A 60,948-nucleotide genomic window follows, 5' to 3' on the forward strand; every position below is an offset into this window, starting at 1 on the left:
AGGGAAAACCTGCATTGATGTTTACAGTCTCCTGCAGGCTGTGGAGGAGTCATGGAGATCGGGGAAGATGGCATGAATCATCCGGAAAGAGAGAGAGAGAATAGAGCAAGAAGAGCAAATGAGTGGGCAGAGAGTAAATGTCAGGGTGTCGAGTATATCATAGATACTGAAGGTTGAACTGATTGGAAGAGTGAGTCATCAGGAGCTAGACACACTGCAGGGAAAGTAAAAACCAACTAGAAGTCCTGACACTAATCATCGTACACGGGACAAATATATTAACTTGGAAGGATGAAGATGGGGAAGATAAAGGATATGGGACTGACCACTTTTTTGCACTGACAAGCAATTTTAGTAATTTTTCAGAATATATAAACTATGCGGGCGGCATGGTGGTGTAGCAGTTAGCACTGTCACCTCACAGCAAGAAGGTTCTGGGTTCGAGCCCAGTGGCCGGCGAGGGCCTTTCTGTGTGGAGTTTGCATGTTCTCCCCGTGTCTGTGTGGGTTTCCTCCGGGTGCTCCGGTTTCCCCCACAGTCCAAAGACATGCAGGTGGCTCTAAATTGACCGTAGGTGTGAATGTGAGTGTGAATGGTTTTGTCTCTATGTCTCAACCCTGCGATGATCTGGTGATTTGTCCAGGGTGTACCCCGCCTCTTGGCCATAGTCAGCTGGGATAGGCTCCAGCTTGCCCGCGACCCTGTACAGGATAAGTGGTTACGGATGATGGATGGATGTAAACTATGCTCGGGGGCTAAACCATTATTTATCAAGCAAGTTCTTGTTGTGAGAATCATTTTACAACAGAGGCCATCAGGGCCTTCTAGTCCTTCAGAGAAGCCCAAACATATCCGCATTTCAAATCTCATCTCATCTCATTATCTCTAGCCGCTTTATCCTTCTACAGGGTCGCAGGCAAGCTGGAGCCTATCCCAGCTGACTACGGGCGAAAGGCGGGGTACACCCTGGACACCGCATTTCAAATATTATATTTAATTTCTTTCCTTCTTTCATAGTTTTATTATAATTATTCTCTTCTGATTCTAATTCAGCCTTGTTTTCTATCTTCAGAAATGAAAGGGTTACTGTCCTGAAAACATTAAAATCGAGTTATCCAATGAGTGTTTTGTTTGTTGTCTCTAGGCTGAGAAGAGTTTCGAGCTGCTCACTCATTGGTTCGGACTTCATTGCCGGGACAGAAGGCCATGGCAGTGTATGTTTATGTAGAAAGTGACAGATGACTGATTAACCAATCAGATTTTGATTTATAGTAGGAGGGACCAAAAATGTATCGCCCTAAGCCTTCTCAAAGGCCAACGCAAGCTTAATAGTGAGTCGGCGCCGTCAGCATAGCAGTGAAGTCACCTTCCAGTCAGTGTAGCGTTCATCAGTAATGTTAGCGAATGCTAATAAAGCAGTCAAGCCAGTGCTATCTATCAAGAGCAAGTAGCAAAGGCTAATAACCGAGAAACTAAGATTTCTGTCTTCAGACTCTTCTTCCATGCTGCACGCACGCTACAGTATTTTTCACTCCGACTTAAGTATTCATTTCCCTTGTAATTTACTGAGTTACTTTTAAAATAAACATCAACAAATACACATATCGGCGCGACCTGGCAGCCTGATGCTAATCCCTTACAAAATCCTTTACCCTGTTGCTTTTCTGGTGTCTGGCTCAGTTTTGACTGAGCTCAAGTCCCAGCTCTAATAGTAACAGTTCGCCACTATTTTGCGATATTGTTTTACTTTTCAAATGAGTCATTTTGATCTGAACAGAACAATTTTGAAAATGTAATTTTTTTTGTGCACCATACATCTGATATGTAAAAGGACATCTTATTCAAATGAACAAATAACCTGATTACTCATTATCAGGGTGAGGAAACGTCAGTATGGAGTGACCTGCGAGTAGAAGTAGAGTCAGTGATTCCCTGAGTTTTGCGCTGAATCAATAGAGAAATGTCTAGCAGGATGTCTCAGTGAATCGATACATCAGGTCACGCACTTCAGACACAAAAATAACAGAGTTCGCTCAGTATGTCTCACTGTAATATATGAATTGAAACGTTAATTAACAAAATGCACTCGTTAATCCCTTACGCAACGAAAATATATTTCTCAATATATAAACTGACAATATATTTTATCTGTATTCATATATTGTGAAATTTACATATTAATACATATGATATATAATAATATATTATATAGATATGTTATATATTGCAATATATGGGAAAATACTGCAATTATTGCCGTTTTCATATATTGAATAAATACATATTGTTTTGAAAATATACTACATAATATATTGTGATATTGAAATATGTTCCACATTATATACGAGATTACCGGTATACCGTATACTGGAAGAGGCATTGTAAATATATGTAAATATATATGTAAAATTATATGAGATAATATACCTCAATGTACAAGATAATATAATCAGATTTATATGGGAACATACATGTACAAGGTCTTAAATATGTTTAAAAATTTATATATGTTATTTACCAGCTGGGAGGTCCGTATCGTGAAATACCGTGACCGAGGCCTTGAAAGTACTGACCGAGGCCCTCTGGGCCAAGGTCAGTATTCAAGGCCGAGGTCACGGTATTTCACCATACGGACCGACCTTAAGCTGGTAAATAATATATTAATTTTTTTCTTTACCAAATTCTAACAGAAAACGAAAGCGCCTGAAAGGGAAAACCGAGCCGAACCGAGCCACCATTTTGAATCCTCATTCACGGCTGTCATGCAAATTGCTTCCTCCTCGGTATACAAGTGCACTTCCATGGCAGGGAAAAAAAAAACTACATTTTACCACCTATGTAGTCCCCTATTTATACAAAACTGAGTCATTTAGGATTCAGCCATGTTTTTGCTCGGCGTTGGCAACAGTTAGAGGTTTTTAGCTTTCTCCTGAAATGTTTTCTTTTATTTCTTCTTCCTCAGGGTAGTAAAACTCGCTTTCGCTGTGAAGACTGTCGTTATCGCTATCCATGATGTAAAATTAATGCTATTCTCCTGAGAAATGCTGGCAAAAATTTAAGATTTTTGATAATCTTATAAATAAATCTTATAAAAAAAGATAAATGTTGACCAAAAAAAATGCTACTATGTTTGTTGTTGTTGTGAACGAGCGAGTTGCCAGAGGTCCATAACCAGGGTCCGTAACTGGGGTCCGTATCGTAGGATACAGACCCGCTCACCAGTCAGTCAGAGCGCAGGATTTGATGGAAACCGGACAGCGAAAAAAATAAATTGATTTATATGAAATAATATATTGAATTATATATAGTTATCATATTGTATACATGGTAAATATGAAATAATCTAATGTACAATATCTGTCATATATTTTAAAATATAAATAATATATTGAATAATACATCAATATAGTTTACATTAACTGAATGAGGTTTATTTCAAAAGCAGCAGCTGAAGGGACAGTGACCTGAGAACAAAAAGAATGAAAGGCACGTCACCATGGTTCCATCTGAAGCTGAGCATCATAATAATCATCATCATGATAACATAATGTACATAATGTGCTCGGCAAATGGAAAACTGTTCACTGGTAGGGATGTGCCATATAATAATTAGTTTCAGGCTATACAATCGTTTTTTTTTTTTAAAACATTATATTTTTATGTAATCCAATAGATGGCAACAACTATAAATGAACAAAAATACTTTAAAAAATACATAAAACATTTCCAATAGGACAACTGTCCTTCATTGTAATGAAATAAAACAGTCTTCAGTGCAACAAAAACAGAACAATCCCTAAGTGGAAAAAAACAGGACAACAATCTTTTAGTGCAGTGGTATGGATTTTTCATGAATTAATTGGTAAATTCCTCGGTAAAATAAGTATTTGGTCACCTACAAACAAGCAAGATTTCTGGCTCTCACAGACCTGTAATAACTTCTTTAAGAGGCTCCTCTGTCCTCCACTTGTTACCTGTATTAATGGCACCTGTTTGAACTCGTTATCAGTATAAAAGACACCTGTCCACAACCTCAAACAGACACACTCCAAACTCCACTATGGCCAAGACCAAAGAGCTGTCAAAGGACACCAGAAACAAAATTGTAGACCTGCACCAGGCTGGGAAGACTGAATCTGCAATAGGTAAGCAGCTTGGTGTGAAGAAATCAACTGTGGGAGCAATTATTAAAAAATGGAAGACATACAAGACCACTGATAATCTCCCTCGATCTGGGGCTCCACGCAAGCTCTCACCCCGTGGGGTCAAAATGATCACAAGAACGGTGAGCAAAAATCCCAGAACCACACGGGGGGACCTAGTGAATGACCTATAGAGAGCTGGGACCAAAGTAACAAAGGCTACCATCAGTAACACACTACGCCGCCAGGGACTCAAATCCTGCAGTGCCAGACGTGTCCCCCTGCTTAAGCCAGTACATGTCCAGGCCCGTCTGAAGTTTGCTAGAGAGCATTTGGATGATCCAGAAGAGGATTGGGAGAATGTCATATGGTCAGATGAAACCAAAATAGAACTTTTTGGTAAAAACTCAACTTGTCGTGTTTGGAGGAGAAAGAATGCTGAGTTGCATCCAAAGAACACCATACCTACTGTGAAGCATGGGGGTGGAAACATCATGCTTTGGGGCTGTTTTTCTGCAAAGGGACCAGGATGACTGATCCGTGTAAAGGAAAGAATGAATGGGGCCATGTATCGTGAGATTTTGAGTGAAAACCTCCTTCCATCAGCAAGGGCATTGAAGATGAAACGTGACTGGGTCTTTCAGCATGACAATGATCCCAAACACACCGCCTGGGCAACGAAGGAGTGGCTTTGTAAGAAGCATTTCCAGGCCCTGGAGTGGCCTAGCCAGTCTCCAGATCTCAACCCCATAGAAAATCTTTGGAGGGAGTTGAAAGTCCGTGTTGCCCAGCGACAGCCCCAAAACATCACTGCTCTAGAGGAGATCTGCATGGAGGAATGGGCCAAAATACCAGTAACAATGTGTGAAAACCTTGCGAAGACTTACAGAAAACGTTTGACCTCTGTCATTGCCAACAAAGGGTATATAACAAAGTATTGAGATTAACTTTTGTTATTGACCAAATACTTATTTTCCACCATAATTTGCAAATAAATTCTTTAAAAATCAGACAGACAATGTGATTTCCTGGATTCTTTCCCCCCATTCTGTCTCTCATAGTTGAGGTATACCTATGATGAAAATTACAGGCCTCTCTCATCTTTTTAAGTGGGAGAACTTGCACAATTGGTGACGGACTAAATATTTTTTTGCCCCACTGTACATGCAATAATGTAATGCAATTTTTGTTTGCACAGCAATGTATTTTACAATATATGAATCAATATATAGCAATAAGTTGTTCATCCATATATTGCTATATATTTTCAAATATATGAGCAAGTTTCTCATATATTGAAATATATTTTTTAATGTATTGCAATATAAATTCTAGTATATTGCAATATACTTTCATTTCGTATGAATGAGTAGCAGATCAAGCCATGCCCCCATCCTTGCTTGCAAAGACTGAGCCTTTGGTGCCACTCCTTTTATACCCAATTATGATACCAATTAGGCGGCACGGTGGTGTAGTGGTTAGTGCTGTCGCCTCACAGCAAGAAGGTCCGGGTTCGAGCCCCGTGGCCGGCGAGGGCCTTTCTGTGCAAAGTTTGCATGTTCTCCCCGTGTCCGTGTGGGTTTCCTCCGGGTGCTCCGGTTTCCCCCACAGTCCAAAGACATGCAGGTTAGGTTAACTGGTGACTCTAAATTGACCGTAGGTGTGAATGTGAATGGTTGTCTGTATCTATGTGTCAGCCTTGTGATGACCTGGCGACTTGTCCAGGGTGTACCCCGCCTTTCGCCCATAGTCAGCTGGGATAGGCTCCAGCTTGCCTGCGACCCTGTAGAACAGGATAAAGCGGCTAGAGATAATGAGATGAGATGAAATGAGATGATACCAATTAACCTGCTTATTGTGGAATCTTCCAAAATGGTGTTACTTGAATATCCTGTAAACTTTTCCGTCTTATTTTGACCCAACATGACCCAACAATCTGCGTAAATCTTGATGATTAATACAGTTAGAGAACAATATCCGTTGACTCAGTAGTGCGGTGTCACAAGAGCTGCATTTGAAGCCAAGTCAATCATGTTGCACCAAAATACAAACCCCATTTCCAGAAAAGTTGGGATATTTTCCAAAATGCAATAAAATAAAAAATCTGCGATTTGTTAATTCATGTGAAACTTTATTTAACTGACAAAAGTATGAAGATTTTCAGTAGTTTTACTGATCAACTTAATTGCATTTTGTAAATATAAATGAAGTTAGAATTTGATGCCTGAAACACACTCAAAAAAAGGTGGGACAGAAGCAAAATAAGACTGAAAAGTTTACAGGATATTCAAGTAACACCATTTTGGAAGATTCCACAATAAGCAGGTTAATTGGTATCATAATTGGGTATAAAAGGAGCAGCACCAAAGGCTCAGTCTTTGCAAGCAAGGATGGGGCGTGGCTCACTCCTGTGTGCCAAAATTCATGAGAGAATTGTTCATCAATTCAAAAATTACATTTCTCAGCACAAGATTTTTGGTCTTTTAAAATCTACAGTACATAATATTGTGAAAAGATTCAGGGAATTCGGAGACGTCTCCGTGCGTAAAGGGTGAGGTCGGAAACCACTGTTGAATGTGCGTGACCTTTAAGCCCTCAGGCAGCACTGCCTGAGAAACTGTCATGCTAATGAGACAAATATAGCCGCTTGGGAGTACTTTGGAAAACTGTTGTCACTTATCACAGTCCACCACTGCATCCAGAAATGCAACCTGAAACTGTATTATGAAAGGAGGAAGCCATTCATCAATTCTATGCATATGCCACCAATTTCTCTGGGCCTGAACTCATCTCAGATGGACCAAAAGACAGTGGAAACATGTGCTGTGAAAAACCAGACGTTGAGTTCTTAGTGCCAAAAGGTGAGCACAACCATCCAGTTTATCAGAGAAAGGTTCAAAAGGCAGCATCTGTGATGGTATTGGGGAGCAGGGGGGGGCATCAGTGCCCACAGCATGGGTGAGTTGCCTGTGTGTGAAGGTACCATTGATGCAGAGGCAAATATTGGGGTTTTAGAGAGACTCATGTTGCCATCAAAGCGACATCCCTTCCCGGAAAGTCCATGCTTATTTGAGCAAAACAACACCAGGCCTCTTTCTGCTTGGGCTACAACAGTGTGGCTTCGTAGACAGAGTGCATGTGCTTGACTGGCCTGCTGCCAGTCCAGATCTGTTTCCTATTGAGAATGTATGCCGCATCATGAAGAGGAGAATCAGACGACAGCGACCACGAACTGTTGAACAGCTGAAGACTGACAAAAATTCCAATTGCAACACTACAACAATTAGTATTCTCAGATCCTATACGATTAATAAGCATTATTAAAGGAAAGGTGATGTAATACAATGGGAGTAATGCCTCTCTCCCAACTTTTTTTTTTTGAGTGTGTTGCAGGCATCAAATACTAACTTCGTTTATATAAAATACAATTTTGTCAGTAAAACTATTGAAAAACTATTATTTGTCTTTTTGTCAGTTAAATTAAAGGTTCACATGAATTAACAAATCACAGATTTTTGTTTTTATTGCATTTTGGAAAATATCCCAACTTTTCTGGAAATGGGGTTTGTAGCATGTTTCCATCGTGTGGTTTAAGATTCGTGCTGTCAGAATAATTATTTGGTATTAAACCTATCAATCTGATTTGTGTCTTTTTATTATTATTATTATTATTATTATTATTATTATTATTATTAAATACTTAACAGTTATTCCATGAAATCGAGTCATACATGAGCTGATAGCAGATGAGGCACATAGCACAGAGTTGGCTATTGCTGGGTTTCAGTCACGTGACTTCTTAGCGGTTTTACCGGAAGTGAAATAGCTGGTGGTCTAAACAGCTGCCGTAGCGCAAACAACTAGCAATAACTTATCAGAGTACGCTCGTAATCTAGAAGCCACTGCTGGCTTTAGATCTATTCAGAAGATTGCCATGTGCAATGGAATCGACCCCTACAGTCTGGGAAAGAAGGATTTGTCATACGACCTCGAAAACTACCCTTCAGTCGAGTTCCCCGACATCTCGAACTATCTGGTGTTGCAGACATCCTTCTACACCGCAAAACAGATGAAAGTGTGGAAGAGTATGGAGGCTTACAACTTTTTTGTATGTGGCTGGGTAAAGGACCTCGCTATCAAGTCACTGCCAAATGAATCCTGTATTGTTTTTACCCGTGTAAGTATTTAAGCTTTTCGTTTGCATCTTTACAACGAAGCATTGCAAGTTGAAGTGTAAACAAACAACAATTCGCTTGATTCTCACTTGTATTCACTCTTATCTCTCAGGTAAATCATTCACAAAGATCATCAGAAACCCCTTTAAAGACCTGGATCTTAGTTAAACAAGACGGAGAAGTGATCACGGTGCATTGTAACTGTACGGCTGGGGAAGAATTTTGTCACAACCTTCATGCATATGGACTTTGTGAGGAGGAAAGGTTCAAAAGCTACCTTTCTTACCTTTTTTTGTGAAATCCTGTTTGTTCACCTTTTTTTGTTAGTTAATGGGGAACCCTGAAGAAACTTATCAGTTTCACAGTTTAATCGATCTGAACAACCTAAAACAACGCAAGCATAAGGCATTTTTCATGCGAGCAATGCACCTTCTCTGATTGGGGGGGGGGGGGGGGGGGGGGAACTATTCTTTTAGCTATTTCTGTTTCTTTTAAATGCTTGATAAGAATTTTTGGGGTTTTGTTTTTGAGTAGAGTTTTTATTTCATCCTTATTTGGTTCAGCAACACGTGCCACCATTTTGTTTTTCTCTACTCACAGTACATGAGCTGATAGCCTAGTAGTAGTCAATCAGAGCATGTGATTGCTCATATCCAGTGAATATGGATAGAATAAATGTATGTAATATTGGCTTGCTTGATATTTCTTTAAAAAACATTCAACATTTTACTTTATAAACATAATACTAGCTGTCTTTTATGATGTTATTAGAATCTAGTTCTTTTCATGGTTTCATATTTGGTTTCCATTTCAAAACTCATGGAACTCATGTACCAATGTATAGCATATTGGCTTTTAAAGAAGGCAAATGTACCTCTATTTTGCAAGTTTTACAATTTCATGTTTGATCCCTTTTAGATGTTTTAATGATATTTTCACCACCAAACCAAATATGTCCCCAGTTTTCTTCTCAGAAATCTGGTTACCTTAATTTACAAAAATTTACTAGCTAGTTAATTGAACAGGTTGATTTGCAAAAAAAACTTAACTAGTTAGCTAATTTTACTAGCTAATTCACAAAGCTTAGCTAGCTAGCTAATTTATCAACATAAATTACAGAACATAACTCAAAACTAGTTGAACAAACATTTTAAAAACTTAACTAGAGACTATTTTACCAAGCTAATGTACAAAACATAACTAGCTAGCTAATTTAACAAGCTAATTTAACAAGCTAATGTACAAAATATAACTAGCTAGCTAATTTACCAAGCTAATTGAACAAGCTAATGTACAACATATAACTAGCTAGCTAATTTAACAAGCTAATTTACCAAGCTAATGTATAAAACATAACTAGCAAGATAACTTAGCAAGCTAATTTAACAAACTAATGTATAAAACATAACTAGCTAGCTAATTTAACAAGTTCATTTAACAAACTATTGTACAAACTATAACTAGCTAGCTAATTTAGCAAGCTAATTTAACAAGCTACTGTACAAAATATAACTAGCTAGCTAATTTAACAAGTTCATTTAACAAGCTATTGTACAAACTATAACTAGCTAGCTAATTTAACAAGCTAATGTACAAAACATAACTAGCTAGCTAATTTAACAAACTAACAAGATAATGTACAAAATATAACTAGCTAGCTAATTCAACAAGCTAATGTACAAAACATAACTAGCTAGCTAATCAAAAAAAGAAATGAGCAAAGGTTGTACAGAGGATGTGCAAGAAGTTGGAGACTTTTTTATGAAAGTTGTATGTACAACTTACTGATGTATATGGGTCCATCTGAGAGACTGGTCTCTCATTTGGGACATTATGGTTAAAAAAATTAATTTTCTAATTTTACTTTATTTTTTTGCATTTACCAAACACTCAATGTTTCTTTTGTCATGTTTAATAAGAATAAAGATAGTATCTTGCTTATCTGGCCTCCACTGTGGAAAAACGTTTTGATTACAATTCAAATTTTGTAAAATTGATTTACATATAAAATAACTCCATCATGAAGAATTAAAGCCCGTCCTTCACAGATGAGTGAAAATATTGAATAAACTGTAAAATTTATTTACAAATAAAATAACTCCATCATGAAGAATTAAAGCCCCTCCTTCACAGATGAGTGAAAATACTGAATAAATTGTAAAAATGTATTTACATATAAAATAACTACATCATGAAGAATTAAAGCCCCTCCTTCACAGATGAGTGAAAATATTGAATAAATTTCCTCTTTTTGATTGCTTGGGTTAAAAATGCCAAGTTATGATGACTGAATTGATTATTCACTTAAATATGAATAATATGATACATTTTGGGTATTTGATATGGTGAAATAGGACACAATGGAAAAATCAAGAACACACCAGAAAGATGTGAAAGAACAGTGACTGTACCGGCTGAAGGTCGTGCGGGTCTCTGCTGTGGCGCGTGAGCAACGGGACATCACTACCGCACCGGACGGAGCGCGAGGCGGGGGTGAGGCAAAATGACTGGCCGTAGAGTCTATCAAAAGTTCGATCTAAATTGACCATGGTTGCAAAATATTGGCCAAAAATACGCAAACACTATGAAATATGAAAGTAAGATGAAAAAGAAACATTCTATTGCCTTATACTGCAAGACTAAAACATAAGACTTTTTTTTTCTCTCCGTGCTCTCACGGAAGGCGGTCACATTCCTCTGCTCTCCTCTCCTCTCCCTTTTTTCCCTGCTTGTGCTCCTTTGTCTCGTCTCGTCTGTCTATACTTTTGAGAGACTCTCTCTGCACTGCTCTCTAAACTAAAAAATCATGGAATTGATAAACTGGTCTCCTAACAAAATTGACACAGTTTCTCGATGAGAAGCCTGGGTTCGGGGGAACCCGCCTGTCCTGCCGGAACGTTTTTCTGTGGAGGACATTGAAGACATCTACCTATTCGGAACTATGAGTACAGGACTTTTGCTGATTGGATTAGGCATTGTCCTGGTTTATCGAGGAAATCAGACAATGGTGACATCTGTTCAAAGCCCCATAAAGCTGCCCGACATGATTGAAGTGGTGGGCAGAGCTGTCGGCACTCAGACTGTGGCTATTCAGAACTTGAACCGCAACATGGATGACATCATGGAGAAGCTCTTGGCTTTGCAAAGGAAATGGATTCATTCGGAGACCAGAATGGACAGAATGGACAGACAGAGTGGTCGTGTAAAAGAATGTGTCTGCTCGCCCCAAGACCAAACAATCCCAATCTTATCTGCTTTCAGCTCCCTTAGACAGCACTGGCCTCGGCCAAGGCCATTGCTGGGACAACATCTCCACCTGAAGGTCACTGCTGTGAAACGCTCTCGTATTCCTTCCCCCACTTTCCGCGGTCACCGCTTTTACCCCCAGTGTGACAAGCGGGTGCATGACCAGCGCCATCATGGCTGCAGGAGCGGCCGGCTACTTGCTTGCGCTGGGTTACCATACAAGACCAGCTACCATCGTAACATATTCTGTAACATGGACGTCACTAGGATTGAGAGATGGGGGGGCTTAGCCCCAGGAGTGTGTTCAGTAATGCGCGTGCGCTGAAATTTTTTTAAATTGCTCCGACATAGGCTTCGTCAATTATTCATTATTTGAAGAACATTTATCAGAATCTGTTATCTGGATCACTTTCTTTTTCTACCCTGCTATTTCTCTCCTAAGTCTTCAGGATATCTTCTTTATATTAACAAAATAAGTCTAAATCAGTTCATTAGAGGCTGGGGCTATGTTTATGAAGAAAGATGTTTGCAAATATCTCCATCAATGCATTTGGTAAAAATTAATTAGGTTATACTGTATTCCAAATAAAGCTATTTATTTCAGTCTGATGCACTGAACAGGAGACAACATAATGGTGTGGTGCTTTATTTAATTAGTTTAGTTACAACTAGCTTAGTTCAAAATCCTAGTGAAATCTGACAATACAGACAAATAGGAATGTTTCTCAAACATTTATTCTGCCAAATGAGAATACAGTATACCTTAACCCTTTGGGGGACAATTAGTTTTCAGAGCAGATATCAAACAAATAAATAAGCTTAAACTGATAGTGAAGTTTAGAAAGAAAATTTGCTCACCATTTCTGTCCTATTTCAAAAACAGCTTTCATTATTTAAGCGCTAGCTAGAGCTACTTTACGAAATGGGCTAAAACACAAAGAAAAAAACTAAGATCTTACTTGGTCTTACTTAGTTTAGCCCAAAATATAAGCTGTCATAAGTTGTCAAGTTGTACAACAACATCACAGGAAAGATGAACATCCTTGAGACTATTTCACAGTATGCAGCTACATTCTTATAAACCACGGGCGATTGCTCTAAGACAACAAGGGAGGCTCAGCCTCCTCTAAAAATGACGAACATCGTGTAGGATGAATTGCGCTAGGCTTATGTTATAGCCGACCTTATAACATTGCTATTTCAGATCCAGAATCATAGAAATATATGTGCTCAACCCAACTACAGTGCGAAATCATTCCGTTATAACTTTCCCCAGTTCGTCTAATGTGTGCGTGAGTTTTTCCCCCTCGTGACAGCGCGATGCAGCCCAGCCTCAGTGGACTTCAGTGGCATTTGGGAGCTATGCGCTTTTCAATATCAAAATGCAAGACGATTATTGGACAAATACTGCGAAAACGCCCACCCACCGGACTCCCAGCCTCAGTGGACTTCAATGGCATTTGGGAGCTATGCGCTTTTCAATATCAAAATGCAAGACGGTTATTGGACAAATACTGCGAAAACGCCCGCCCACGGACTCCGAGCCTCACAGTGGGAGGGACATGGCAAAGCTTTCCACGAGGAGACTGGTGATTGGTGAAAGCGGCCGGATATTTTCTTTGATTGACAGCTCGTTTCAAATATAGACAGGCAGCGGTGAATCTCAGTTCAGTCCCATGCGGATTCGCAAGTGCTGTGGTGTATTGTAAGAGATCAGCTTACATTTCGATTTCATTCATTACATACGGTTTCTACCAGCTTTTTTAGTTTGTATATATTTTCATTGTAAATAAAGTGTAAATATAGTGTTGTCAAGTTTGGCTAGTCAGCTAGCAAGAAAGCTGCGCACGGATGCCAAGCATTGCTGATTTAATTTTGGCGAAGCCATTTGCCAGTCTTCCTTTCGAGGAAAAAATTAAAATTAAAGAGCAGGGTAGACCAACGCCTCAAATTGACTTGGTGAAAAAGGTAGGGAATAATACTCATTCCTTTCAGCTCTCCTGGTACAAGAAAGTGAATTGGCTAACAGCAAGTGACCCACATCAGCAACAGTAAATAGGCTACTTTAGTAATATGTCATGGATGGACCAAAAATATAGAATCTATTTAAAATGTTTATGCTGAGTATATTATATTGGAATATATATTTCTCTGGATATGAATTAAAACACAGCTACAATTTGGAGAACATTTCACACTACAGACCTGGATTAAAAGTGAAGGGTTATCAAAATTGTCAATAAAACATTTCTCAGTCAAAATAAGTAAAATATAGGGAAAGTGTCATTGAATGAAATGTGTGGCACCCAGCTCTATGTTTGGCTCCCCAAGGTCAGTGCTTGTGCCTATTCCAGAACACTCTGCTGTTACTGCTGAGGTTCCTGACAAAGAGCTGCTTTCAATAATGATCAATTTTTAAACAACATGCCACAATTTTAAAATATAAAATGTTAAAATATACCCCCCCAACATCATGTATATTGGACAGTAGGCTAATGGGCCAAAAGAACGTGTTATTTCACAGTTTGTGACCCTGCCAACAATCAGCCAGATCAGAGGCAAGAGTATGGGAAAAATTGATGTTTTTTCTTTTAAAATCTGGAAATATCGTAACCGACCAGCCTCCCGTTTGAAAGACTACCAGCCGCCACTGTTATAAACTCAATGTGTATTTCTGACTGAGTCTTACATAGAGTTTTAATGTAAGTAACAGTGATGTTAGAGAACAGAGGAGGAAATGTCTGTAAATCAAACATTAAAGACAAAATTACAGTATATAACTAAGTAGAAGAACTTATAATACAGAAAGTCAACTATCCATTCTTATCACTGTTGTGAACTGAATATGAAATAAGGGCCTAGTTTATGCCATGCAAGACGGTTAATTCAACAGAAACAGAGGTGCACTAAAGGCGTTGATCAGACAGGAGCAGCTGAGTGGGCCATCGCTTGCCATTTGCTTTTATCCAAGCTTGATTAAGGCATATAAATATGGGGATTACTTTATTTTCACTCTTGTATCATTCAACTGGAGGTGGATAGCCTACTGTGCATGTTGTCTTTTTTCTTTTTACTTCAGTGGGTTTTTGATAGCCTGCACATCAGTGCTGATATGGTGACTTCTGACACACCCACCAAACGAAAGAAAACAAACTCAGAAGCCTATTGCAAAGGCCAATGCGGTCACAATGTTTTGAAATGTTTTCCGACAGTTTCCATTCTTATGCATCGCATTGTCATCTTTAACTCGAGGAAAGCGTTGTGGGCTACTACGTTGTGGCCAAATAGGCTACCTCGTTCAATTAGTGGCCTAGATCAAACCGGAGCTAAACCGTCTCAAAATGGTGCATTGGTTGAACTCGGCCCTGTTTTCTCTGTTGACATTTACTGACCTTGATCACGCAGACCTCTTCAGCATCAGCTCCCTTTGTTGAGTGGGTGTGGCTCAGGTACTGAAAGATGGACTGTATTAGGAATGAGATATGGGTGTCTCCTTGGGTGTGTCGGTCAGAACACAGGACAACTGGATATGCAAACCAAGATTTACTTGTCTTCAAATGCACAATACAGCACAGCACGGGGTACAAGGTGTTCAATTTCCAAATAAATCTTCCTCTATTCTGTATTTATATTTATCTAGGTGGATATTATCTTAACATATCTGTTGCAATAGTATGTGTATGGTCTGAGAAAAGAAACAAACAAATAATGTGCATTAACACACTCGATACTACAGAAATACAAAATGATGTGTGGTCTAACAGTGCCAACTAGTGACCACTAGTGGCACTGCAGGTTGGACTCAGCAGCATGGAAACTTTCGGAAATTAGCCAGTTAAATATGCATAAAACTAGCGAACTTTTAACTTCAAATATCTAGTCAAAATGGACTAAATAAGGCTGACTAAGATAAGATATAATAACTTACTAACTCTAGGCATGAAAAACGGAATATTTGGATCAAATAACAGGTTGAACTAAATATACCATGGCGTCACCGGTTCTCGTTAATCTAAGCTGCTTTTGACAGTTCTTGCATCAAATATGCATTTGAATGAAGTCTTTGTTGGTTAATTTTAGCGCTAATACATTTTTCTGAAATAAATGACATAAAAAAAACTCACCAGAAAAAACGTTTTCTAGCAAAAAAAACAAACTTCTAAAGCCTTGCTCAAAATACATGTGGGAAATTCTGCGTCACGTGTTCTCGCGCTATATGACGTGGTGTCCCATGCAGAACATGCCAAAAAAAAACAACGGTATTGTCAACGGTGGCGGCACGGTGGTGTAGTGGTTAGCGCTGTCGCCTCACAGCAAGAAGGTCCTGGGTTCGGGGCCGGCGAGGGCCTTTCTGTGTGGAGTTTGCATGTTGTCCGCGTGGGTTTCCTCCGGGTGCTCCGGTTTCCCCCACAGTCCAAAGACATGCAGGTTAGGTTAACTGGTGACTCTAAATTGACCGTGAGTGTGAATGGTTGTCTGTGTCTATGTGTCAGCCCTGTGATGAGCTGGCGACTTGTCCAGGGTGTACCCTGCCTTTCACCTGTAGTCAGCTGGGATAGGCTCCAGCTTGCCTGTGACCCTGTAGAAGGATAAAGCGGCTAGAGATAATGAGATGAGATGAGATTGTCAACGGTATTCTGGCAGCTTTATAAACGCTGATGCCATCTTCTTTTACTCTTTGGTAAGCTCGGACCATGTCATCATGGTGCCAAGATCTTAACTGGGCAGGACGACTCGAGTTCAAGAGCTATGGAGATAGAAAAACCTCTAGTAAGGAAACATGTCACACCTTTATACACTGCAATTTTTCATGAAAATATCAATAAACATTTAACATGCATGTCCCAAAGAGGCACCGTAGCAGAATATATCAAGTGCACTTCCGGGTTACTTTCAGTTCTATTTTAGCAGGTGATCACAAATGACATTTTAGCCAGCGTCCGTGACAACAGGCCTCACTTGAAGGCTTTAATTTCAATTTATTTGTACCATGTAAAAAGAATTAAGCTAGAATCGGATTCAGAAGGCTTTTACTTATTTAGGTTAGTATATATTTACCTTTATACGTAGCATTTTCGCGATTTTCGGCAGGAAAATAGCTCATCCACTGACGAAAACAAAAGGGCTTCCCTAATGTCAAAACGCATCATAATCTCGCGGAAATTCCGAAAATAACGCAATAGCTCGAGAACACGTGATGCACGAGAACTGGTGACGTCACGACAGTTAAACTAAACAGCAGACAAGTTAGCATTCATACACAGGCAAAAACGATTTCTGAAGACATTACTACTAAACCTACACAAAGCTTACACTAGACTTTCACAGCAAGAGGCTATACATTCAACACCAAAACTTACTTTTCTAGTCAATTACGCACACACAAGGATCTTAAACAGGGAACTGCTTCCTCACGCGGCACTCGAAACTACACTGAAAACGGCACGAGAGGTGCCCGGGAACACGAATAATCGATATCAGCACTAGGGCACGTGAACATGCGTAACTTGACTGACAGTCTTTCCAACACCCTTGTCACTCTCCTGTTCCTCACTCACTCTCTTAAAAAATCGTCTTATATCCATCTAGCCAATGATTTGAAAGGACACATTAAATCTTCTCTTGCCATAACTATTGCTACTAATGGCATTTAGTTTTCACTCACAATAGTTGAAGAACATACCAATACCCAGATGGGACAGAATATAGAAAGCTGTCAAGTTTAACTGTTCACGCTAATATTGGCTAACATTTTCCATAAAGTTCAATTTAGCTGCCATAATGTTAAAAGGGACAAGTAGCCTACAACATCACATTTTCTTCCCCTTAGATAAACGTAGGTAACGTTAAGCAATTAACAATGACTGACATCAACTTACAATCTCTTGTTCATTGTATCATTCACTGCGAATTAATTCCTCTTCTAACAGCTCTGCCGGCCTCAGGAATGTAACGCTACAGCAAGTAGGCCTAATAACATACAGCTCCCGCCTGAACCGCGCATGCCCGCCTACTTGGCTATGCTGGGAAACATAACGATAATTTTATTCATGTCGTAGCTAGAACTAAGCCCCCCTAAAATGGACCTAACAATGTCCATGTTCTGTAAGAAACATATTCTATACCTAACTTTCAGCTTTCGTTTTAAAAAACAAAATCGCAAATTTATAACTAAGTTTTTATATGGCTTAGTAATTTTAAGTGACTACTTTTGGTGAGGTAGTGACCTTGACCCCGAGGCTTTCCGTTTAGATCAAAACACACAATCGTATTGGTTTTGGGTCTGCGGAAAATGGAGTTACAACGGTGGTCAAATATTTTGCATGATGTTTTATTACGGTTATGATTATTCTGTGAGCGCACCAATCCTTAGGTGGATAAAGTTACAACTTAAAATACTATTAGTGATAACTGTAGACTTTTCAGTGGACTACAACCTTTTTAAGGGAATGCAATGTAGTCAACCATTTATCATGTCCCAGATCAAGCTGCCATTTTTCCACAAATTTGCAGAATTTTTGCCAAATTCTGAATATTCACATCAAAGATTTAGTTTTATCTGTATTATTTCTTTCATCATTTTATTTCAAATTAAAACCAACATCACCATTCAAAACCGTATAGTTTATTGACTATGAGTATATTTAGTGGGGCACCCCCACAGTACCCAGTTTCTGAGACAGACCCATATTCACTTTGCACTTACATCATTTTGGTGTTTTTATCTTTGCTATACACATTATTTGACCTATTTTTGTTACTTCTGATAGTAAAAACCTGTGAAAGTGACCATTTTAAAGATTTTGTCCTTAGGATATACAAACTTCTGCTCTTGTCTGCAAAATTTCAGTAAACACAGTCTAATACACCAAACCAGCCCACGATGAGTCACCAACATGCCCAATCTGCCATTCTTAATCTTAATAAGTTCATTACACTGTGAGATGAACTGAATTGAATTACTCCCTCATTACACATGACTTCCTTTTCCAGCTGACCTCGTCCTTCAAGCTTATAAATAGCCTCAGTCACTAAAGTTGAGTCAGTTTGAGGCTAAAAAATCCATCCCATGGGTTAAAAATGAGATTGCACCACATGACAGCTGGTTATAAACAAAATGTACAAGGAATGAACAGACTTTATTAATTCAGTGTTATCACAGCAGCGTCTCATGTCATCTTCATGATATCATGTTGTTGTGATATGGACAGAAATTATGTGAGGAACAAATGCTGAGATGGTGGATATTACTTTCATCCTAATAAAGCTCACTAATACGATTGTTGTTCCTCCCATATAAATTTGCCTCTGCTGGAAGAGTAAATGACCACGGAAGACGGCTATATTATGAACTAAGGAAAATAACCGAAGCATGTGATGTGATCTTTGTTACACTGGTTCAGTGGTTAAAGCTAACTGATGTTAGCGATCTTGCTAATTCTCCTTTCAGTTCCATCTTGTCTGCAGGTTACAATGGATTGTAATTATTATTTCTGGAAAAATAGACTCTGCACAGCTCCTATCTCTCTATACCATCAAAAAGAAATCTGTTTTTGATGCTGTTTTGCCATTTCCTGTATTTCACCTCAACCTGCCTGCATTACATTAGGAATAAAAATCAGTCCTGGGGTAGTGCGGTGAACTGGAGTTACTGTTACAACTTACAGGTTAGTGTTATTCACAACCCCAATTCCAAAAAAGTTGGGACAAAGTACAAATTGTAAATAAAAACGGAATGCAATAATTTACAAATCTCAAAAATTGATATTGTATTCACAATAGAACATAGACAACATATCAAATGTCGAAAGTGAGACATTTTGAAATTTCATGCCAAATATTGGCTCATTTGAAATTTCATGACAGCAACACGTCTCAAAAAAGTTGGGACAGGGGCAATAAGAGGCTGGAAAAGTTAAAGGTACAAAAAAGGAACAGCTGGAGGACCAAATTGCAACTCATTAGGTCAATTGGCAATAGGTCATTAACATGACTGGGTATAAAAAGAGCATCTTGGAGTGGCAGCGGCTCTCAGAAGTAAAGATGGGAAGAGGATCACCAATTCCCCTAATTCTGCGCCGACAAATAGTGGAGCAATATCAGAAAGGAGTTCGACAGTGTAAAATTGCCCATGCAACAGTAAAAGAAAGTCACACTTCATTGTGAGATCACAATTTTTCCCGTTCTGGTGTTTGAACGTTGTGAACATTAACTGAAGCTCTTGATTTGTATCTGCATGATTTGATGCATCGTGCTGCTGTCAAGGGATCGGCTGATTAGAGAACTGCATAACATAAAACAGCAAGTGGATGGGTATGGGAGTTCCTAATAAAGTAGCCAGGGAGTATATAATGATCTCACTTGCGTTCTAGCAGCTATAAACGGTTGTTCCATCGCTAGCCTGTATTTTTCTTTTTCTCATCAAGTTAATAATCTAAACAACAAAACAAAATGAGACCTTCGATGACGGGCCCCGTCTAGTCCAGAAAGAACGATCTAAAGTGGGCCACCTTGCACAATAAATGTTGCAAGCTATATACAGTGGTGCTTGAAGGTTTGTGAACCCTTTAGAATTTTCTATATTTCTGCATAAATATGACCTAAAACATCATCAGATTTTCACACAAGTCCTAAAAGTAGATAAAGAGAACCCAGTTAAACAAATAAGACAACAATATTATGCTTGGTCATTTATTTATTGAGGAAAATGATCCAATATTAAATATCTGTGAGTGGCAAAAGTAAGTGAGCCTTTGCTTTTAGTATCTGGTGTGACCCCCTTGTGCAGCAATAACTGCAACTAAACGTTTCCGGTAACTGTTGAGCCTACCCACAAGTGTTCAAACGCTCACCAACAAACAAACGTTCAAGAAACAAGTCAAAAGGTTTTTATTAGAATCATTATAATTTGGACTTTCCCATGTACTTTTAATATGTTTGTAAATTGTCATCCAATTTCTGTGTAATAATAAGTCTGTGATAACAATTGTGATATTTTGTGATATATAAAACCTGTGATAGTTATATTTTCTTAAATTTATTTACTATTAATATTATTAATGTTATTCTTATACATTTTGTTTATTTACACATTTTTTGTACTTTTGTCCTCTATCATATTGTTCACCATTTTGTAATTTTTTATGAGGACCACAATGGAAATAAGTCATTTTATTAGACTTTTTTGTGTCATCCTCGGTTTTTTACGTCTTTATAATAATTAAAAGTGTATTTTATTGTAGATGTACATGTGGAAAACCCAAATCAAATCAAATCAAATCATCAATCCTGCACACCGGCTTGGAGGAATTTTAGCCCATTCCTCCATACAGAACAGCTTCAACTCTGGGATGTTGGTGGGTTTCCTCACATGAACTGCTCGCTTCAGGTCCTTCCACAACATTTCGATTGGATTAAGGTCAGGACTTTGACTTGGCCATTCCAAAACATTAACTTTATCCTTCTTTAACCATTCTTTGGTAGAATGACTTGTGTGCTTAGGGTCATTGTCTTGCTGCATGACCCACCTTCTCTTGAGATTTGGTTCATGGACAGATGTCCTGACATTTTCCTTTAGAATTCGCTGGTATAATTCAGAATTCATTGTTCCATCAATGATGGCAAGCCGTCCTGGCCCAGATGCAGCAAAACAGGCCCAAACCATGATACGACCACCACCATGTTTCACAGATGGGATAAGGTTCTTATGCTGGAATGCAGTGTTTTCCTTTCTCCAAACATAACGCTTCTCATTTAAACCAAAAAGTTCTATTTTAGTCTCATCCATCCACAAAACATTTTTTCCAATAGCCTTCTGGCTTGTCCACGTGATCTTTAGCAAACTGCAGACGAGCAGCAATGTTCTTTTTGGAGAGCAGTGGCTTTCTCCTTGCAACCCTACCATGCGCACCATTGCTGTTCAGTGTTCTCCTGATGGTGGACTCATGAACATTAACATTAGCCAATGTGAGAGAGGCCTTCAGTTGCTTAGAAGTTACCCTGGGGTCTTTTGTGACCTCGCCGACTATTACACACCTTGCTCTTGGAGTGATCTTTGTTGGTCGACCACTCCTGGGGAGGGTAACAATGGTCTTGAATTTCCTCCATTTGTACACAAACTATCTGACTGTGGATTTGTGGAGTCCAAACTCTTTAGAGATGGTTTTGTAACCTTTTCCAGCCTGATGAGCATCAACTACACTTTTTCTGAGGTCCTCAGAAATCCCCTTTGTTCATGCCATGATACACTTCCACAAACATGTTGTGAAGATCAGACTTTGATAGATCCCTGTTCTTTAAATAAAACAGGGTGCCCACTCACACCTGATTGTCATTCCTCAATAAATAAATGACCAAGTATAATATTTTTGTCTCATTTGTTTAACTGGGTTCTCTTTATCTACTTTTAGGACTTGTGTGAAAATCTGATGATGTTTTAGGTCATATTCATGCAGAAATATAGAAAATTCTAAAGGGTTCACAAACTTTCAAGCACCACTGTACAAGCTATATATAGAAGCTATGTACACCCTAGGAATACCGACATATTTGCCAGAAAGAATCCAAAATGGCAAGGAATTGACCAATAAGTGATTTTTTTTTTTTGTTGTTGTTGTTGTTGAACTGCTCTTTAAGGCTTGATTAGTCCATAACTTCATTAATAATTGTAAATAAGTAAATTGGATAGAAGTTATATGCACCCTAGGTACCCCTACCTTCATGTCAGAAAGAATCAAAATTGGTGAAGTGTTGAGAGAGAAGCGATTTTCATGAAATATGGATGATGCCAGACAGACGATGGACAACACATGATGGCAAAAAACCCGAACATGCATCTTATGTTATAGAGAAACCCCAAAGTTCAGAGTTTGTTCTGAAGTTTCCCATGGTGGAGAAATGACTGTTACAAAGTGCCAACACTAAAGAACAATAAACATCTCATATCACCATATCAACCATTAGATATGCCTTCTTTGGCTAAAGAACAACACAATTTATTTATTTTTATTATTATTAGACTTAATCATGATATTATATTGAATGACTGGCAAACAAGTCCATGTGTACGTTGCTGTGATAGATTTTCTGACCAATCAGATCACAGAATTCAAATCATTGTGATTTAAGCACATGTAAAACCCCAGACCTCACCTGTTGTTGTTTTTTTCCTCACTCACATGCACATGTGAAGCAACGGCCTTACAGAAATCCATTGAAATCACAGAGACTTTTTCCATACTTTCTCAACTTTATTTTAAATCATAATCAACAGAGATATCACAATTGTGTGAGGAGCTGTAGTGGAATAGTAGAGTGTGTATACACTACTGATACTCATGGATAACCAGAAAAAGATGCATTCGCTGTTTGTTCACTGCCCAAATGTCACATTATCATTCTCATAGTTTCTCATAAATGTTTTTTCAAGAATAAAAATAAACTCACTTTACTTCAACTCACTCACAGACATGAGATAAAAATAGAGTATGAATCTGAATCTGACATAACAGGAGTGCACGGAGTTACACCGTCAGTTGTTATGACCTTATAAATACTGCAATTCCACCTGGAAAGTGGTATAATACAAGATTACAAGATTATGTCACTTGAATCAAGGGTTATGTCAGTTAGCATTAAAATGAATTACTTAATGGCAACAGAAGGATTACACTGGTGTCACATAACAATATAAATACAAGTCAAGTTACCATAAAGGCTCCATAAGAACGGTTTAGTCCCGTCAAAGTCCTTCTCACGCCAGAATCTGATCTTCCCAGGCAGTCTCCTGTCCCAGTACTAGCCAGCTCTTTGAGGTGTATGGGTGCGGCGCCGATCTCAGTTTCCACAGCCCTCAACCTCTCGTCTATACAGCTAGGGTAACAGTGGCGGGGGGTCCAAAGGTTGTCATAGCCAGGAGTGGTAGGGAGGATAAATTCCCACTACCTATAGAATACTCTCATATGACGTGTGTCTCCAATAGTCTCTAGCAACCAAGTCTAACTCCTGGCCTGTGCATGTGGCTTATCCTCTAAGCCTGGCAGAACTGCTATTACTGACAGGAGCAGGGGCGAAGGCGGACCTCTGGTGCCTTAAAACCAGATTTTTTGGGCAGATGGGCTCGTCAGCCTGGGAAGGCAGTTCATCTAGGGGAAGGAAAACCCTGATTTCAAACCTCCGCTGCCTTGTGGCATACCCACCCACGGGAAAGGCTTCGGGAGTCAACCCTAAGGAAAAAGCGGGAGTGGAGCCCCTGAGGCGGTTGGATCGTCGCCTTTGACTACCTTCCAGCTGCTTCTGCAGCCAATTCAGCTCCAAACGTAATGCTCTGCGTTCCTTTGGATCTCACTGAAGCGGCTGAGAGGGAAACCCTGATGTCTGGGCAGCACAAGGTCTCCAGACACTTTGCCCAGGCTTGCGCCCTGGAGAGGACACTTCAGTCTCGCCATCTGGTGAGAGCACAACACGGAAGACAGCAGTCACTCAGCCCACCAGTCAGCCATCCGACTTCATATGCAACACTTGTGGCAGAAACTGCCATGCAAGGATCGAACTACTGAGCCACATCAGATGCTGCTCTCAGCAAGTTTGAATCAACCAAGGTGCAACAATTGTCTCCTGAGACAGAAGGATGCCAAAGAAAAGACAGTGGGGGGCTAGTCCTCTGGTAACTGCAAGAGTTTGACTTCCCTACACACATCTATATTGCAGCATGCCTTGCCAGAAGGTACCATTTTTATGATGGTCTTTGGTATAACCTGGCCACAAATAGAACTCACAATCTCTCAGTCGAGAGGCAGACACACTAACCACTAGGCCATCTCATGGTCAGTTTAGTCCTGTGCTATTCCCTAAATCAGAACTCAACCTTTTCTAATAGGTCCCAGTTTAATGGCTGTGACACGTTGTTGATGTTTGTCAGTATGGAGGAACCTGATACAGCAAGTGATTTTAGCACTAAGTGTCTTTATAGTGCAAGTTTAGTCTCTTTTCTGTGTCAGTTCTGAGAGAAACCTTAATATTTCTAATTATTTGGTCTCGTTTTCAATGTCACTGTGCTTTTATGTTGTCCATATCAAAGACTTAATGAGTACAGGTGAGTACACCTAGTTAGCTGTTCAACCAGGATGCTTAGAAACAGTGTTATCCACTTTAACAGCAAGTGTTTATCATGTGTTCGGGTAAGTGGTGAACTGTTACTATTAGAGCTGGGACTTGAGCTCAGCCAAAACTTAGCCAGACATCAAAAAAGCAACAGGGTAAAGGATTTTGTAAGGGATTAGCGTCAGGCTGCCAGGTCGCTCTGTTGTGTGTAGCTGTCGATGTTGATTTTAAAAGTAACTAAGTAAATTACACAGGGAAATGAATACTTAAGTCTGAGTGAAAAATACTGTCGTGAGTGTGCGTGGAAGAAGAGTCTGGAAACAGAAATCTTAGTTTCTCGGTCGTTAGCCTGTGCTACTTGCTCTCAATAGCACTGGCTTAACTGCTTTATTCGCATTCACGAACACTACTGATGAACGCTACACCGGCTGGAAGGTGACTTCACTGACGGCACCGACTTGCGGTTAAGCTCACGTTGGCCTTCGAGAAGGCCGAGGGTGATACACTTTTGGTCCCTCCCACTATAAATCAAAATCTGATTGGTTAATCAGTCATCTGTCACTTCCTACATCATGAACATACACTGCCATGGCCTTCTGTCCCGGCAATGAAGTCCTAACCAATGAGTGATCAGCTCTAAACTCTTCTCAGCCTAGAGACAACAAACAAAATCTCTCATTAGATAACTCAATTTTAATGTTTTCAAGACAGTAACCCTTTCATTTCTGAAGCAAGTTTGATAGAAAATGAGGCCGAATTAGAAGAGAATAATTATAATGAAATTATGAAAGAATGAAAAATTAAATATAACACTTGAAATGTTGACATGTTTGGGCTTCTCTGAAGGACTAGAAGGCCCTGACGGTTCCCCTTTGATTTGGGGGGGGGGAATAAAAAACAACGGAAATCAATTAATTCCAATTACCTCAGTCTGAGAAATACAGAATATATGTGTAGTTGAGAGGAAGAACCAAACAGCACAATGTCCCACATCAACATGTCATATTTAACTCCACCAAGGCGGTGTAGTTTGTTTCTTTCTTTACGTCATTTAGCAGACGCTCTTATCCAGAACTGTGTATAACATACCTAGAGCAGCCTGGGGAGCAGTTGTGGGTTAGGTGCCTTGCTCAAGGGCACTTCAGCCATTCCTGTTGGTGCAGGGAATCAAACTGGTGAACTTTTGATACCAAAGTTGCTTCTCTAACCATTAGGCCATGGCATTGTTTGTTTGTATGTGTTACAGGTGATTTTTGAAATCAGATGAATTTGGCTTCACCAAGGTGATTCTAGATTTACCAAGGTGATTTAGGTCGACATTCTTAAAAGGGATTTTTTTTTTTTTTTTTTGGGGGGGGGGGGTTCATAAAAGAATGAGAACACTTCAACAAGCACTCTCTAGTCACCTTTCCCCCTTGTTTCTCACTCACCCCACCCTCTTTATATCTTCTATCCTCTTATATCTCTACTCAGAATTATACTTATACCTGTCTAATTTAGTTTGCTTTTTTTCCCACTTTTTACTGTTCTTGCTGGAAATCAAACTCAAAACCTTCTGCTTTGAAGTCCACAACTTTACCGCCACACTACAAAGGATTCAGTTACAATAAAGAAATTAAACATCCCACCAGATCACCCAACCCTAACCCCTAATTCACCTTGGTAAATCTAGAATCACCTAGATGAATCCAGATTCACCTGATTTCAAAAATCACCTGCAACATACGGTACAGTATGTCTGCCTGGAAGCAGAATTGCCCAAAACTTACCAACCCGATTTCCATGAATCTTGGTGGAAGGGTGTAGCATTGGTCAAGGAAGAAGCCGTTAAATTTTGGAGCGGATCCGAGTCTCAGGGTGGATCCACATTATATTGTCACTTTCACCAAGATAGCGCATTTGGCCTTGACAGAAGTCTGCGCTCAGCAATACCATACATCTTAAAATCCAGTAGATGGCAGTAAAGTTCAATAGTGACAAAACCTAGCCAGTGTAGAAATATGACGACTCCATTTCACAATCCACATTCACGGTACCAGTAATCCTCTGGGATACACACACAGGCACATAATTCTAATAACGTGGAAACATATTCAGACATATAAAGTGGTTGCAGTTGCAGATTTGCACATCATAGAAGAGTCAACTATTGTCCTCGATGGAGGTCTGCGCTCTTTGAGTGCACTTCTAGTTCATATTCATGTAGTTATGTGCAATAAAACGGAACATTATTTACCTAAACAACCACGAGTGCTCTCTCGAAGCTGTTTTTCCTTTCTCATTGCCTGTCAAGACCTTTCATTTTTCTAAAGCTGCTTTGTGACAACGCTGTTAAACCCAGCACAAACCAAATGATATCATATCAAACAGTGTTTACTCTGGCACTCCATAGCAAAAATAAAATAATTTGCAACACTTTGCATTAATAAATACTGTAATCACAATAATAAATAAATACTTTATCGCTGTCTCAGTCCCAGTAAAATGCTGCTGCTGGAGATCAGTGGGAAACCCAACTGTTTAGGAGACATGTCCTTTCCTTTCTTTACAGTGTGTCTGACAGGAGTGTGTGCCAGCGCGCTGTTTCCACCTGCCCTCGGCTGCACATCTCCTTCCAGTGTTGTTGCCCCGTCTCCGGACCCTCAGAGCCAATCAGAACGCGGCCGAGCACACTGCTTTTCGTGTACAATCGTCCCTGCAGAAATGCAACAATGCGAAGAGTGAACTTTTATTTAGTTTTACACCAGTTCATAGAAAGAGAGAATGAGACAAACACAATCTTTTTGTTTCTATATTCACATTTTGACTCAAATAATTATCATCACTGGGGGGCGTCGTGGCTCAGGTGGTTAAGGCGCCATACCATGAATGCGGGCGACCCGGGTTCGATTCCGGCCCGAGGTCATTTCCCGATCCCTTCCCGTCTCTCTCTCTCCCGCTCATTTCCTGTCTCTACACTGTCCTATCCAATAAAGGTGCAAAAAGCCCAAAAAAATATCTTTAAAAAAAAAAATAATAATTATCATCACTGGAACAAGAAATAATTGAGGATGAAAAATATCATTTGATTCTAAATAACTAGACCGTCAGTGGCGGCGTAACTCACTCCGGCCCCGTCTAGTCCAGAAGGAATGATCTAAAGTGGGCCACCTTGCGCAATAAATGTTGTGAGCTATATACACTATACACAAGCTACTAGTGCATCTCAAAAAATTAGAATACCATGAAAAAGTTCCTTTTTTCATAATTTAATTCAAAAAGGTAAACTTTCATATCTTCTATATTCATTACATGTAAAGTGAAATATTTAAAGCCTTTTTTGTTTTAATTTTGATGATTATGGCTTATAGCTCATGAAAATCAGAAATCCAGTATCTCAAATTATTAGAATATTCCCGAAGATCAATCAAAAAAAGGATTTACAATACAGAAATGTCCAACTTCTGAAAAGTATATTCATTTATACACTCAATACTTGGTTGGGGCTCCTTTACCATGAATTACTGTATCAATGCGGTGTGGCATGGAGGTGATCAATCTGTGGCACTGCTGAGGTGTTATTGAAGCCCAGGTTGCTTTGATAGTGGCCTTCAGCATATCTGTATTTTTGGGGCGGGTGTTTCTCATCTTCCTCTCGACAATACCCCATAGATTCTCTATGGGGTTCAGGTCAGGCAAGTTGGCTGGCCAATCAAACACAGTAATATCATGGTCAACAAACCATTTGGTAGTAGTTTTGGCACTGTGGGTAGGTGCTAAGTTCTGCTGGAAAAGGAAATCAGCATCTCCAAAAAGCTCGTCAGCAGATGGAAGCATGAAGTGCTCTAAAATCTCCTGGTAGATGGCTGTGTTGACTTTGGACTTGATAAAATACAGTGGACCAACACCAGCAGGTGACATGGCACCCCAAATCATCACAGACTGTGGAAACTTCACACTGGGCTTCAAACACCTTGGATTCTGTGCCTCTCCACTCTTCCTCCAGACTCTAGAACCGTGATTTCCAAATTAAATGCAAAATGTACTTTCATCTGAAAAGAAAACTTTGGACCACTGAGCAACAGTCCATTTCTTTCTCTCCTTAGCCCAGATAAGACACTTCTGACATTGTCTCTGGGTCAGGAGTAGCTTGATAATAGGAATGCGAAAGTTGTATCCCCTTTCTTGAAGATGTCTGTTTGTGATGGGTCTTGATACACTGACACCAGCCTCAGTCCACTCCTTGTGAAGCTCTCCCAAGTTCTTGAATCAACTTTTCTTGACAATCCTCTCAAGACTGCGGCCATCCCTGTTGCTTGTGCACCTTTTCCAGCCACCCTTTTCAGCAATGACCTTTTGTGGCTTACCCTCCTTGTGGAGGGCATCAGTGATCATCTTCTGGACAACAGTCAAGTCAGCAGTCTTCCCCATGATTGTGGTTGTGTGTACTGAACTAGACCGAGAGATACACTGTGTTCATACTGTTTTACTCAAACTCGAAATGAAATATTCTAATATTTTGAGATGGGTTTTTTTTATGTTTTTGTACTGTATGCCATACTGATTAAAATTAAAAAAGGAAAAATGCTTGTTTAGTTTATGTGTAATGAGTCTATAATATATAACATTTTCACTTTCTTAAATAACTGATGGAAAATATAGAACTTTTTCACAATATTCTAATTTTTTGAGATACACTAGTATATATAGAAGCGATATCCACCCTAGGAATACCAACCTATTTACCAGAAAGAATCCAAAACGGCAAGGAATTGACCAAGAAGAAGCGATTTTTGTTAAACTGCTTAAGACATTAAGGCTTAATTAGTCCATAACTTCATTAATAAGTGTAATTAAGCAAATCTGGGTAGAAGTTCTATGCACCCTAGGTACCCCTACCTTCATACCAGAAAGAATCAAAATTGGTGAAGAACTGAAGGAGAAGAAGTGATTTGTGTGGAAACTGCTCATTAGGGCTTAATTACTCCATATCTTCATGATTAATTGCAACGATGCAAATTTGGGTAGAAGCTATACGCACTCCAGGCAGACCTACCTTCCTGCCAAAAAGAATAAAAATCGGTGAAGAATTGAGAGAGAAGTGATTTTCATGAAATGTGAATGACGCTGGATGGACGACGGACAACACGATGGCGTAAACTCATCACCTGTCGGCCGGATGAGCTAATAATTGTCATATGCTAAAATATATAGCTAAATAATTATTTAAAGTGTATAAAATTTTCACCCCCAGCTCTGAGAGTAACTCAAGTGGGTAAGGGGTGGAGAGGAAGGCAGGGAGGGGCTGAGGAAGGGGGTGGGGTAGTTTGACGTATGAGGTATATTTGAAAATGAGCATGGTTTCACAGATTCACACTCAAGGGCGGGGTTGGGGGAGGTGGTCCGCCCACTTTTGGTTACAGCGCGTTAACATTCTCTTTTATATAAATAAATTCATAGCGTAGTGAAGTACCAAACAGTTGACTCTCTGTCAGCATTGGCCTTCGTGATGAATTTAACCAGTAGATGGCGTTTTGAACCATTTTCAACCATAAAATGCCTCTTTTTTACATATAAAAATGGCAATTTGTCAATATTAACATCACCATTGATGTGTTTCACCATATCATTTCGCTTACAGCAGGCTTGTAGTACTCGAATCTGACTCGTGTCCTAATTTTAAGGACTCGTGACTTGGCTTGGACTTGAGCACTGATGACTTGGGCTTGGGCAGCACGTGGTGTAGTGGCTAGCACTGTTGCCTCACAGCAAGAACATTCTGGGTTTGAGCCCAGCAGCCGATGGGGGCCTTTCTGTGTGGAGTTTGCATGTTGTCTGCGTGGGTTTCCTCTGGGTGCTCCGGTTTCCCCCACAGTCCAAAGACATGCAGGCTAGGCTAATTGGTGGCTCTAAATTGACTGTAGGTGTGAATGTGAGTGTGAATGGTTGTTTGTCTCTGTGTTAGCCCTGCGATGACCTGGCGACTTGTCCAGGGTATACCCCGTCTTTCACCCGTAGTCAGCTGGGATAGGCTCCAGCTTGCCTGCGACCCTGCACAGGATAAGCGGCTACAGATAATGGATGGATGGATGGATGCCATAATTTGACATAAGATATTTATAGCTACATTAATTTTTGTATGAATTTCGTGAAAGAGTATCACACCTGCGCACCTTGGTGCGTGCATCAGATAGACAGCACGCGCGCCAAGCGGACTCTCATGTGCGCGCCGTAAACGGTTTCACATAAAGGTAGCAACAGCCACTGTCAAATGGTGCAGTTGGAGTCTTGTTCTTGGACTTGACTTGGATCAATAGTGGACTCGACTCGAAGTTTTCTTTAATGCCTTGGACTTGACTCGGTTTTGAACACCGGGGACTCGAGACTGGACTCGGACTCAAGGTTTAGTGACTCAACTACAACACTGGCTTACAGCTCAAAAAGAAACACAATTAAGTGTGCAGAAGCTCTTTAAACTACCAATCTGGGGTTATAAAGATCTGATGTCTCTTGTTTACCTGCATAACAATGAACTCCAGGACTAGTGGAAGTCTGATGATGTCACCGGGTGGTAAATCGAACAGGAAAGGTGCGTTCCACACCGCGTTAGGTCCACTCGCTCCCTTCGTCTCTTTAGTACTGATCACTTTCCCACCCTGACGCATGTTAATGACAACATAATGATCTGTAACAGATAAACACAAACAAAAGTGTCAGTGCTTTATCGTATTTCTTGCCACTGATTTGAGAATTTTCGATCAAAAACAGATCAATTACTAAACATAATTTAATTTCTTGAAGCCCTGGATTTAGTAAGGGAATGGAATCAATTTTTTATGAGATGGATACTGGAACTAAAGTCACAGTAATTTGCGCCAGCTCTTACAAACTGGAACGTCTGGTCACCGTACCCTATAGATCTGGAATGGTAAGAAATGGAGAATGACCGTGAGGAAAAAAGCCTGTTTTTCATGGATCATTCCAGTTCGGTGATCCAGATCAGCACCAAAAGTCATAGCAACTTAATTCAGCCTAGAGGTATTCTTCATGTGAAATTTGGTGAAAACTGAGGGAGAAATAGCGTCCTAAAAACGTTAGCTCAAATTAATTAAGAAGTCCTGTTATTATCATACTGACTCTGAGAAATTACTGCTAATAGCAGCACTTGCTAAAAACAATGAATAACATGCTGTATACTGATGTACAACACGAGCATACCTGCAGCTCCAGGCATTCGAGTGAGCTTGGCCAGGTTCTCGGCTTTGCGCACCATCACTTTGATCCGATGGGCCTGAGTCTGGTACTGAAGCAGGACAAAAAGTTGACCCAAAGGCTTTGAAATACTAACCGATGTCCTCAATATGCCCAAAGATTCCTGAGTACTGTAGCTCTGAAAGCACACGTGAAGAAAAGCGTAATACTGTAAATTCATTCATATAGTATTTATTCCACAACACTGCTGAATTCTCACATCTGATTGGTTAGAAGGTGTTGATTAGTTTTCTATAACGGCAGCTCGGATAGTAGCTCCAGCTGCAAAGTCAATCTGAGGTTTATCAAGTCAAGTCAAGTCAACTTTATTGTCAAATATGCTATACATGCTCGACATACAGCACAGATGAAATTTCAGTCCTCTCTGACCCACGGTGCAAACAGGCAATGCAATAAATAAAAATAGAATAATTGAAAAAAACAAACAATATAAACAGTATAAACACTCTAGATAGGAACTAGACATAGACTAAACACTCAAACAATATAAACAGTATAAATAAACAGTATAAACACTAGATAAGAACAAGACATAGACTAAACACTCAGACAATATAAACAGTGTAAACACTAGATAAGAACTACACACACTAAACACTCAAACAGACAATATAAACAGTATAAACACTCTACATATGAACTAGACATAGACTACACACTCATATATATACATACATAACGTAGCACATAATCTAATGCTAATAATAAAGCTATTTTGAAATAGCTGCTTTTGTTTAATAAAGAAAAAAATGTATATTATAAGTAGTTGATGTGTAAACTTTTCTGCAAGGAGACGTTTATTTAACATTTATGGAAGGAGTCTCCAGTGTCAGCGCTTTTATATTTTCATTTTTTTAACATGGAAAATTTTTCAGAACAGAAATGTTTGTGCTTTTTGGTTTCTGAAAAGATGTTTGTTTTTGTTTTTTTGTCTGATTGATTTCAAAAGAAAGAACGAACGAACAACCGTTTTTGCTCTAACAAACAAATGCAACTTGTTTTGTAATGCCTTCGCTTGAATACATTATCGTTTCTATAGCGGAAGCTACGTAGCACATAATATAATGCTAATAATAAAGCTATTTTGAAATAGCTGCTTTTGTTTAATAAAGAAAAAATGTATAAGTAGTTGATGTGTAAACTTTTCTGCAAGGAGACGTTTATTTAACATTTATGGAAGGAGTCTCCAGTGTCATCGCTTTTATATTTTCATTTTTTTTAACATGGAAAATTTTTCAGAACAGAAATGTTTGTGCTTTTTGGTTTCTGAAAAGATGTTTGTTTTTGTTTATTTATTTTATTTAACTTTTTATTTGTTATAGAGGGACATTGTACATTAATTGACATTTTACAAAGAAAATGTAAATGCACCCAATTATAGCCAAAAGGCTAATTTCCATTGGTAGTCCCCCTGCCAGAAGGAGCATGGCAGTTACCTATCACACACATCACATCACATTATCTCTAGCCGCTTTATCCTTCTACAGGGTCGCAGGCAAGCTGGAGCCTATCCCAGCTGACTACGGGCGAAAGGCGGGGTACACCCTGGACAAGTTGCCAGGTCATCACAGGGCTGACACATAGACACAGACAACCATTCACACTCACATTCACACCTACGGTCAATTTAGAGTCACCAGTTAACCTAACCTGCATGTCTTTGGACTGTGGGGGAAACCGGAGCACCCGGAGGAAACCCACGCGGACACGGGGAGAACATGCAAACTCCGCACAGAAAGGCCCTCGCCGGCCCCGGGGCTCGAACCCGGACCTTCTTGCTGTGAGGCGACAGCGCTAACCACTACACCACCGTGCCGCCTCAGTTACCTATCAATTAAAAGAATAAATTACAAAAGGAGCAAGCAAAAAAATAAAACAATTACAACAAACAGCACCCCCCCCACACACACACACATTCACACACCAGAGATACACAACACACACACCCACACAATAGAGGAGCCTGAGGTACTCACACACACACACACACGCACACACACACACACACACACACATCTCCACAACACAGCTATATGCACCAGAGGCTCACACACACACACACACACACACACACCAGAAGTACACACCCTCCCCCCTTCCTCCCCATCCCCCTACACACACCCACACAGCACCCACACACACACACACACACTCACTCATACTGATACAACATCTCATAAACTAATGCTGACAGACTTGGTTGTCTATCAGCCATTTCTTTAATCTAAATTTAAATGAACTATAAGAACTGGACTCTCTTATACTTTGTGGGATTATATTCCATTCGCTAGCTGCTTTATAAGTGAAAACTGCCTGACCAAAAGTTGATTTCTTGAAAGGCACTACACAATCACCTCTAGCAGCCCCTCTAGTAACACTGGTTACAGATGATCTAAATTGCAAGAGGCTGCAAAGTGGTGGTGGGGCTAAGCTTTTTTTTTTTTTTTTTTGTCTGATTGATTTCAAAAGAACGAACGAACGAACAACCGTTTTTGCTCTAACAAACAAATGCAACTTGTTTTGTAGATGTAACAATATTAAATGCAACCGTAAACAGATAAAAATGTGACGTGCCCTTTAATTGAATAAATTAAACATTGTAATCATTAGGAAACTGCTGTGGTAGAGGTAGTAAGAGGAATAAAACACTCCAGGACATGCTGTTATAGGAAAATATTCAACTTTAGGGTGATAACGCCAAGTGATTCACTGATTATTTTCTCGTTACAGGACACCCCGAGTGTTTTATTCCTTAAAATTACACACCACCAGTCACATACAGTACTGTGCAAAAGTCTTAGGAACCCTGTTGTTTTTTTTTTATATATATATATATATATACAAACTTGGTTATAGATTTCTATTTTATGATTTCTACATTATCAAGTCAAAACATTACAAAAACATTTTAGCGTTCCAAACGTTCGTTCATTTTCCAGCACAAAATGAAATGTTACAGAAAAAAAAAGTTTGTATCTGAGCAGCATATTACATAAGAGACCACTTTTCAGATTAAAAAAGAAAACATAATGAAGGCTACTGGAAATTTTTGGTGCAAAATGAAGAAGCGAGTATGACAGTGTCCAGAAGAACTGTGGCTGGTTCTGTAAGATGCTCAGTAAAACCGACAGCTCATTTCCACATAAAACTGCACTCACTGGAACTGAGACTACTATTTTTTTTTTTATAGCAAAGGGTCGTCTCACACCAAATATTGACTTTGATTTATTTATTATGGCTTACTGATTACTGTTTATAGTATTTTTTTTAATGTTGAAACGTTTCATTGCATAATTTTTGAAGCCGTTTTTGGTCGACAGCATTTCTTTACATGTGGCTACACTACCGTTCAAAAGTTTGGGGTCACTTTGAAATGTCCTTATTTTTGAAAGAAAAGCACTGTTCTTTTCAATGAAGGTCACTTTAAACTAATCAGAAATACACTCTACGCATTGCTAATGTGGTAAATGACTATTCTAGCTGCAAATGTCTGGTTTTTGGTGCAATATCTCCATAGGTGTATAGAGGCCCATTTCCAGCAACTCTCACTCCAGTGTTCTAATGGTACAATGTGTTTGCTCATTGCCTCAGAAGGCTAATGGATGATTAGAAAACCCTTGTACAATCATGTTAGCACAGCTGAAAACAGTTGAGCTCTTTAGAGAAGCTATAAAACTGACCTTCCTTTGAGCAGATTGAGTTTCTGGAGCATCACATTTGTGGGGTCGATTAAATGCTCAAAATGGCCAGAAAAATGTCTTGACTATATTTTCTATTCATTTTACAACTTATGGTGGTAAATAAAAGTGTGACTTTTCATGGAAAACACAAAATTGTCTGGGTGACCCCAAACTTTTGAACAGTAGTGTAAATCTTTTTTGTATAGTACTGCATATACACATCGACACCTGGAGTTTTATTACAGTGCAAACTCTATTCGTCCTACAGTCACAATGAACAACTGAACAGATAAGAGCTCATTTTTGGTATGTAAAGGCTTCTGAACTGATTGTACCCTTTATACGAACTGTATAAATACTAGAGAGGAACCTTCAGGACCGTCTAGTCTTTCAGAGAAGCCCAAACATTTCCGTATTTCAAATGTTATCCTTGACTTGCAAGTGATGTCAAAGCAAAATAGAAACCCGGATGTCGGCCATGTTGGTGGAGATACAAATGCGGGGTCAAGCGACATTCCATACAAAACATAGTCATGCGTTTTTTAGCAACTCTCTTTGTTTTTCCATTGCTTTAAAGGGGAAACGAAGGCAAATTTTTTATTATCAAAATTCTATTTCTCTCATTTTATTAAATATCAGAATGCATTTTTGATCACTATTTTGTCGCTGCTATAGCAAGTTATGAGTGTTTGAAATATGCTCTGTAATACATCAGTCCATATGTCAAAGTGATGGCCGTAAACGAGATTCGTTGAGACCTGTGCGAGACATCGTAGGATGGAAGTAAAACGTACAGCGGAAATCAAAGTGACCAACATCTGCCGACGTTGTCAAAATACGCGTGCCCTTTTTCGAATGCTTACATAATCAAGCCGGACGTTTTGTTTGTTTTGATAGCAATCAGGAAAGTTTGAAAAAAGTAGGCAGTAATCATTATTTAAACTTGTTTTTGTGCAATATTTTGTTTGGAAATATTACAAAATGGCGGCACTGACACCTGACTGACACTTCACGTTTCGAAGTCTCGCACAAGTCTCGTGAAGATCGCGCGGATAAGCGACACCTGCCGTGGACCAAACGAACTAAATTCAACATGGCTAAAAACCGAATAGGCTGATAAGTATAATATTTAATTGCAATTAGTTGCCAATACGAGTCACGATATAAGGTTACTAAAACCGAAAACGTAATTGAATAACACGTTAATTAAGAAATAAAGCAAGTTTAAAAATGACTTCCGTTCTCCTTTAAGCATTCTTTTAGTGATGCCATATCTTTGTGCTGTATATACTCGTGGTCACAACAGTACTCGTGACCGTGGCACGTTCCAATTTTTTAGAATTCCGTCCGTGATTCGGAAAGAGGGCGACGAAACTCTGAGGCTTAGTACAGAGAGGAGACGAGCACGGCTGAACAACATCGGCAGGGCTGATCTAACAGACTAAAACCAAAACAGCTCGTGTTTGCAGTAAACGTTTTATCTCCGGTGAGATTCAAAAGCTTTCTCGATAATATCATGGAAGAATTTTATTTCGTGTTGCTAGAATTTTGCTATAAAATGAGCGCTCTCTCTTGTCGTGGTTCACTCGGTCGTTGTTATAATTTCAACACGTGTATTACCGTTTCGCTTCTAGAAGCGCCAGCAAAATTATACAACCCCGATTCCAAAAAAGTTGGGACAAAGTACAAATTGTAAATAAAAACGGAATGCAATGATGTGGAAGTTTCAAAATTCCATATTTCATTCAGAATAGAACATATATGACATATCAAGTGTTTAAACTGAGAAAATGTATCATTTAAAGAGAAAAATTAGGTGATTTTAAATTTCATGACAACACCACATCTCAAAAAAGTTGGGACAAGGCCATGTTTACCACTGTGAGACATCCCCTTTTCTCTTTACAACAGTCTGTAAACGTCTGGGGACTGAGGAGACAAGTTGCTCAAGTTTAGGGATAGGAATGTTAACCCATTCTTGTCTAATGTAGGATTCTAGTTGCTCAACTGTCTTAGGTCTTTTTTGTCGTATCTTCCGTTTTATGATGCGCCAAATGTTTTCTATGGGTGAAAGATCTGGACTGCAGGCTGGCCAGTTCAGTACCTGGATCCTTCTTGTAGGGACCCTTCTGGACCCTATCTGGACTAATGCAACCCCATACCATCAGAGATGCAGGCTTCTGAACTGAGCGCTGATAACAACTTGGGTCGTCCTTCTTCTCTTTAGTCCGAATGACACGGCGTCCCTGATTTCCATAAAGAACTTCAAATTTTGATTCGTCTGACCACAGAACAGTTTTCCACTTTGCCACAGTCCATTTTAAATGAGTCTTGGCCCAGAGAAGACGACTGGGCTTCTGGATCATGTTTAGATACGGCTTCTTCTTTGAACTATAGAGTTTTAGCTGGCAACGGCGGATGGCACGGTGAATTGTGTTCACAGATAATGTTCTCTGGAAATATTCCTGAGCCCATTTTGTGATTTCCAATACAGAAGCATGCCTGTATGTGATGCAGTGCCGTCTAAGGGCCCGAAGATCACGGGCACCCAGTATGGTTTTCCAGCCTTGACCCTTACGCACAGAGATTCTCCCAGATTCTCTGAATCTTTTGATGATATTATGCACTGTAGATGATGATATGTTCAAACTCTTTGCAATTTTACACTGTCGAACTCCTTTCTGATACTGCTCCACTATTTGTCGGCGCAGAATTAGGGGGATTGGTGATCCTCTTCCCATCTTTACTTCTGAGAGCCGCTGCCACTCCAAGATGCTCTTTTTATATCCAGTCATGTTAATGACCTATTGCCAATTGACCTAATGAGTTGCAATTTGGTCCTCCAGCTGTTCCTTTTTTGTACCTTTAACTTTTCCAGCCTCTTATTGCCCCTGTCCCAGCTTTTTTGAGATGTGTTGCTGTCATGAAATTTCAAATGAGCCAATATTTGGCATGGATTTTCAAAATGTCTCACTTTCGACATTTGATATGTTGTCTATGTTCTATTGTGAATACACTATCAGTTTTTGAGATTTGTAAATTATTGCATTCTGTTTTTATTTACAATTTGTACTTTGTCCCAACTTTTTTGGAATCGGGGTTGTACAAAAGAAACAATCCAGCCTGGGCACCCACTCAGAACATGGGCTATGTTTCGTCCAAGGTCGGACTTGATTCTTCGGCAGCCAAACCAGATAGAACGTGATATCTGGGTACTCAATGGTCAGTAGAAGCATCTTATCTACAGAAGAGTCTGACTTTTTTCAATAATATGGATCAAACCCACACATATCTATCTTCTCTTTGTATCGAATCTTTGCTCGAGTGTTCAAATCGTCGTAATAGTGAGAAAATTCAGCATTGTTTATAGACACGCTTTCAGTGGCTGCCATCTGAGTTGCTTTGTATATCCACCATCACAGCGGACACTCATGACGTAGCACATTTTGATCACGTGATTGCAAGTCATCCGTATTTAATTTCTTTCATAATTTCATTATAATTATTCTAATTTGGCCTCATTTTCTATCTTCAGAAATGAAAGGGTTACTGTCCTGAAAACATTTAAATCAAGTTATCCAATGAGATTGTTCCATTTGTTGTCTCTAGGCTGAGAAGAGTTTCGAGCTGCTCACTCACTGGTTAGGACTTCTTTGCCGGGACAGAAGGCCATGGCAGTGTATGTTTATGTAGGAAGTGACAGGTGATTGATTAACCAATCAGATTTTGATTTATAGTAGGAGGGACCAAAAGTGTATCACCCTCGGCCTTCTCGAAGGCCAACATGAGCTTAACCGCAAGTCAGCGCCGTCAGTGAAGTCACCTTCCAGCTGGTGTGGCGTTCATCAGTAGTGTTAGTGAATGCTAATAAAGCGGTCAAGCCAGCGCTATCTATCGAGAGCAAGTAGTACAGGTTAACGACCGAGAAAGTAAGATTTCCGTCTCCAGACTCTTCTTCCACGTTGCACGCTCGCTACAGTATTTTTCACTCAGACTTAAGTATTAATGTCCCTTGTAATTTACTGAGTTACTTTTAAAATCAACATCAACAGCTACACACAAAGGAGCGACCTGGCAGCCTGACACTAAAGCATCTCATCTCATTATCTCTAGCCGCTTTATCCTGTTCTACAGGGTCGCAGGCAAGCTGGAGCCTATCCCAGCTGACTACGGGCGAAAGGCGGGGTACACCCTGGACAAGTCGCCAGGTCATCACAGGGCTGACACATAGACACAGACAACCATTCACACTCACATTCACACCTATGGTCAATTTAGAGTCGCCAGTTAACCTAACCTGCATGTCTTTGGACTGTGGGGGAAACCGGAGCACCCGGAGGAAACCCACGTGGACACGGGGAGAACATGCAAACTCCACACAGAAAGGCCCTCGCCGGCCACAGGGCTCGAACCCGGACCTTCTTGCTGTGAGGCGACAGCGCTAACCACTACACCACCGTGCCGCCCCACACTAAAGCATCATTAATAAAATGATAAAATGGAGTCATCTTTTATCAGCGAATCAACTTTTTAGCCTATAATATTTCATTTCCTGCCACATTGTTATTGTCATTTTCAGATTTATACATAACGGTTTGATTCGATTTCATTCGTGTGAGTTGTGTATTGAGAGGTTGGTGTTGTGGGATGGTCAGTAGGCAAATTGTTGGAGTTTGGCTTTTATTATTCAATAGGCAATCTTGGCTCCAGTATTAAAATATAATATCATCATAAGTCAGTCATACTCAACCCACACACACACCACACACACACACACACACACGCCTAATAAATAATGAAGGAGGATAATGTCACCCCATACAGTTGTTGCTGTATCAGCTCTGTGTGTGTGTGTGTGTGTGTGTGTGTGTGTGTATGTGTGTGTTTCAAACTCCATGTAACAAACATCAGTTCTTATAACGATCACGTCTCTTGTGAACATCACTGACTCTGATTTTGCTGCAGCATAAAAAAAATGGTAAGAAATAAATTTCCTCCTACAGTGTTCATTCAGAACAGAATTTATCAAGAGTAGGTGGAAAATTAGCCAGAATAAATAAATGCCGTAGGAGTTGATTTAATACTGCTGATTTTTTCAGCGTGGAAGAATCAATTAAATATATAATCTTTTATTTATTTATTTTTTAGCTGATAAGCTTGGGTGTAAATAAATAAAGCCAGCTTTAAACCTACTTCATCTCTAAAGTGCATTACCGCACTAAAAAAAAAACCCTTCTGAATCACTCACTGTGAGAAATGAGTAAGAGTTGGACTGCAAAGAGTTTGTCCCTAAAACCTTCTGAATTTATTAAAACTACTGTGTTAAGAATACTACAGATGCAATATTTGCTTTGAGAATGTTGATGGAAAAGTATAGAGAAGGCTAGAAGGAGCTGCATTGTGTGTTTGTGGATTTAGAGAAGGATATGACAGGGTGCCGAGAGAGGAGCTGTGGTACTGCATGAGGAAATTGGGAGTGGCGGAGAAGTATGTGAGATTGCTGCAGGATATATATGGTGGTGGTAGTGGTGGTGGATTGAGCCGTCGTGTTCTATGGACCTCTTTCTCTCTGCTACAGGACTATGGGGCTTTGTGCTTAGATCTTTGGTGACTTAGCAGTCCAATTCGTGACCGACAGTGGTGTTGGCAGTCTGGGCAAGCAAAGGTGTCTCCTGGTGGTTGGGCTAGTAGCCGCACCTTGCGAACTGTACGTCATTCCTGAAGCTTGGTAATCCGTCAGTCCTCAAAGTGTTTCGCGCCAGCATAGCATGTTGCTCGCCATTCGGCTCGATTAAGCGCTTGTTGCTCCCAGGTGTCGATTGAAATGTCACGTGCTTTAAGATTCGACTTCAGAACATCCTTGTACCGCTTGTTCTGCCCCCTTGAAAGTGTCACCCGTTTGTTAGCTCCCCATAAAAGAGGGCTTTTGGTATCCGGTTGTCCTCCATTCGGACAAGATGCCCTGACCAGCAAAGTTGACACTTGACAAGGAGTGTTTTGATTCTTTCAATGCCACAGCGTTCCAGCACAGCAGTATTTGGCACTTTGTCTCTCCATGAGATCCCACAGATTTTACAGAGGCATCATACATACAGTATACATACATACACACACACACACACATATATATGGCGGCACGGTGGTGTAGTGGTTAGCGCTGTCGCCTCACAGCAAGAAGGTCTGGGTTCGAGCCCCGGGGCCGGCAAGGGCCTTTCTGTGCGGAGTTTGCATGTTCTCCCCGTGTCCGCGTGGGTTTCCTCCGGGTGCTCCGGTTTCCCCCACAGTCCAAAGACATGCAGGTTAGGTTAACTGGTGACTCTAAATTGACCGTAGGTGTGAATGTGAGTGTGATGACCTGGCGACTTGTCCAGGGTGTACCCCGCCTTTCGCCCGTAGTCAGCTGGGATAGGCTCCAGCTTGCCTGCGACCCTGTAGAACAGGATAAAGCGGCTAGAGATAATGAGATGAGATGATATATATATATATATATATATATAATATGGATAGGATATATATGAGAACATTGTGACAGCAGTGAGATGTGCAGTGGGAATGACGGAGGCATTTAAGGTGGATGTTGGATTACACCAGGGCTTGGCCCTAAGCCCTTTCCTGTTTGCACTGGTAATGGACAGACTGACTGAGACAAAAGGCAAGAAGCCCTATGGACAGTGATGTTTGCAGATGATATTGTGATCCGTCGTGAGAACAGGGAGCAAGTGGAAGAAAATTTATAGACATGGAGGTATGCAATCGAGAGAAAAGGAATGAAAGTCAGTAGGAGTGAGACGGAGTACATGTGTGTGAATGAGAGTGAGGACAGTGGAATGGTACAGCTGCAAGGAATAGAGGTGGTCAAAGCAGATGAGTTCAAATATCTGGGGTCAACTGTACGAAGTAATGGTGAGTGTGGAAGAGAAGTGCGAAAAAGAGAGCAAGCAGGTTAGAATGGATGGAGGAGAGGAGGATGTCAGAAGTGATTTGGGACAGAAGGGTACCAGCAAGAGAAAGGGAAAGTGTACAAGACAGTAGTAAGAGCAGCGATGTTGGATGGTTTGAAGACAAAAAGACAGGAGGCTGAACTGAACTGGAGGTTGCGGAGTTGAAGATGTTGAGATCTTCATTGGGAGTGACAAAGTTGGACAGGATTAGAAACGAGTATATTAGAGAGACAGGACCTGTAGGACGTCTTGGAGACAAAGTGAGAGAGGTGAGATTGAGATGGTTTGGACACTTCCAGAGGAGAGCTCCAGGGTGTATTGCAAAAAGATTGCTGGAGATGGACTTGCCAGGTAGAAGGAACAGATGAAGAGCAAAGATGAGATTTATGGATGCAGTGAAAGAGGACATGAGAACAGTTGGTGTGACAGGAAGAGATGGAGGGACGTTATCTGCTGTGGTGACCCCTAGCAGGAACAACCGGAAGAAGAAGAAGAAGAAGAAGAAGAAGAAGAAGAAGAAGAAGAAAGAGGATTCTGTGTTCTAGATACTCCAGAAAACTTTTGTGGAAGCATTACTTGGATGGGATTAAATCTGTAAGAAAATAAATGTCTTCTTACCGACTGAAACTTTCCTAACAACTTTTTTGATGGCTGTATTCTTGGAAATAATAGTCAAGATATTATGATCTACAGTTGTGGTCAGAAGTTTACAGACACAGAAATGAATGTCATGGCAATATTGGGCTTTCGGTCATTTCTCTGAACTGAACTGTTTGAATAATTGTACAGCACACATCTTTAGCAGAAAAATAAACCCACGAATTTGGTGTGCAAGTTTTAATTTATTTTGGGTTTTCCAAAATCAACACAGGATCTAAATTATACATATGTGCACATAGGTTATTAATTCAGTGGTACTGAAAGTTCCAAATTTGCCAAGGCCTTTTAACTTCCTGTTAGTGATCATGATTGACTACAGCTGGTAGCTTCTCTACGCCAACATAAAAAGGGTTTGTTTGACATTCATTGGATTGACTAACACATAGTACAATGGGAAAGTCTCAGGAACTCAGTGCAGATCTAAGAAAGAGGATCATAGATTTATACACTCAAGAACATCTCTTGGAGCCATTTCTAAACAACTGCAGATTCCAAGATCATCAGTTCAAATAATTGCATGTAAGTACAAGTTATTGTGGGTGGAGCCACTTTGCTGGAAGATGATCCAAACTCTCACCTTCAGCTGGTAGGAAATTGGTTGCATGGTCAGGAACAACTCAGGAATGCACCAAGGCACAGACCTGCGATGAACTGGAAGCTGCTGGAACACCAGCGTTGCTGTCTACAGTCAAGTGAGTTTTACATCACCACGGACTGAGAGGCTGCTGTCCAAGAAAGAAGCTCCTGCTCCAAAATCAACACCTTCAAGCTCAAGTAAAGTTTCTAGTGGACCACATGGACAAAGAAAAAGCCTTTTGGAGGAAAGTTTTAAGTTCAGATAAGAAAAAGATTGAGTTGATTGGCCACAATGACAGAAATACAGAGGAACACTGTACCAACTGTTAAAAATGGTGGTGGTAGCATCATGCTCTGGGGATGTGTTGTGTCCAGTGGAATTGGTGCATTACACAAAGAAGGAAGACTACAGCATAACCTTGGACACAGTTGAGTGTTCAAACAAGATAATGACCTCAAGCACATCAGAGCTAGTTGTTGAGGATGACACAGGCTAACATTTAAGCTTAAAACAAGTCCTGACCTCAATCTACTGAAAATATGTGGACTGTGTTTGAAAGTCAGATCCGTGCCAGGAAACCAAAAATTTAATTGAATTCTACCAAGAAGAGTGGTCAAATATCCAACCAGAACTCTGCCAGAAGCTTGTTCGGTCTTACTTATTAATTAACCTTTAAGCCCTAGGGTACTGGGAGGTATGGCTTGCCTAGACAGACACACGCAAAATTAATCAAAAATATTGCCACAATTATCAGGTCAATATACATTATTTTGGTCTGTATGGATATGTAAGAGTTCAGAGACTATAGTTCCACTGTCAGTAACATTGGGACTGTTAGTGTACCTGAGTAAACTGTGATAAAGCAAAGGATAACACCATGATAGCATTGGGCCCATGGACAGAGATGCCACTTTTTTCATTCAGCAACACTGTGACTACAGCTGGACCAAAAAAAAAAAAACCATAGAAATACCATAAAGTATGTATAAACATACTACAAAATTTTAGTAAGTATTGAACTTACCAAAACAACATTTTATAAACTTTTTACCAGAAGTCAATTATAGTAGTGTTCTATTGGACCCGGTACTGGGTCTGGTGAGTTTAAGAAACTAATATGTTGTGCTTTTTAACCATTTATAGTTACATTTAATGTTGTAGAATGTACACAAAACAATAATAATAATAATAATAATCTCATCTCATTATCTCTAGCCGCTTTATCCTTCTGCAGGGTCGCAGGCAAGCTGGAGCCTATCCCAGCTGACTACGGGCGAAAGGCGGGGTACACCCTGGACAAGTCACCAGGTCATCACAGGGCTGACACATAGACACAGACAACCATTCACACTCACATTCACACCTACGGTCAATTTAGAGTCACCAGTTAGCCTAACCTGCATGTCTTTGGACTGTGGGGGAAACCGGAGCACCCGGAGGAAACCCACGCGGACACGGGGAGAACATGCAAACTCTGCACAGAAAGGCCTTCGCCGGCCACGGGGCTCAAACCCGGACCTTCTTGCTGTGAGGCAACAGCACTAACCACTACACCACCGTGCCGCCCGCTTTACAATTATAGGGAAAAAAAAAAGTCCACCAAATAAAGGTCAGGATGTCATTCCAATGGTGTAGCAGCCACAGTCCCACCAAAAGGTGCATGAAAACAAGTCCCACACCGTCAGCACAGCTGCTGCTGCGCTGCCAGGCAACACCGCCCGGAACACCAAGCCATGGATCCACAAAGCGAGCACAGATGCAGTGCCACGCCGAGCGCTGGTATGTCCCAAACTGCCTGCACAGCTGCCATGATGCCACCGAGCAACATTGCTCGGAACATCACGCCAAGCACTAAAGCACCGCTGCACAGAGCTCTGGACAACCACGATGTTAAAATGAGCAACGAGCTCACTGCAGTCCATAGCTAGAAGCACAGGGATCACCCACGGTGAACTAAGGCCTGGAGGGAACCGACGCCCAAAACTGGGTCCGGATCTACACCACAACCGGCAGACAAAAACACTCAAAAAAACAAACCCCCAGCAAACTACACAAACACAAAAAAGAAAAACAAAAGAGAAAATAACATAAAAATACAAAGCTCCGGTGAGAAGCGGCAGCCAGAGTGCACACGGCGTACTCTCAACCGGAAATGGAAAAATGACAAGTTAGTTCATGCTTACATTATAGCAGCGAAACAGTCATTCCCTCACCATAACCCACAACACAGCTTGTTGTTCATGAGAAAGTACAACTTCTTCTGTCCTGAGGGTTTTCACGTGTTGGGAACTTAGGCCATTATTAAAAAATGTTTCCGGTCCACCGGCCGGGTGAGTGCCATTTGTGCAGTTGAAATTTTTTTTTAACGCCGGTTTTTCGACATTTTTTTTAAAAGATTTTTTTGGGCTTTTTTCACCTTTGTTGGATAGGACAGTGTAGAGACAGGAAATGAGCAGGAGAGAGAGATGGGGAGGGATCGGGAAATGACCTCGGGTCAGAATCGAACCCAGGTCCCCGGATTTATGGTGTGGCGCCTTATCCACCTGAGCCTCCGCCGAGTGCGCGCGCACACACCGCATGTCGGGGCCGCGGATGAGTTACTCTCCCTTGATCAACAAAGTCGGCGGGGAATTTGTGGTTATTACTGGTACAAACAGCGCGAATCACAACTTAAATGAGTGCGGTTCAGTTTGACATCATTGTCAGTCCGTTAGATAAACATTTAATTTTATTAAAATTGTAAATTAATATTTAGAGCCTGTAGGCTACAAAAATAATAGTCATTAAAGTAGCCGGCTGGACTTAATTGTGTAGTCGGCTGTATGGCCGGCAGCCAGCACTTGTGGAAAGCCCTGTCGAATCAGCTCTGCGCATGCGCCGTGCAGCACAAAAAAATGGCAGCCACCATGAAGGAAGGAGATCCGGAGTTTTCAAACATTTGCTTAAGTGTGAAATCGCAAAATGGTATTCTAGCGAACAACAAAATAGTAAAGATTCAGAAAAACAAATCATTCAGTGATCATTTTAATAGTGTAATTTCATCCGAACTAGGCCTAACGGCCGATTTAGAACTACAAAAAGTCCGTGTGTCGGACATTTTAAGTACCTTTGTAAAAGTTTTGCAAATGTTGCAGTCAGCATTTAAAATGCTAACTTAAAGTTTTTGTACAAGTTTCAGTTGATTAAACTGTCATGTTTTATTAAATGTGTCTGCTTTTGCAATAAAAAAGTACTGAAAGAAAAAGCAAACACAGCATTGCGATTTCTTATCCATCCATATAAAAAAAAAATCCCTCCCTCCCGACTGAAAATTTTTTTGCTCACCCAGTGGACAGGAAACGGATTTTTTTTTAAGGATGGCCTTACTGGTTACAAATCTCAGACACTGGAGATTCTTTACAGGAATGTTAAACAGACATCTCCATCCAGAATCTTCACCATATCAACAACTATAAGTTTTTCTTTGTTAAATAACAAGGGGTTTTTTTCAAGCCTGTGATTTGAACTAGAGCCGAAACTACTGTCAGACCTGCTGTTATAGAAAAATAATCGACACCTTCTGACGAAATGGATCAAGAGCTAAACAAAGCTGTAGTGTAATAGCTTTAAACTACGTTAGCCTCATCAACCTGGAAGCAAACACTGGACAACAAACAACGTTTGCGGTAAATGGAAGGTTGTGTAAACTTAATTTAATCTCAGTCTGCTTTGTCTTTCACACTCACACACTTTTTTCTCTCTCTCACTCTCTCAGTAATGCCCTCTGGCATGGTTTTCCTTCTTCACGGAGGACAAAGCGTGGGTGTTGTGCCACTCCAGTCACTCAGCAGTAATCCGTATCACCATCTCACAACAGAGTGGAAAATGCAGCACGTGCACACACACACACACATACACGGGGAAAGGGGGAGCTACGCTCTGATTACAAAGCCACATTCTCACGGCGATAGAGCAACTGAATGTGATATGGATTATTACAGGAACAGAGTAGTGCATTTTCCATCCACCTGCGTCACCTGGCTGAAGCAGGAACACCAGGCACACACGGGTACAGTGCTGGCCTCAGAAACAGGAAGCGTGTTGGAGCTGATGACACATCACCAAACAGGCCAGAGGCATATCTGATGCACTGCATTTCTCAATCACAGCTTTCCCGCATCTAAATCTAATCCGAGTCATCTCATTTTCAAGATGTACTGATCATTTTATAGCTCTCAGGCTCATGTTTCGTCAGATCGTAATGTTATTAAGAAATGGCAGTTAACAGAAACAGTGGAGATCAAGGTGAGGTCTGGAAGATGAAGAAAACTTTCTGAAAGAACTGCTCGTTGGATTGCTAGAAAGGCAAATAAAAACCCCTGTTTGACTGCAAAAGACCTTCAGAAAGATTTAGCAGACCCTGGAGTGGTGGTGCACTGTTCTGCTATGCAGCGACACCTGAACAAATATGACCTTCATGGGAGAGTCATCAGAAGAAAACCGTTCCTGCGTCCTAGCCACAAAATTCAGCGTCTGAAGTTTGCAAATGAACATATAAATAAGCCTGATGCATTTTGGAAACAAGTCCTGTGGACTGATGAAATTAAAATAGAACTTTTGGGCCACAATGTGCAAAGGTATGTTTGGAGAAAAAAGGGTGCCAGATTCCAGGAAAAGAACACCTCTCCAACTCTGAAGCATGGGTGTGGATCGATCATGCTTTGGGGTTGTGTTGCAGCCAGTGGCACAGGGCACATCTCATTGGTCGAGGGAAGCATGGATTCGAATAAATACCAGCAAATTCTGGAAGCAAACATCACACCATCTGTAAAAAAGTTGAAGTTAAAAAGAGGACGGGTCCTACAATAAGACGATGATCCAAAACACACCTCAAAATCTACAATGGAATCCCTCAAGAGGCGCAAGCTGAAGGTTTTGCCCTGGCCCTCACAGTCCCCTGACCTAAACATCATTGAAAATCTGTGGATAGATCGCAAAAGAGCAGTGCATGCAAGACAGCCCAAGAAACTTGTCGAACTGGAAGCCTTTTGCAAGGAAGAATGTGTGAAAATCCCCCAGGTAATAACTGAAAGATTATTAGCTGGCTACAAAAAGTGTTTACAAGCTGTGATACTTGCCAAAGGGGGTGTTACTAAGTATTGACCATGTCAGGTGCCCAAACTTTTGCTTCAGGTCCTTTTCATTTTTTGGTATTTTACACCTGTAAATGATGGAAATAAAAATGTAATCTTGCGGAAGATATTAAAGAAATGTCGCATCTTTACCTTTATGCCTTTTGGTGATCAGTTCAGCTTCTGCTCACTTAACTATTCACAGTAACAGACATTTTCGGTCAGGGTGCCCAAACTTTTGCATGCCACTGTATAGTATTTCTAGAACTATTGTACTTACTAACTAACTAAATGAATGAATTCTTTATTTCAGTCTGAATAGATCATACAGCTTTATATTATACAGGCACGAGTGTTTTACTGGGAAATACACCACTCGTATTTTTCATACGAGCTCTATCTGGGACATGGAGAACCAAAACCGTGACAAATCTCTTTGTGTCACTTGTGAGGAAATCGATGAATTGTTTTGATAAATTTGGGGACTTTTTGTTTGTGAATGTGTCAATATAATAAAAATAAAATCACATGCTGGCTTGAAGATATGAAATTTATCTTCACGTGTTGAAAAACTCGCAATTTTGAGTGACATATTTAAATAATATTGGCTGGCGTTTTTTTTTTTTTCTGGTCTATCAGACACAGTGGGGCAAAAAAGTATTTAGTCAGCCACCAATTGTGCAAGTTCTCCCACTTAAAAAGATGAGAGAGGCCTGTAATTTTCATCATAGGTACACTTCAACTATGAGAGACAGAATGGGGGGAAAGAATCCAGGAAATCACATTGTAGGATTTTTAATGAATTAATTGGTAAATTCCTCGGTAAAATAAGTATTTGGTCACCTACAAACAAGCAAGATTTCTGGCTCTCACAGACCTGTAACAACTTCTTTAAGAGGGTCCTCTGTCCTCCACTCGTTACCTGTATTAATGGCACTTGTTTGAACTCGTTATCAGTATAAAAGACACCTGTCCACAACCTCAAACAGTCACACTCCAAACTCCACTATGGCCAAGACCAAAGAGCTGTCAAAGGACGCCAGAAACAAAATTGTAGACCTGCACCAGGCTGGGAAGACTGAATCTGCAATAGGTAAGCAGCTTGGTGTGAAGAAATCAACTGTGGGAGCAATTATTAGAAAATGGAAGACATACAAGACCACTGATAATCTCCCTCGATCTGGGGCTCCATGCAAGATCTCACCCTGTGGGGTCAAAATGATCACAAGAACGGTGAGCAAAAATCCCAGAACCACACAGGGGGACCTAGTGAATGACCTGCAGAGAGCTGGGACCAAAGTAACAAAGGCTACCATCAGTAACACACTACGCCGCCAGGGACTCAAATCCTGCAGTGCCAGACGTGTCCCCCTGCTTAAGCCAGTACATGTCCAGGCCCGTCTGAAGTTTGCTAGAGAGCATTTGGATGATCCAGAAGAGGATTGGGAGAATGTCATATGGTCATATGAAACCAAAATAGAACTTTTTGGTAAAAACTCAACTTGTCGTGTTTGGAGGAGAAAGAATGCTGAGTTGCATCCAAAGAACACCATACCTACTGTGAAGCATGGGGGTGGAAACATCATGCTTTGGGGCTGTTTTTCTGCAAAGGGACCAGGACGACTGATCCGTGTAAAGGAAAGAATGAATGGGGCCATGTATCGTGAGATTTTGAGTGAAAACCTCCTTCCATCAGCAAGGGCATTGAAGATGAAACGTGGCTGGGTCTTTCAGCACGACAATGATCCCAAACACACCGCCCGGGCAACGAAGGAGTGGCTTCGTAAGAAGCATTTCAAAGTCCTGGAGTGGCCTGGCCAGTCTCCAGATCTCAACCCCATAGAAAATCTTTGGAGGGAGTTGAAAGTCCGTGTTGCCCAGTGACAGCCCCAAAACATCACTGCTCTAGAGGAGATCTGCATGGAGGAATGGGCCAAAACACCAGCAACAATGTGTGAAAACCTTGTGAAGACTTACAGAAAACGTTTGACCTCTGTCATTGCCAACAAAGGATATATAACAAAGTATTGAGATGAACTTTTGTTATTGACCAAATACTTATTTTCCACCATAATTTGCAAATAAATTCTTTAAAAATCAGACAATGTGATTTTCTGGATTTTTTTTCTCATTTTGTCTCTCATAGTTGAAGTGTACCTATGATGAAAATTACAGGCCTCTCTCATCTTTTTAAGTGGGAGAACTTGCAGAATTGGTGACTGACTAAATACTTTTTTTCCCCACTGTATATTCCATTCAGCTAGCATGAAACTGAACAAGTCGAAGATGAGTAGCTGAATGGAATATATCTGATATACCATGAAAAAAAGCCAGCCAATATTATTATTATTATACATTCCTTTTGGGTGTTCGAAGCATCTTTCTCTTTCAAAATCCTCTCAAAATCTTACATATTTAACGAAGCAAACCTGGCGGCCATGTTTGTTTACAAATTGTCACAGTCTCTTGCTAGCGTGGAAGTTTTACATCTCCGACATGTAACATCATGTTGTCTTGACAACCATCCATGCAATATCGTAAACCATATTCAACGCTCATTCTCCATTGGGTAGAGTGATGTAATACACATATGGTAAGCGGTATGCTAACAATATTGCATGCTATCAAACCAAATGAATGGAACCCACTGGAAGGGAATAGAACACGTTTTTATTCCATCAAAAATGTGTCCTGTATGGATAATAATTCCTGATATTTCACTCCAATGATGTCACTCCCAGTGTTTTCCCGCTGACTTGTCAAAATGGCAAACTGGTTCAAAATGAAAATTCTTTTGATTAACTTGTGTATTTTTTTTTTGTGTGGACGTATCCATATAATATAAAGAACATTACACAGTGGCGCGAAAGTATGAAGTTTATCTTCTCATGTTGAAAATATTTTCACTCGTTCTCTTCGTTCACTCATGAATATGTTCACCACTCGAAGATAAACTTCATATCTTCACGTAACCGTGTAATCTCCTATATATTACATCATACCACCTACTTCATTTAAAAGAGCAATTATATTTACACAAATTTACTGCAAAAACAAGCATAATGCTTGGTGTCTGTCTGTAATTTGCCTCAGCTAACAAATAACACAAGCATATACAGTCGTTATCATCGGGGCGCAGATACGTTTTTTGAACTGGGGGGGGACAAAGCTGCCAGCAAACCAACCCCACCCCACCCCCTACGACATTACTCACTACGACATTACTTTGAACAGACTATCAAAAAATTGCAAGGTGATATGATAAAGTAAGGCACAGTTTACTTACAGTCATTGTTTTTTGAAAAAACGATGCAATCGTTTTCTGCCTTTTCGGTTTCGCACCCTTCATCATGCCGTGTTGGGGTCCTGAACTAGGAGCTGTCCCCGATATGCCTGTCAAACTTGTTGTGGTTAACCATAGCAACCAAGCTCGAGCTCGCAACCTGTGCAGTCTGCGCAGCTCAACCAACCGAATATCAGTCTTTGTTTTGTTTTATGTGAGTTGTTGCAACTATGTATGTACTGCTGTGCACCTCAATAAACTGAATGGTAATTAGTCTTTTGATTTTTCCATGAGGTTTGCCTTATGCAAAGAAAGACAGCATAGACGTTTTTTCCTCCCTATAAGTGGGGGGGACCGAACGAGGTGAATTTAAATCTGGGTGGGACGAATCCCACCCGTCCCACCCTCTATCTGCGCCCGTGGTTATCATTTGTTACCACATTTTGACCTCAGACAGCATTGAGTTGTGAAGTGTATAGGATTTTCTTTTTTTTTTAATGGTTATTGAGGTGGTCAGGTCAGGAGTCAGGTCAGAACTGGTGGGAAATTTGGGAATGCATATGTCATACACTGCCTCTGAGCCATCAGCCAATCAGAGGAAAGAGTGGCATGGTGGTGTAGTGGTTAGCACTGTCGCCTCACAGCAAGAAGGTCCGGGTTCAAGCCCAGTGGCCGGCGAGGGCCTTTCTGTGCGGAGTTTGCATGTTCTCCCCGTGTCCGCGTGGGTTTCCTCCAGGTGCTCCGGTTTCCCCCACAGTCCAAAGACATGCAGGTTAGGTTAACTGGTGACTCTAAATTGACCGTAGGTGTGAATGTGAGTGTGAATGGTTGTCTGTGTCTATGTGTCAGCCCTGTGATGACCTGGCAACTTGTCCAGGGTGTACCCCGCCTTTCGCCCGTAGTCAGCTGGGATAGGCTCCAGCTTGCCTGCGACCCTGTAGAACAGGATAAAGCGGCTACAGATGATGGATGGATACCACCAAGGGCTCATTATTGGTCCTCATGGTAACTCTGTGTACCTTTTTAGGGACAAAAAAAAGGTGCATATATGTTCCCAAGCAGTATCTAAAGGGTACAAATAAGTACCTTAGAAGGTACTGATCCAGTGACAAGCCGCTGTACCAATAAAGGTACCATAATGTACTTTATTTTCTGAGAGTGTGGTGAATGAGAGACAAATGATATTCTTTGTTGTGGAATTTGTAGTGAATTTATTTATTTAGAGAGCTCGTGATAACCAGAATGACTAATGACTGATGACTAATGGGAGATGTTGGTGAGCTTCTCCACCCTCTGTTTGCGCAATCTGTGTCCAAATATCCACTACAGGAATTCCACTTTACATTCCAATACTTCCACTTGGATTTCTATACTTATACTTATTATTATTATTATTATTATTATTATTATTATTTAAATAAAGGCTTATTTTGCTTTTTTTATGCAACTTTTTGTGAAATGGTGCTGCTGGACCAAAAAGTTTATTACAGTTATTCCATGAAATCAAGTCGTATATGAGTTGATAGCGGCTATAAGCCATGTACAGCAAGATTGAGTGGAATAACGGTTTTATTCTATCCACATTCACTGGATTTTGAGAAACGGAGCATTTTTATTTTTTGCAAATTCGATAAGTAAAAACTTTATACAAAACGTCCGACAAAACCATTTCCGCTTAAAATGTAAACAAACCGGCGAAATCTCATCTCATCTCATTATCTCTAGCCGCTTTATCCTGTTCTACAGGGTCGCAGGCAAGCTGGAGCCTATCCCAGCTGACTACAGGCGAAAGGCGGGGTACGTCCTGGACAAGTCGCCAGGTCATCACAGGGCTGGCACATAGACACAGACAACCATTCACACTCACATTCACACCTACGGTCAATTTAGAGTCACCAGTTAACCTAACACAGTCTTTGGACTGTGGGGGAACAGGAGCACCCGGAGGAAACCCATGCGGACACGGGGAGAACATGCAAACTCCACACAGAAAGGCCCGCGTCGGCCACAGGGCTCGAACCCGGACCTTCTTGCTGTGAGGCGACAGCGCTAACCACTACACCACCATGCCGCCCCAACCGGCGAAATGACAGGAGCAATTTGTGAAAAAAATGTGATAAAAATAATTCTTGAAAAATTAAAAAAAGATGTGTTCTTACCATCAAATATTTTTATTCCATATTTTGTTGCTTTTTTTTTGTATTTTTTGGGGTTCGCTTCTGCTGCTGCTTCTTCTTCTTTAGGGATTTTTGGCAGTTGGCAAACCAACTTAAAGTTGCGTTTGGGGGGGAAGCCATGGCCAAATGGTTAGAGAAACAGCTTTGGGACCAAAACATCACTGGTTTGATTCCCTGAACCAGCAGGATTGGCTCAAGTGCTCTTGAGCAAGGTGCCTCACCCCCAGCTGCTCCGACAAGAGCAGTGGCATACCTTGTGTCTTATTAGCCAGAGAAAAACTGGCTGTGATTATCAGTTCAGGCAAGAATCTGGCCATAACTAACTAACCGCCACCGACTGGGTTGGAGCGTGAAACAGGAGATATTGGGGGGGAACTATATTCTTTTAGCTATTTCTGTTTCTTTTAAATACTTGATGACAATTTTCGGGGTTTTGTTTTCAAGTAGAGTTTTTATTTCATCCTCGGTTGGTTCAACAACACACTCCACCATTTTGTTTTTCTCTACTCAGGGTATATGAGCTGATAGGCTAGTAGTAGAGTAGCCAATCAGAGCGTGCGATTGCTCATATCCAGTGAATGTGGGTAGAATAAATCCTGATGTACAAGACTCGATCAAAAAGCTCCAGGACTGACAAATGGATCGTGGCATGGTCATGCTCGTGCATGAAGTAGGAGTGAACAGGAACATTGGTGAGTCAGTATCCCACATGACATTGCTCTGCCAACATCAGGACCTGTGTTACACATGTTTTTGTGACAACGTGCATGTGCGGATTTGCGATTTTACTACGAATTTAAACTCCAAACTTGAGCGGAGAGCAAACATTAAATTCTGTGCCAAACTCTGGAAATCAGCAACGGAGAGCCATGAAATGGACTGCTGAAAATGTCCAAGAAATTGAGCAGATTTTGTGTCAGGACCTGACTTCTGCCGCTCGAAATACCTCATCTGGCTCGTTGCTTCATCACTGTAGGCTTGTTGAAGCATTTTAAGGGTCTCCGTTGCCAGTTTCCCGAGTTTGAGACAGAATTTGATGTTTGCTCGAAAGTTACTGCTCACTCCTTCTGTATGCACATGACCATACCATGCTCTGTTCATTCGCAACAGGAACAGTCCTGGAACTTTTTGATCGCATCTCATACAGGTGTGACAATTGCCAAACTGCTAAACTTGTAATTTGTTCGCAACATTAGCCTCATAGTTACGGTAAAAATCAGCAATATTTCATTCAAGGTACAATAAAATGTTTTGCTTCTGTATCAGTATGTATACTAGATCTATACCTTTTTGACTCGCCTCCTAGCAGGATTGAGTTGACGGTTGTATGTGATGACGGTATCGGGCTCCCAGTCCATCTCGCTACAGTTGAGCTCTAGATCACCCAGCGGTGTCTCACGGAGACCTGAGAAATCTTTACAGAACACTGCCAGTTTGAGCGTGCAGGCCCGAAGCTCTTCTACAGATCCGACCTTCAGAATGAACACCTGAGCTTGAGGTTCTAGGCTCAGGCTGTTTCTGCGTGACGGCACTGCCTGCAAGGCAGAGGGGCACTGTGGGGGCAGGCTGGCACGCACCATAGCACCACTGAGCCTCCTGGAGCCCCTGAACAGACTGAGGATTGTGATGGTGAGAGTGCCATCTGCTGGACAGAACAGCAAGGTGAACTGAACTGCAGGAGGCTGCTTGTTCGTGAAGGAGCTGCGTCTGGAGCTCAAACTGGAGCTGTATTGAGATGGAGAGAGTTCCCCCTGTTGGCTCGATGGCGAATGCTCAGGGTCAGTACCCGCCAGGAAGCTGTCTCCAGTCACTGTTGAGCGACGATCCAGAGTGCGGCGTGTTTTAGACCCCAGGGTAAGTTTAGGGATACTTGGGAGCGAGGCTCGGCCATGGACAGCCGGTTTAAAGGGAGAACAGGGGGCAGATGGGGTGCTCAGGCGGCGTAAGGCGAATCGTGACTTCTGAGGGACTTTCAAACTTGTTGAGACCTGTGGAAAAGTGCTCTGGTTGTCATCAGACGGCGTAAAGCTGCTAGCCTCAGATGGATAGTCCAATACATCACCGTCCAGCTCTTCATACTGCTGCTTGACTGGAAGAATTTTGATCGATGGAGACGACCTGAGAGTCACAGTCACATGATCCGTAGAGGTGGAGTGCAGATAAAACCCCTCCTCTTTACTATCAGACGAGTGGGATTTCCTGCGGCGCCAACAAATGATGCAGCCCAGCATGAGGCTGAAGCAGAAGATAGCCAGACCAACAGCTAGGAGGATCTGCAAATGAACTGAGACAAACTCATTCATATTAATGAAAAGTCCACAAAATTTTAGTTTTTTTTTTCTTGACTACATGCACAGTTTGAAAGTTCCATATATATTGGAATCTAGCTACTAGATGAACCACATCTTTCGCTTTTGTTATCACAGTCTCAGTTATTCAGCTCGAACGGAAAACAAGAGCCGGCTTTATCTCTGCACTTCTTGCTTGCTTGCATCGTATTGCTCTCTTTTTTTTTAGTGGTGCAGTTTTTCCTCCTTCTCTAAACAGCACACATTGCTCCTTATCTGATTAGAGGACACAGGAAATGTCCATCTGTCCTCATCACAGTTAGATGAAGATAAAGCAAACACAGGCGAAGCTTTGATCGAAAACAGAGCCACCATGTGACCTCGGCTGGATCAGGATCGTTCCTCTGCTGCTCAGGTCGTGTCTGATTGGGAGACTTTCTTTCACGCATATCTGTAATATCAGAGCATGCAGCCTTGTGTGTTGCGATGATAAGATTACACAATCGTATTAACTCAAGTTAAATAACAGTTTATTTGTAAGGTTTAGCAAACATGCATGGCTTAAGGAAAGCGATTTGCCAAGAAAAAACAATGAAGTGTCTTTGAACGTCACGATACGTAAATTAATCTGGGTTCAGAGTTCTGCAGTTAGTGTAGTAAAGCAGGAGTTATTGAATGTTTTGCAGTCAGGGATGTGTTTAAGCGTGAAATAAATTCAATGGACAGGTTTATTGTGTTTATTTATTAGAGCCAGAGAACTTTTTTTATACCCACGCTCCAAAGGAGGGGGGTATACTGTTTTTTTACCTCTGTCCGTCCATCCGTATCTCCGTATTTCCATCCGTCCGAAACACCCTTTTTCTCAGCAACCACAAATCATAGTCACTTGGTACCAAACTTCAGCTTGGGGTTCTATACCGTGTGTACCGTTTTCAGGGCTGTCGCACATCGACTTCCTGTTTACCAACTGAATGTATTTACGAAACATATAGCGTGGATTGGGGGCGGCACGGTGGTGTAGTGGGTAGCGCTGTCGCCTCACAGCAAGAAGGTCCTGGGTTCGAGCCCTGGGGCCGGCGAGGGCCTTTCTGTGTGGAGTTTGCATGTTCTCGCCATGTCCGTGTGGGTTTCCTCCGGGTGCTCCGGTTTCCTCCACAGTCCAAAGACATGCAGGTTAGGTTAACTGGTGACTCTAAATTGACCGTAGGTGTGAGTGTGAATGGTTGTCTGTGTCTATGTGTCAGCCCTGTGATGACCTGGCGACTTGTCCAGGGTGTACCCCGCCTTTCACCCGTAGTCAGCTGGGATAGGCTCCAGCTTGCCTGCGACCCTGTAGAAGGATAAAGCGGCTAGAGATAATGAGATGAGATGAGATAGTGTGGATTGACAACGTTTTCGTAACACTTTTCTCAGCAACTACAAATCACAACTGCTTGATATTTGGTACCGAGTTTCAGCTTGGGGTTCTATACCCTGTATACCATTTTCAGGTCTGTCGCACATCGACTTCCTGTTTACCGACTGATGTATTCAAGAAACGTATGGCGTGGATTTGTAACACTTTTCTCAGCAACTACAAATCACAACTGCTTGATATTTGGTACTGAACTTTAGCTTGCGGTTCTATACCATGTATACCGTTTTCAGGTCTGTCGCACATCGACTTCCTGTTTACCGACTGATGTATTCAAGAAACGTATGGCGTGGATTTGTAACACTTTTCTCAGCAACTACAAATCACAACTGCTTGATATTTGGTACTGAACTTTAGCTTGCGGTTCTATACCATGTATACCGTTTTCAGGTCTGTCGCACATCGACTTCCTGTTTACGGGCTGAACGTATTTACGAAACATATAGGGTGGATTTTGATGCTATTTCAAGAAGCAAAATGCTATTTCAAAATGACAGTTTACCAGGATGCTATTTGAAATCCCTGGGGAGAACACTGCTCTTTACTTAGTCGTTTCAAGGTTAATTATTTATTGAAGTCAACATTCATAATAAGTGTCCTATTCCCTCTATGGCTTGCATTCTGAAAAAACCCAAAGGCTCATATGTTTAATTAGGGTTAACAATATCAGTAAGTGGTGGCACGGTGGTGCCTCACAGCAAGAAGGTTCTGGATTCAAATCTCATAGCTGACAGGGGCCTTTCTGTGAGGAGTTTGCATGTTCTCCCCGTGTCTTTGTGTGGTTCCTCTGGGTGCTCCAGTCTCTCCCACAGTCCTGGGGTGTTTGTCAGGTGAAGCTGTAACAGGCCTAGCAAGCCAGCAGTAGGTCAAAATGTGCTCAAGATAGACACAGACAGCTCTCATAAGAGGCTAGTAACTGACAGGGCGTCAGGGTGAGGTGAGAGGGAACATCAGTAAGGTCATTTCATATGAAAAATATCTAAGCTGTGAGCCCTTTTTGCAGTGTTGCGCTACACCCAGTGAATTAAAACCTATTTGCAGATACAATTCCCCACAATAAAGTGCTGTTTACACTTATTAAAAGGTGGAAAATGTTTTATATGCCTTTTGCAATCCCTCTAAGTGCCTGAGATAAGCTGAGAGCCAGTTCAAGATAAAAAGGAGTCACATGGTTGAGTTAATGTTGTGGTTAAGCAGCTGGAGAGCAAAACACAACTTCACACACACACACACACACACACACACACACACACACACACACACACACAGAGTGCATGCAAAGCTTTCAAAGATTTATAGCAATGTCTTAAAAAAGGGGGGATGCAATACTCTGATAAATACTGAATACAGTGCTATTATAACTTCAATTATTAAACTAAGACTGAGGTTACAAGTGGAAAAGGACAGTATTAAATCACTAAGTACACGTCATCTCATCTCATTATCTGTAGCCGCTTTATCCTGTTCTACAGGGTCGCAGGCAAGCTGGAGCCTATCCCAGCTGACTACGGGCGAAAGGCGGGGTACACCCTGGACAAGTCGCCAGGTCATCACAGGGCCGACACATAGACACAGACAACCATTCACACTCACATTCACACCTACGGTCAATTTAGAGTCACCAGTTAACCTAACCTGCATGTCTTTGGACTGTGGGGGAAACCGGAGCACCCGGAGGAAACCCACGCGGACATGGGGAGAACATGCAAACTCCACACAGAAAGGCCCTCGCCGGCCACGGGGCTCGAACCCGGACCTTCTTGCTGTGAGGCGACAGCGCTAACCACTACACCACCGTGCCGCCCTATTATTATTAGTAGTAGTAGTATTGTTATTGTTGGGGTTGGTAGTGATAAATAAATAAATTAATAAATAAATAAATAATTTTGTACATTATTGGTATAAATTCATAAAAGTATTTAATATAAAATATACTTTATTTTTTAAAGCAACAACAACATAATAAAAATTCATAGTTTACTGTACTAAAAATTATAAATATTATTATTTATAAATATACTTAATTTTGATTTAAAAATATAAATAATAATTATAATAAACAATTAATATCCTTCCCTTTCAGAATGAGCTGCTATAATAATAATAATAATAATAATAATAATAATAATAATAATTTAATTGTTTACTGTACTAATACATTACATTATTTTTAAATATACTTAATATGAAAAATATACTTATTAAATATACTTTTAAAAATTATTGTTGTTAATAATAGTTAATAATAATAATAATAATAATTATTATTATTATTATTATTATTATTATTATCAATTAATATCCTTCCCTTTCAGAATGAGCTGCTATAATAATAATAAAAATAATAATAAGTTATTGTTTACAGTACTAAAAAATTATAAATATGTTTTTTTACCTTCTAACTGAACGCGCATGGTTCCGGCTCCAGTGCGCGCGCCCGTACTGAATGTTACCGGTAAGTGCACGCGCTCGCGCTGTCCGGGATCAGGGTCACTCTTCAGCCTCACCGCATCGCGCGCTCCCCGGAAGCACACTCCGGCACGCGATCATTCAACAAGACAAGAAAGCATAAACCGGTGGGCGTGTTCCAAACCACGCCCACTGCTGCATCCGGCGCGCTCCGATTGGTCAGTGTTCCAAACATTCCCGAAAGAGTCCCGCGTGTTGATTTGTCACGTTCCAGACAGTGGGCGTGTCACTCTGGAGAGGCACGTGGAAGAATCCTGGTGCGCTGTGATTTGCTCAGAGTTCAGCACGGTCTTTAAGACGCGGGTTCTGATGGTTCTGCTACTCAAACGCGCGTGACAGAACTGTGGCGCGCTGTGATTGGTCAGTTTCTTCTGATGGTTACAATCTAAAAGAATGCTGCGGTTTTTGATTTGTCAGGGTAGAAGAACAGTTG

General features: G+C 40.7%; 1 protein-coding gene across 1 annotated transcript; it reads right to left on the reverse strand.

Moving 5' to 3' along the window:
• Positions 1–27,209: 27,209 nt before the first annotated feature.
• Positions 27,210–60,475, reverse strand: LOC132887537 (synaptotagmin-7). Its single transcript, XM_060923004.1, has 5 exons — positions 60,442–60,475; positions 55,631–56,628; positions 31,862–32,033; positions 31,162–31,328; positions 27,210–27,359 (listed from the first exon to the last, which is right to left on the reverse strand). Exons 1-5 carry the CDS (start codon positions 60,458–60,460, stop codon positions 27,210–27,212), a joined length of 1,506 nt encoding a protein of 501 aa, XP_060778987.1. The 5' UTR covers positions 60,461–60,475.
• Positions 60,476–60,948: the final 473 nt, after the last annotated feature.

Source organism: Neoarius graeffei, chromosome 6 (assembly GCF_027579695.1).
Source record: "Neoarius graeffei isolate fNeoGra1 chromosome 6, fNeoGra1.pri, whole genome shotgun sequence".
NCBI classification, from domain to species: domain Eukaryota; kingdom Metazoa; phylum Chordata; class Actinopteri; order Siluriformes; family Ariidae; genus Neoarius; species Neoarius graeffei.

What these genes read in the sequence shown, in the direction of transcription:
- LOC132887537 (XM_060923004.1), bottom strand. An exon ending in CTAGGAGGCGAGTCAAAAAG is followed by an intron (nt 32,034 to 55,630) that starts GTATAGATCTAG and finishes GTGTGCTTTCAG; the next exon opens with AGCTACAGTACTCAGGAATC. An exon ending in TCGAATGCCTGGAGCTGCAG is followed by an intron (nt 31,329 to 31,861) that starts GTATGCTCGTGT and finishes TATCTGTTACAG; the next exon opens with ATCATTATGTTGTCATTAAC.